Source organism: Procambarus clarkii, chromosome 19 (genome assembly GCF_040958095.1).
Source record: "Procambarus clarkii isolate CNS0578487 chromosome 19, FALCON_Pclarkii_2.0, whole genome shotgun sequence".
In the NCBI taxonomy this organism is placed as follows: Eukaryota; Metazoa; Arthropoda; class Malacostraca; order Decapoda; family Cambaridae; genus Procambarus; species Procambarus clarkii.
In genome coordinates this window covers 17,473,972-17,546,060 of record NC_091168.1, presented here as the reverse complement: position 1 = coordinate 17,546,060, position 72,089 = coordinate 17,473,972, and the positions used below count along the sequence as shown (strand labels likewise).

Sequence of the window (72,089 nt, the reverse complement as noted above, 5' to 3'; positions counted from 1 at the left end):
GTGATTCGTGGAACAGTGATGTGGAACGGGTATCACAACAACATATAAGTTGGAAGTGAAGGAAAATCGTGCATAGAATATTATAAATATAGAATACTAGAAATATAGAATAGTGGCAAGAGGCGACATCAGTGGTTATAAATCGGGTAACTGGAAACTGGTGACATCAACCTGGGACAACAAGAGGTCACCTGTACTGACCGGGGGACCAGCTTCGCTACCCTACGCTAAGTACCTGCCATAAAGTTTGAACAAAATAACATACATAATATTTCAAATATACGGTATACATATAATATTATAAATATTAAACATATAAATATATATACATATAATTTTATAAAGAGTTAAAAGGGCTGACATCAACAAGTGATCCATACAGTGAATCTCAAATACAACACAATACATCAGACAATGGAGAGGTGTGGCGAGTGTTGGGGAGTACTGGGAAGACGTAATGCAGGCGTAACGTGCTGCATCTGTAACATAAGATTTCACCTGGGCTGTACAGAATTAGCTCCAGGATGCACAAAAAGGCAAGGAATTTACTGGGTTTGCAAAGATGACAGATTAATGTTAGAGAACATAACTAAACTGATGAAAAACATTCCCGAGTCACAGAGATTATCATTCACAGACAGGCTACCAGTGATATATGCGGACTGGGAAAAGTCAACATTGGACAACGACCAAAACTCAGGAACAGATAGTTTAGAGAACCGCAGCAGTAGTGTGGAGGAGGAGACTATTGTGGTACAAAATAACAGCAATATTACAGAGCCAGATAATATAAACGATGAGAGCAACAGTGAAACAGAGTGCATAGATGAAGGAATTGGGACGAAAAACGGAGATGGCTCCAATAAAGAGGTAGACAAGACAGTCACAGATATAAATATATTGAAAAACGCGAAACCGGAACACATTTGCAAATTCTACGCTAAAGGAATATGCAAATATGGAAAATTAGGAACAAAATGCCATTTTCTTCATCCTCGAAAATGCAGGAACATGTTGGAGAGGGGTACATGCCGTTTTGGAACAGGGTGTAGATACTTTTCCACCCTAAATTATGTCAATTTTCAATTAGGGACAAAAAATGCTACAATCTTCAGTGTCCGGAATTCCATGTGAGAGGTACAGAGCGTTATAGACGGGAAGATCAATATGACACTACTGGAAATTTTTTAGAGGAAGGCAGGAACAGAGTAGTAAATATAAGAGAGAGGAACAGTCAGATGGAACCACTACAGGATTACAGAGGGGAACGGAGATACCCACAAGACTGGAATTCAAATTACCAACAAGCACACAGGTACTACACCAGACAACACCCGTCCTAGTACCAAAACTGGACGAATCACTTCCAAAACGACACACACTGGACGCAAACACGGTGGCCTCCTTACCAGAGCCTCAGATATTAACACCAAGTATGGCTTCCAGCACTTCCACTAACACGATAACATCATTTATATTTGCCAACATCCAGGGTATAAAAACACGCAAAAGCAACAAAGTTCAATTTATAGATGGTCTTCTTCATGAGGCAAATGCAGTGTTTGCAGCCCTAACAGAAACCCACACAAAGGACTACCATGATGGTGAAATATGGATCTCAGAGTACAATCTTTTCAGATGTGATAGAAAACACCGGCTTCAGGGTGGGGTCAGCCTCTACATCAAAGACACACTCATCTGTACTGAGCTGCTAAACACCTCAAATGATATGGTGGAAGTGCTGATAATCAAAAGAGAGATTTTAAATGTAGTTATTGTCCTTGTATATAAGTCACCGGAGGCAAACCCTCAGCAGTTTAAAGACCAACTAATGAAAATAGAACACTGCTTGGAAAACCTCACAAATCCAGCTCCGAACATCATCCTGCTTGGGATTTCAACCTACGGCACCTGAAATGGAAGCACCTGGCTAATACAGTAATATCAGAAAGAATACCAGGAAGTAGCCTAAATGAACAGGCACATGCAAATGACCTGCTACGGATGTGCGACAGGTTTGCCTTAAACCAGCAAATAGTAGAACCAACTAGGAAGGAGAACACGCTGGACCTCATTTTCACTAATAATGATGAATTGATCAGGAACATAATGATTACAAATACCTGTTACTCAGATCACAACTTAATTGAAGTTATGACAACCATGGGGGAGTAGACCTTCAAAACCAGTCCAGATTCCCGGTGGAGGAGATTTCAGCAAATTCAACTTCAATAATAAACAGATAAACTGGGAGCAAATAAACCAGGACTTCACAGAAATAAACTGGGAAGAACAGCTAGAAAATGCAAACCTGAACCAGTGCCTGGAAAAAATAAGCTCAGTAGCACTAGAAATATGTTCAAACCGCATACCTCTAAGAAAAAAGAGGAAGAGATGCAGATTGGAACGGGAACGTCGTTCCCTATATAGGCGAAGAAAACGAATCGCGGAACAACTTGAGAGTCGCACCTTATCTCAAGGACGGCGAAGAAGGTTAGGTAGAGAAATAGAAACAATTGAACGGAAGCTACAAGAATCATACAAAACCCAGGAGAGGCAAAGAGAGCAAAAGGCCATCAGTGAAATAGAAAGAAATCCGAAATATTTTTTCTCCTATGCAAAATCAAGAACAAAAACCACATCTAGTATCGGGCCCCTGCGAAAGGGAGATGGAACTTTCACAGATGACAACAAAGAAATGAGCGAGCTACTGAGGACGCAGTACGACTCTGTTTTCAGCGAGCCATTAAACACACTAAAGATTGATAACCCAAATGAATTTTTCATGGATACGATACCAACATCAAATCATATATCAGACGTCACCCTATCCCCACTGGATTTTGAAGAAGCCATAAACAGTATGCCTATGCACTCTGCACCAGGCCCGGATTCTTGGAACTCCATATTCATAAAGAACTGTAAAAAACCACTATCGCAGGCCCTCCACATTCTGTGGAGACAAAGCTTAGATACTGGCGTTATTCCTGATATACTAAAAACAGCAGACATAGCACCACTTCATAAAGGAGGAAATAAGGCAGAGGCAAAAAATTACAGACCGATAGCGCTAACATCGCACATCATAAAAAATTTTGAGAGAGTGCTAAGAAGTAAAATCACAAAATACATGGAATCACAGCAACTCCATAACCCTGGACAACATGGTTTCAGAACAGCTAGGGCGCTCTTGCCTGTCGCAGTTGCTGGACCACTATGATATGGCATTAGATGCTATGGAAGACAGACATAACGCGGATGTAATTTACACAGATTTCGCAAAAGCTTTTGATAAATGTGACCATGGTGTTATTGCACATAAAATGCGTTCAAAAGGAATTACCGGAAAAATAGGCAGATGGATCTACAATTTCCTGACCAACAGAACCCAATGTGTAATAGTCAACAAAATAAAATCCAGCCCATCAACCGTGAAGAGCTCAGTTCCCCAGGGTACTGTGCTTGCTCCAGTACTTTTTCTCATCCTCATTTCGGACATAGACAAGAACACAACCTATAGCACTGTATCATCCTTTGCAGATGACACTAGGATCTTCATGAGAGTAGGCAACATAGAGGACACGGCGAACCTCCAGTCAGATGTAGATCAGGTCTTTCTATGGGCTACACAAAATAATATGGTGTTTAACGAAGATAAATTCCAGCTCATGCGCTATGGAAAAAATGAAAATATAAAAACGGAAACCACGTACAAAACTCAGGCAAATCATAACATAGAACGAAAAGGCAATGTAAAGGATCTGGGTGTACTCATGTCGGAAGACCTTACCTTTAAAGAATACAATAAAGTAGCCGTCACAACTGCAAGAAAAATGACAGGTTGGATAACAAGAACTTTTCACACTAGAGATGCTATACCGATGATGATACTTTTCAAAACGCTTGTGCTCTCTAGAGTGGAGTACTGCTGCACAATGACAGCACCTTTCAAAGCTGGAGAAATTACTGACCTGGAGAGCGTGCAGAGATCCTTTACTGCTAAAATTCACTCAGTAAAACATCTAAACTATTGGGACCGACTAAAGAGCCTAAAACTGTACTCCCTTGAGCGCAGGCGGGAGAGGTACATAATAATTTACACGTGGAAAATATTAGAGGGGCTGGTCCCAAACCTGCACACAGAAATAACATCACATGAGACCAGAAGACATGGCAGGATGTGCAGAATACCCCCGTTGAAAAACAGAGGTGCAACTGGTACTCTGAGAGAGAACTCTATCAACATCAGAGGTCCGAGACTGTTCAACACGCTTCCACTACACATAAGGGGCATAACTGGCCGACCCCTCACAGTGTTCAAGAGAGAACTGGATAAGCACCTCCAAAGGATACCTGATCAACCAGGCTGTGACTCGTACGTCAGGCTGCGAGCAGCCGCGTCCAACAGCCTGGTTGATCAGTCCGGCAACCAGGAGGCCTGGCCGACGACCGGGCCGCGGGGACGCTAAGCCCCGGAAGCACCTCAAGGTAAGGTAAGGTATGTGGTTTATCATTTACGGCCTAAATGTTTACATTTACCCTATCACAGTTTAATTCAATTGATGCCCTCCCAACACCAGCTGCAGGTTTTACTTCCCGGTGGAATTTTATGCTTGTTCGCTCGACTTTGTTTAAGTTGTTAGGTAAGGCCAGTTAGGCTGAGTGAGTGGCTACTCGCCGTCTCAGTTATCTCTACCTTAAGCTTTGACGCCCTGGCGTCGTGCGGTAAGGCGTTTTGGTGATTTATAATTTATATTATTTGTGAACAATTTTAAAATATATCTTATGATTGCTAGACTTTCAGTTATGAGTTGTATTACTTCCGCAATTTATAGCATTGCTTTCGCCATATGCCTAAAAATTTGTTATTGTTGGACTCGCAATTATGATTCGTATTTAACACGGCAAAATTTTCCCGCAATTTACACTTTGCTTAAGTTTCACGTTCAATTTGTTATATTAAGGGACTTTCAATTAGGATTTGTATTAATCTATTGTTTTGCCTCTGCGCCATTAAGTTAATTTCAGCTAGGGTACGCTAGTTGCAGTGAATTCGGGTTGGGTCCCCCCCCCCCCCCATTTTTTCCTCTGGCTATTTCGTCCTATTACACTCGTTTCCCTCACTATATAAAAAATAAAAAAATAAAATAAAATAAAATGTTTATTTAGGTAAGGTACATACATACAATAAATTTTTACAAAGATTGGTTGACTTATAGGTAGAGCTAGTACATACAATGCCTAAAGCCACTATTACGCAAAGCGTTTCGGGCATGATAAACTTTAATGACAAGCTTAATACTAATTGAGCATAATGAGTAGAATGAAAACAAGAAATGAAAACAGATGAAAAAGCAGAACAAATACAATTAAGTCGACAAACAGCGCTCTTTAAAAAAAAAACAGACATTGGTTGACAATAGAAGGGTAAGCTAGGTAGGTTACAGGGAATTTATTAGGTATAGCTTCGTTTTTAACTTAAACTGGTTGAGAGAGGTACAGTCTTTAACATGGTTGGGAAGGTCATTCCACATTCTGGGCCCCTTGATTTGTAGAGCATTTCTAGTTTGATTAAGTCGTACTCTAGGAATATCAAAACTGTATTTATTTCTGGTGTGGTGCTCATGGGTTCTGTTACAACCTTCTATGAAGCTTTTGAGATCAGTATTGGCATTATAGTTTAGCGTTTTATATATGTATAATACACATGAGAGAATGTGCAGTGACTTAATGTCTAACATATTCAGAGATTTGAGTAGGGGTACCGAGTGATGTCTGGGGCCAGAGTTGGATATTGTCCTAATAGCAGCTTTGTGTTGAGTAATTAGAGGACGTAAGTGATTTTGGGTAGTAGAGCCCCAAGCACAAATACCATAGTTGAGATATGGATAGATAAGGGAGTAATAGAGAGTCACCAGGGCAGGGCGTGGTACATAATATCTGATCTTAGAAAGAATGCCCACAGTTTTTTAAACTTTTTTTGATATATTTAGAATGTGTTCCTGGAAATTCAGCTTGTGGTCAATGAGAATGCCAAGGAATTTGCCATCTAATTTGTTACAAATTTGGGTATTGTTTATTTTGAGATTTATTTGATTAGAGGATTTATTGCCAAACAGAATATAGAAAGTTGTGTCAATGTTAAGGGTGAGTTTGTTGGCAGTTAGCCAAAGATGGACTTTATTTAGCTCAGTATTTACTGTGGCATTTAGAGCAAGGGGGTCAGGACTGGAGTAAATGAAGGTTGTGTCGTCAGCAAATAGAATTGGTTTGAGGTGTTGGGAGGCATTTGGAAGGTCATTAATGTAGATGAGAAAGAGGAGAGGGCCAAGTATGCTGCCCTGAGGAACACCAATGTTGATCGGTAGGGTGGGAGAAATTGTATTATTCACAGAAACATATTGGAGCCTGTCAGTAAGGTAGGATTTGAGGTATTGTAGGGAGTGTCCTCTGACTCCATAATGATGTAATTTAAGAAGAAGGTTTTGGTGGTTGACAGTATCAAAAGCTTTACGCAGGTCCACAAATAACCCAACAGGGAACTCATTTTTATCAAGAGCTGTATGAATCGAGTTAAGCATACTAATAAGTGCATCGTTAGTGCTTTTTTGGGGTCTGAAGCCATATTGGCAAGGGCTAAGTATATTGAGTTTGGCTAGATATGAGTAAAGCTGCTTATAGATTAGTTTTTCAAAAATTTTTGACAAGTTTGGCAGGATTGATATAGGTCTGTAGTTGTTAACATCTGTGAGATCACCACATTTGTGGACAGGCGTTACTGTCGCTTTTTTTAGAATATCTGGAAAGGTTTGGAGTTCAAGTGACTTGTTGAAGAGCAAAGCAATAGCAGGGGCTAAAGATCTGGAGGCTTTTTTGTATATTAAAGTTGGTATCTCCTCAAGGGCACCAGACTTGGTTTTAAGGGAAAGGATTATCTCATTGACGTCAGTGGAATTAATAGGCTTTAGGTACAGAGACTGTGGATAGTTACCTGTAAGATAGTCCTTAATGTCAGTACTGGAAGATAGAATATCATTTGCAAGGGATGAACCAATGGAAGAGAAGAACCTATTGAACTCAATAGCAGAATCAGAGGCTGAAAGCTGACCATCGTTATTAGACAGGAGAGTCGGTTTGTTATTTAAAGACTTCTTTCATCCCAATATTTGTGAAATTGTGCTCCAAGTTTTTTTAATGTTGCTCTTTATTTGCTTAAATTTATCTTCGTAGTATTTAGTTTTGGCTCGTCTAATTATCTTAGATAGCAATAATGAGTAATTCTTTGAGAATTCTTTGGAGACAATTCCTAACCTATACTTTTTCTCAAGGTCATGTTTTTTATTAATAGATTTATGTATTCCCTTTGTAAGCCAGGGATTGTTAAGCCTTTTGGTTGTGACTTGTTTTGTAAGCATAGGACAGTGGGTATTATAAAGGCTAAGAGTTTTTTGAAGAAAAGATTGCACTGCTAGGTTGATGTCCTCTATGTTACCTAACTCGGACTCCCAGTTGACATTATCAGCAGCAGTTATAAAATTGTCTATAGCAGTTTCATTGTGCAGTCTAAAACGTATCTCTCTTGACTCAAGAGGTGGTTTGCTAATGTTAGTTAAGAGAAATGTGGGGTAATGGTCTGTAGTGCTATCAGTGATTATACCTGAAGTAAGCGGAGAGGTTATATGTTTGTCCAGATGTGATCTAGAGTCTTGGCAGTGCTATCAGTGATTCTAGTAGGTCTAGTGATTAAGGGTATGAGGAAGCAGGAATTCATACAGTTGAGGAAGCTAACAGCAGTAGGGTGTTCTGGCTCGCAGAGGTCAATATTAAAGTCCCCTGCGATAATTAGGTGGTTTTTGTTCAGTCTGTTATCAAGTATTAGATTTCTAAGGTTTGAGTTGAATTCGGACACATCAGTGTTAGGAATTCTATAAACTGCACCCACAGACAGGACAGACTCGGCACCCTTGAATCTGAAGCTGGCGAAGATATACTCCCCATAGCAGTCTCTAGTTCCAATTTCTTTTAAGCATGTTAGTTCTTGGTGGTAGTAAAGAGCAGTGCCTCCACCTCTCTGAAGTTGACGACAGTTGTGAATTGCTGAGTAGTTAGGCATGTTAAAGAGTTAAGTAGTATCCTCTTTCAACCATGTTTCAGTAAGTATAATAAAAGAGAATTTGTTGTCAATAGTTTCAATCAAGGCACTAACATCATCGAAGTGTTTACCTAGGGATCTAACGTTCAAATTGATTACAGAGATATTGTGATTATGAGTTAATACATTGTTTACATCATGTGCTGCAAAATATCTGCAATTTAGATCATTAAAGTGATTATTGTCATAGATAGTGGATAAGAGGTTAAGTTCTGGGTCTATACCTGTCTGCATAAAAAAAGCTGATTTCAGGAAAAACAAGGAAAGAAAGGCAAATTACAAGGTAGAAATAAGTTATAAAATAGGGAAAAATATGTACACAATACTGTACAAAAAAAAAAAAAAAAAAAAAAAAAAAAAAGTAGCTTACAAGGGTACAATGGAGTAAGGGAGTATGGCTAGGCTAGGCAACCTAGGTAATAAATGAGATTAAAGAAAAAACATATAAACATGGACTATACAAAACAAAAGATATAGAAATACAAAACAAAAGTATAAACAAGACTAAGCAATACAAAAACAAATTGAGCAAAAAATGAAAAATGAGGTAGGTTTCTAACAAGTACTCTCAGGTACACTGTAAGTAACAATTTGCAATTTGAGATGCAGGCAAAGCCAGGGGTACAATGGAGTAAGGGAGCATGGCGAGGCTAGGCAACCTAGGTAATAAATGAAATCAAAGAAAAGTTGAATAATAAACATAGGCAAATTTAAGCTAATGATTATTAACTATAAATAGTTCAGTTATGACTGTATAATTAATAAGACCTGAAGAACTATTAATGCACTCAATTAAATAATTTCAGTAAATGACTAGTTAAGAGTAAGTTAAAAATTAAGTCAGAAAATGAAACAAGGAGACTTAGGATACCTAGCCCCACTAGTTGACAGGGGGTTAATTAAGTTAATTCACTGGGAGTAATAATAAGGTGAGACAAACCACATTGGGAGAGGAAAGTGTTGAGGTTCTCTTCATTAGTAATTGTAAACATTTTGCCCTCTGCGGTTTTTCTCACCTTTATCAGTCCATCTCTAACGAAGCACTGATGAATCGCATCTGGGTTTTGTTGACGGATTTGACGCAGGCGGTAGAGGAGTTGCTGTCTGTTCCTAGTCTAGCACTCGTTGATGTATAATCCCTTCCGTTGGGATGCAGCTGTCCAGACTAGATGGGATTTCGTGAACTGGGAAGTCAGCTTCAGGCGAATTTTCCGCTGGTTTTGACCTGATAGATTCTTTTTGCCTACTCTGTAGGCAGCAATAACGTCAGTTTTGTTTAGAATGAGCTGCAATTTGTTTTTTAAGAGATCCTGAGCTATTTCGACTCAATTTTCACCTTCATGTTCCACAGGTATATCTTGGGACGACACGATAACAGAGTCTAGCAGCTTTTGCTGGTCTTGTTCATCCTGGGAGACGGAACGTTGGGCTGAAAATGTACTGATACATGCAGTCATTTTGCTGAGAGCTTCCTCCTGTTTTTTTATGGCTTCATCAGTTTTCAGAAGGTTGTTTTCCTCACGGAGATCATTCAAATCATGCTGTAGTTGGTCTTGGCTAGCCTTACAGTTTCTAATATCCTCGCGGAGGAGGGTTATTTCTTGTTGTTGTTGTTGGAGATTAGCGCGGTTCGCTAGATTCTCATTTAGAAGACTCAAGATGATAGTATTTTGAGACTCGAGGACTAGGCACAACTTTTTGAACCACTGATTCTCGGTCCAGTTAGTGAATTCCGGTGAGGGACCGGAAGCTCGCTTGAGTTGCTTAAACTGGGATGATAGCGTATTCATAGGAGAGGGTTGAGAGGACTCTGCTCCCTTGCTCAATGGGGTGGAGGGGAGGGCAGCACCGCCGCCCCGGACCCCAGAGCTTCCAGACGGAGAAACACGAATATTGTTAGAGTTGGCCGGGATGGATGCCTTGTTAAGGGGTTTGTTGTCCTTATTTCCCTGCACAGTCACATTTTTAGGAGACATGATTGGTTAGAATGGACTGGGGGTATATTTTGTGAAGAAACTTGCGTCAGGCAGCGCGGTGGCGGCAGCATGCACTGGTACTCACAGCCGTAGAGGATTGTTTTGAAACTTATTTGAGATGGAATGAGTTGATTTTGGTCGGTTACTTTGGTTTTGCTATAACATGCTTGGACTCCATGTACTTAGCTGCCTGTGGGTGGCGGTCTACATCATCTGGCGATAGTTTAAGGGCTGATATACAGCTTTTATATTATATATATTATTATATATTTTATACAATATATATATTCTAAATATTGTGCATTATATTTGACCACCTATTCTTCCTCGTTTCGGCAGTACATTAAGATACATTTGGAATGCTACAGAGAAGTTTAGCATGGCCTCGCGCACGGTGTCAAGCAAAAACTGGTCATTCGGCCTTCCATACGGCAAGCATAAGCCAGTCAGCATGATGTCAGCCAGCAGTCAGCCAGCATGTTGTTGGCCATACGGTCGCTAACGTTCTTTGGCCATCCGGCCTTCTGGGCTAATTTACTCTTCTTGTTCCTTCGCCATTGTTGTTTCTTACTACGTAATAGTATTCTATTTAATTTAACCTCATCTATCATTAGGTTAGGGGCCCTTACCTCCAACTGCTATTCCTTCCCCTGTGCTCTGCCCGCTTGGCGCACAACGTCGGCTTCTTATGTTCCCTTTTTCGCAGCCACGACAAGCCGGAACCCCCCCCCCCCCCCTCCCGACCCTCCTCACCCTACTGCGGCGAGGAAGAGAACGGGAGCCGGATATTCCTCTTATCATCGTTACAATGCACGCAGCGGCGCCGGGATGCAGCCGCCCAGGGCCTACGTTAATACTATTATCTTCCCTTATTTGCTGGGCTGTATGGTAGTATTAATATTAATATTATTCCGTATCGTTACTGTCATTCCAGTATTATTTTATTAAGAATATAAATTGTTATTATGGTTTGCGTTGCTTTCTTAATTTCTTCCATTCTGCGGCACTTGCCGTCATCGGTTATTTACGATATTACATTGTATTCTTACATTGTACGATTATTTACGACATTGTATTCTTAATATTATCCTTATTACAGTCACTGGATGCCAGTTCCCTGCCGTCGATTTCACTTTGCTCCTGTTCTAAAAGATGTAGCCGAAGTTCACGGCGTACTAGCTGCGGCTTGCAGACGCTCATTGACAACACAAGACTACACTCAGCGGCCACTTAAGGCAGACTCCTTGGATTCTATTCAGCTCTATCACCCGTCTGGAGGCAGAGATGGGATGGAGACCAAGGGTAATGTTCCCCGCTCACATTCTACATCCGCTTAAGACACAAGCATGGTATAGATTTGGCTTTAAGAATTGGTTCTTATTCCATTTTATTGTTTATGTATATATTGCTTTGTTGTATATACCCGTTCTTGGTATATGTATTGTTTATATTATCAAGATTTATAGTGTTTCGTATTATCCCTGTTTATATAGTTGCTTTGTGCTTCCTTGCTGTTCTCCTACTGGCTTTCTCCCACCTTTGCTCCTAGCAAAGGTACTTTCCCCTTCCGTTTGCTGGAAGATTCTTAGAATTGTTAGCCCCCTTCATTGTTACAGTATAGTTATTCGGAAAACTCTTATTCATCCAGGATTGTTAATTAAGGAATCTCTTAATTCCTGCTGCTGGGCCCCCTCCCCCCGTTTTTCGTCTCTGTATTGATTCAGCTAGGGTTTACCTCTCGTCTGTGCTCTTGCCTGTCATGATAACACTGCATGCCGCTTCTGCCCACCCTTACTGCCTTATATCTTTCAGCCCGGGGGAGGTGATCTACGCGACAAAAAATCGACGCACGCTCCGACTGGACCAGGTATCGCTTACATGGTCAGGAATCTTTATTTATTTATTTATGCATATACAAGAATGTACATAAGGAATGTGAGGATACAATTATGGTAATTACAGTCTTGTAAAGCCACTAGCACGCGCAGCGTTTCGGGGAGGTCCTTAATCTAAGAAAATTTTAAGGAGGTAAATACTTGCAAAATTTATAGACAAAAAAATGATAACAGATTACATGGAATGAAAAAAAAAAGATGAGAAAAAATTATAGGTACAGTATATTAAAGCACATAGGTAGCTATGATTGATTGCAATGACAGCTTAAAATGGTAGTTGACAACAAATTGGTAGGCACAATACAGCAGAAACAATATAAGATTGATTGCAATGACAGCTTGAATGGTAGTTGACAAAAATTGGTAGTCACAATACAGCATATGGCTAGCACATAAAAGAAGACAGCAATGAACACAATGATAAGGTTGTTTGATATTACATAAAAATTATGAGATTGGGTACCACTAGGTACAGAGCAAATTTAAAGCTCAGTGTAGGAAACTAAATAGATGAAGTTAGGTACTTTTTGGTTTTGCTTTTAAATAAGGCAAAAGTTTTACAGTTTTTCAATTCACTAGGGAGTGAGTTCCATAGACTAGGTCCCTTAATTTGCATAGAGTGTTTACACAGATTAAGTTTGACCCTGGGGATATCAAAGAGATATTTATTTCTGGTGTGGTGATAATGGGTCCTATTACATCTGTCCAGGGAGAGTTTCAGAGCATGGTTTGCATTTAAGAACAGGGTTTTGTAAATGTAGTTGACACAAGAGAATGTGTGGAGGGAGTTAATATTTAGCAAGTTTAGAGATTTAAACAAGGGAGCTGAGTGTTGTCTGAAAGCAGAGTTAGTTATTATTCTGATAGCAGATTTTTGCTGTGTGATGATGGGCTTAAGGTGGTTTGCAGTGGTAGACCCCCATGCACAGATACCATAATTAAGATAGGGGTAGATTAGTGCATAATATAGTGAGAGGAGAGCAGAGTTAGGAACATAATATCTGATTTTGGAGAGTATACCAACTGTCTTAGAGACTTTCTTAGTTATGTGTTGAATGTGGGTGCTGAAGTTGAGTCTCTTGTCTAGGAATAGGCCAAGAAACTTGCCATCATTTTTATTACTGATGTTAATGTTGTCTATCTGTAGCTGAATTGCATTTGATGATTTGCTTCCAAATAAGATGTAGTAAGTCTTTTCGATGTTTAATGTTAGTTTGTTCGTTGACATCCATAAGTGGGCTTTTTTTAATTCATTATTCACAACATTATTTAGTGTATGTGGGTTGAGGTTTGAGTAGATAAGGGTAGTATCGTCAGCAAACAATATAGGTTTGAGAATATTAGAGACATTAGGCAGATCGTTTATATATATAAGAAATAGAAGAGGTCCTAAGATGCTGCCCTGTGGCACTCCAACGGTAATTGGTAGAGTGGAAGAAGTTGTATCATTGATGGTTACATATTGGTGTCTGTCACTAAGATAGGATCGGATGTAGTCAAGGGCAAGGCCTCGGATTCCATAATGCTGAAGTTTAAGTAAGAGGTAGTTGTGATTAACAGTATCAAAGGCTTTTCTTAGGTCAATGAAGAGTCCAATCGGAAACTCATTTTTGTCAAGGGCTGAGTAGATAATGTCAAGGAGACTAATGATTGCATCATTGGTACTCTTTTGGGACCGGAAGCCAAACTGGCAGGGGCTGAGTATGTCGAATTTTACGAGGTAGGAATAGAGCTGTTTGTAAATAATTTTTTCAAATATTTTTGATAGAATGGGTAGATTTGATATTGGTCTATAATTGTTTATGTCCGCCGGATTGCCGCCTTTATGGACTGGCGTTACTCTTGCTTTTTTGAGGATATCAGGGAAGGTGTGACACTCTATAGATTTGTTGAACAGTAGTGCTATGGGTGGGGCAAGGGCATGGGAGGCTCTCTTGTACACAATGGACGGAATTTCACTGGTGTTCCCTGCCTTGGTTTTTAGAGAGTGTATGATGGACACAACATCTGCCGGGCTGATTGGTGAAAGGAGAAGAGAGTTTGGATAGCTGCCTGAGAGATATGTGTTAATATGTGTCTGAGTCTGTGGGATTTTACTGGCAAGATTAGCACCAACCGATGAAAAGAAACTATTAAATTCATTTGCCATTTCTAAATCAGTTGACGGTATATCCCCATCCTTGTAGAGTTTTATTTGGTTATGTGAGTGTTGTTTAGTTCCTAGGATACTAGAGATAGTTTTCCAAGTGTTTTTCATGTTGCCTTTTGCTTCATTGAATCTATTCACATAATATGCAAGTTTTGCCTTTCTTATGATACTGGTAAGCATTGATGAGTACCTTTTAGCTACTTCCTTTGAAACTAGGCCAATCCTAACTTTCTTTTCATATTCATGTTTCTTGTTGATTGAGTTGAGAATGCCACTTGTGAGCCATGGATTGTTTAATCTTTTGTCAGTTACTTGCTTTGTAAGAAGGGGACAATGAAGGTTGTAGAGGCTTAGAGTTTTGGAGAGGAAGAGGTTAGCTAATGAATTTATATCATGGGTATTATTGAATTCAGAATCCCAGTTAATATTGTGAAGTGCCTCTGTAAGATTGTCTAAAGCTGATTCACTGTGTAGCCTAAATGAAAGTTTCTTGCTTTTTGGTGGTGTTATGTCCATGTTCGCTATGAGAAAGGTAGGATAGTGGTCAGTCTTTCTGTCGTAGATTATACCAGATACAAGGGGAGCTGTTGTTTGTCCATATGTGGTCCAAGGTAGTGGCTGATGTTTGAGTGACTCGGGTAGGTTTGGTGATAGTGGGGATTAGCATACAGGAGTTCATGCTGTTAAGGAAATAGTCAACTTGAGAGCAGTTTTGTTGACCCAGGTCAATATTAAAGTCTCCTCCCAGAATGATGTGGTTTTTGTTGAGATTGTTGTTTATAATAAGATTCCTTAGGTTGTCTGAGAAAGAAGCTATGTTAGTATTAGGAAATCTATAGATGGCTCCAATAGTCAAAGAGGATTTAAGGGATTTAATTGTAAACTGAGCAAAAGTATATTCACAATAGTCATCTCTGTCACTAATAACACTGTTGCAGATAAATGTATCTCTGTAATATATAGCTGTGCCACCACCTTTTTTATTAGGCCTACAGTTATGAATGGCTTTATAACCAGCTAAGTTGTAGAGTTGGGTATAGTCTTTATTTAGCCAAGTTTCTGTTAAAATAATGAACGATAGGTTAGTACCTAGTGCTGTGAGTAGTGCATTTAAATCGTCAAAATGTTTACCAAGTGATCTAACATTTTGGTTGTAAACTGATAGACAGGTGCTATTTTGGAGTTTGTTTTTAGCCTGGTGTGCTGTGAAATACTTACAATAATGATGATCAATGTGCTGGTTGGTATAGATATGAGACAGAAGATTTTGATCAGGATCAATATCAGTGTGCATAGAGATGTAGAGGGATCACGATACAAGATACACGATAAAGCAAAACACAAGAATAAGAGCAGATACAATAAAATAGTAACAATTTAGAAGTAAAATAAAGATCCAATAGATAGCCAGGGAGGACACAGAAGTTACATAAAATAAAACACAAAAAATCAGTAGAGACTGACAATATAAATGTAAAATAAAAAATAATAAGAAAAATAATAATCATAAAAAAAAATGATCTTGAAGATAATTAGCTTAGTAATGGTTAATTAACAGGGTAATAAAAAGCCCTAGGTTTAGTGACAAGGGGATTAACTAAGAACAAATAATTAAGAGTATAAAACAGGCAAAGATGACAAACAAAAAATAAAGTAAAAATTAAAATAAAAATAAAAATAAACACCTTTGGAAAGGAAAGGCAGAGCTTAAGTACACTTTGGTTGTATGTGAGACTACAAATTATGTTCTGGTTATTCAGCTGATATCCCACAGTCATCCAGGAAAGAAGTGAGGTGTGCTTCAGTGGTTATGACATAAGTTTTTCCAGAGTCAGTCTTCCTAGCTATTATTTTACCATCGCGCACAAAACAATGTTTAATAGCAGTGGATCTATTGCGAATTCCACGTAGTTTAAATAAGAGATTTTGTCTGAATCTGGTAAGACATTCGTTCACATAAACCTTGGATTTCCTAGCGACTGCAGCAGTGATAAGGTCTGACTTGCGGGAGCAGCTATCTAACTTCACGCGTATCCTTCTGTTGTTTGCACCAGATGATTTGGTACCCACTCTATAACAAAGAATCAACACTCTTCGGATCCTACAAGCACAGCGCAGGACGCACGCATACCCTAGCCCAGCGAGCGCCCCCCGGCAAGTTCTACCCGGCCCGTGCCCCAGTGCAGAGATGATCGAGATGAAAATCATTGCTGTGGCAAGGGTGTTGGCAACGTTCCACGACAGGTGGCTGCGGTCCACAGCAAGCAGCAGCAGTGGAGGTCCAGTGAGAGTCCATGTTGTAGTCCATCGTGGCTGGGTATCGTCGAAACTCTCTGGGGTCACCAATGTAACGGTTCTATTGTTACGTAAAGTATGGTGACAATAAACACAGACACTAAGATACTATATAATATTTGGTCGAATATACAGAAGTACACAGGTGATACTTTGGTGTAAGTTGAGCGCACTGAGCGTCGGTACAGTATCTCGCAAGTGTCTGCTCTAGACCACACTTGAAAGTAGACTCTGGTTAATGTTTGCTATTCTGCTGCTTATATGCTCGGGCAACACCTCACCGTGTTGCCCGGGCAACGCCTCACCTCATTCATCTCCAAAGGTTGACAGGAATATTAACCATGCATTTGGAGCGAGTATATTATTGGGATAATCTACTCGCTACACCTCACTTCCACCCGACCGTCGCAGTACTCGAAACTCCCACCCGCCTCCCCTTCATGCAAGTGGCAGTTCCCAGTCATGCTTTGTTCCAGTGTCCCTGTCTTCCCCACCGCAAGTGGGGAGGGGGGTGCAGCGCCGGTCCCCAAGTGTCCCGCTGTCCGCAGCTAATCCTTTGCCCAGCCTAGGTGCTAGTAAGAGTCAGGGCGAAACACTTCTTATTCCTTGGCGGCCGGCCTCACGCCCTGGGAAAATCTTCTCCCATTTGTCATATCAGTTTTCCTCAGTCACTAGGTATTTTCTGCCCGCCTGTTAATTCTAGGATTTCCCATTATGTCTTGGTAGGGCTACGTTAAGTGTTGTGTCTATACACTTTATTTCCCCTTTGTGTCCTGACTGTTATACCTAGCTAGTTCTAATTATATTTCATCTGCCATTAGGTTTCTGCAGAACGTGTTTGCCATGTCTAGGCTATGCTTACTACTATGGGTATACATTTTAAGTTAATTAGTCCTCAGACATGGACATGTTACATTTGTTAATTCCTACTTATATTATTTACATGTTCTGCAGAATTTAATTTACTAATAAAAAATTTACGCCCATTCGGTCTGTGTCTTTTTCCCCCTGGTCAGAAATAACACTGTATGTACTAGCTCTACCTATAAGTCAACCAATCTTTGTAAAAAATTATTGTATGTATGTACCTTACCTAAATAAACATTTTATTTTTATTTTTTTTTAACAGTGCTTCACCAATCAATATTATATACCATAGTTTGCGCTTTAAAAATCTTTAAAGAATATTTTGAAGGAACACTAACAGAAAACGATGTTATGTTGGAATGTTTATGGGGTAAACTACTGCAAACTTGGAGATCACTTCCACCCACAGGAAGGGTATGGGGTCCAATACCATCCACTGGATGTGTATGGCGTCCACTACCACCGACAGGATGGGTATGGGGCTCACAACTACCCATAGGATGGGTATGGGGTCCAATACCACCCACAGGATGAGTATGGAGTCCACTATCACCCACAGGATGGGTATGGGGCTCCAACCAGCCACAGAATAAGTATGGGGTCCAATAACACCCACTGGATGTGTATGGCGTCCATTGCCGCCCACAGGATGCGTATAGGGTCCAGTATCGCCCACAGGAATAGTATATACAATACAATACAATTTTATTTAGGTAAGGTACATACATACAATAAATATTTACAAGGATTGTTTGACTTATAGGTATAGCTAGTACATACAATGCCTAAAGCCACTATTACGCAAAGCGTTTCGGGCATGATAAACTTAAATGACAAGCTTAATACTAATTGAGCATAATGAGTAGAATGAAAACAAGAAATGAAAACATAGATGAAAAAGCAGCACAAATACAATTATGTCGACAAACAGCGCTCTTTAAAGAAAAAAAAACAGACATTGGTTGACAATAGAAGGGTAAGGTAGGTTACAGGGAATTTATTAGGTATAGCTTCGCTTTTAACTTAAACTGGTTGAGAGAGGTACAGTCTTTAACTTGGTTGGGAAGGTCATTCCACATTCTGGGCCCCTTGATTTGTAGAGCATTTCTAGTTTGATTAAGTCGTACTCTAGGAATATCAAAACTGTATTTATTTCTGGTGTGATGCTCATGGGTTCTGATACAACCTTCTATGAAGCTTTTGAGATCAGGATTGGCATTATAGTTTAGCGTTTTATATATGTATAATACACATGAGAGAATTTATTTATTTTTTTATGCATATACAAGAATGTACATAAGGAATGTGGGGATACAATTATGGTAATTACAGTCTTGTAAAGCCACTAGCACGCGCAGCGTTTCGGGCAGGTCCTTAATCTAAGAAAATTTTAAGGAGGTAAATACTTGCAAAATTTATAGACAAAAAAATGATAACAGATTACATGGAATGAAAAAAAAAACGATGAGAGAAAATTATAGGTACAGTATAATATATTAAAGCACATAGGTAGCTATGATTGATTGCAATGACAGCTTAAAATGGTAGTTGACAACAAATTGGTAGGCACAATACAGCAGAAACAATATAAGATTGATTGCAATGACAGCTTGAATGGTAGTTGACAAAAATTGGTAGTCACAATACAGCATATGGCTAGCACATAAAAGAAGACAGCAATGAACACAAAGATAAGGTTGTTTGATATTACATACAAATTAGGAGATTGGGTACCAACTAGGTACAGAGCAAATTTAAAGCTCAGTGTAGGAAACTAAATAGATGAAGTTAGGTACTTTTTGGTTTTGCTTTTAAATAAGGCAAAAGTTTTACAGTTTTTCAATTCACTAGGGAGTGAGTTCCGTAGACTAGGTCCCTTAATTTGCATAGAGTGTTTACACAGATTAAGTTTGACCCTGGGGATATCAAAGAGATATTTATTTCTGGTGTGGTGATAATGGGTCCTATTACATCTGTCCAGGGAGAGTTTCAGAGCATGGTTTGCATTTAAGAACAGGGTTTTGTAAATGTAGTTGACACAAGAGAATGTGTGGAGGGAGTTAATATTTAGCAAGTTTAGAGATTTAAACAAGGGAGCTGAGTGTTGTCTGAAAGCAGAGTTAGTTATTATTCTGATAGCAGATTTTTGCTGTGTGATGATGGGCTTAAGGTGGTTTGCAGTGGTAGACCCCCATGCACAGATACCATAATTAAGATAGGGGTAGATTAGTGCATAATATAGTGAGAGGAGAGCAGAGTTAGGAACATAATATCTGATTTTGGAGAGTATACCAACTGTCTTAGAGACTTTCTTAGTTATGTGTTGAATGTGGGTGCTGAAGTTGAGTCTCTTGTCTAGGAATAGGCCAAGAAACTTGCCATCATTTTTATTACTGATGTTAATGTTGTCTATCTGTAGCTGAATTGCATTTGATGATTTGCTTCCAAATAAGATGTAGTAAGTCTTTTCGATGTTTAACGTTAGTTTGTTCGTTGACATCCATAAGTGGACTTTTTTTAATTCATTATTCACAACATTATTTAGTGTATGTGGGTTGAGGTTTGAGTAGATAAGGGTAGTATCGTCAGATGTTTATTCAGGTTTATTCAGGTAAGGTATATACATACAAGTGATGTTACATTAATGGATTGATATATAGATAGAGCTAGTACATACAATGCCTAAAGCCACTATTACGCAATGCGTTTCGGGCAAGAAAAACATTAATATCTAGAACTTAATACTAATTGAGCATAAAGAATAAAAGGTGTTGAGAACAAATACAAATAAAGATAAAAAAAAGGGGGAACATGACTGAAAAAGCAGCACAAATACAATAGGTTGACAAACAGTGTTGATTAAAAAAAAAAAAAAAAAAAAAAAAATAACAGACATGGGTTGACAATAGAGGAGTGAGGTAGATTACAGGGAATTTATTAGGTAGTGTTTAGTTTTTATCTTAAACTGGTTGAGAGAGGTACAGTCTTTAACATGGTTGGGAAGGTCATTCCACATTCTGGGCCCCTTGATTTGCAGAGCATTTCTAGTTTGATTAAGACGTACTCTAGGAATATCAAAACTGTATTTATTTCTGGTGTGGTGCTCATGGGTTCTGTTACAACCTTCTATGAAGCTTTTAAGATCAGGATTGGCATTATAGTTTAGCGTTTTATATATGTATAATACACATGAGAGAATGTGCAGTGACTTAATATCTAACATATTAAGAGATTTGAGTAGGGGTACCGAGTGATGTCTGGGGCCAGAGTTGGATATTGTTCTAATAGCGGCTTTGTGTTGGGTAATTAGAGGACGTAAGTGATTTTGGGTAGTAGAACCCCAAGCACAAATACCATAGTTGAGATAAGGATAGATAAGGGAGTAATAGAGAGTCACCAGGGCAGGGCGTGGTACATAATATCTGATCTTAGAAAGAATGCCCACAGTTTTTGAAACTTTTTTTGATATATTTAGAATGTGTCCCTGGAAATTCAGCTTGTGGTCAATGAGAATGCCAAGGAATTTGCCATCTAATTTGTTACAAATTTGGGTATTGTTTATTTTGAGATTTATAAGACTAGAGGATTTATTGCCAAACAGAATATAGAAGGTTTTGTCAATGTTAAGGGTGAGTTTGTTGGCAGTTAGCCAAAGATGGACTTTATTTAGCTCAGTATTTACTGTGGCATTTAGAGCAAGAGGGTCAGGACTGGAGTAAATGAAGGTTGTGTCGTCAGCAAATAGAATTGGTTTGAGGTGTTGGGAGGCATTTGGAAGGTCATTAATGTAGATGAGAAAGAGGAGAGGGCCAAGTATGCTGCCCTGAGGAACACCAATGTTGATGGGTAGGGTGGGAGAAATTGTATTATTCACAGAAACATATTGGAGCCTGTCAGTAAGGTAGGACTCGAGGTATTGTAGGGAGTGTCCTCTGACTCCATAATGATGTAATTTAAGAAGAAGGTTATGGTGGTTGACAGTATCAAAAGCTTTACGCAGGTCCACAAATAACCCAACAGGGAACTCCTTTTTATCAAGAGCTGTATGAATCGAGTTAAGCATACTAATAAGTGCATCGTTAGTGCTTTTTTTTGGGTCTGAAGCCATATTGGCAAGGGCTAAGTATATTGAGTTTGGCTAGATATGAGTAAAGCTGCTTGTATATAAGTTTTTCAAAAATTTTTGACAAGTTTGGCAGGATTGATATAGGTCTGTAGTTGTTAACATCTGTGGGGTCACCACATTTGTGGACAGGCGTTACTCTCGCTTTTTTTAGAATATCTGGAAAGGTTTGGAGTTCAAGTGACTTGTTGAAGAGCAAAGCAATAGCAGGGGCTAAAGATCTGGAGGCTTTTTTGTAAATTAAAGTTGGTATCTCCTCAAGGGCACCAGACTTGGTTTTAAGGGAAAGGATTATCTCATTGACGTCAGTGGAGTTAATAGGCTTTAGGTACAGAGACTGTGGATAGTTACCTGTAAGATAGTCCTTAATGTCAGTACTGGAAGATGGAATATCATTTGCAAGGGATGAACCAATGGAAGAGAAGAACCTATTGAACTCAATAGCAGAATCAGAGGCTGAAAGCTGACCATCGTTATTAGACAGGAGAGTCGGTTTGTTATTTAAAGATTTCTTTGATCCCAATATTTGTGAAATTGTGCTCCAAGTTTGTTTAATGTTGCTCTTTATTTGAGTAAATTTATCTTCGTAGTATTTAGTTTTGGCTCGTCTAATTATCTTAGATAGCAATAATGAGTAATTCTTTGAGAATTCTTTGGAGACAATTCCTAACCTATACTTCTTCTCAAGGTCGTGTTTTTTGTTAATGGATTTCAGTATTCCCTTTGTAAGCCAAGGATTGTTAAGCCTTTTGCTTGTGACTTGTTTTGTAAGCCTAGGACAGTGGGTGTTATAAAGGCTAAGAGTTGTTTGTAGAAAAGATTGCACTGCTAGGTTGATGTCCCCTATGTTACCTAACTCGGACTCCCAGTTGACATTATCAGCAGCAGTTATAAAATTGTTTATAGCAGTTTCATTGTGCAGCCTAAAGCTTAACTCCCTTGTTTCTAGAGGTGGTTTGCTAATGTTAGTTAAGAGAAATGTGGGGTAGTGGTCTGTAGTGCTATCGGTGATTATACCTGAAGTAAGCGGAGAGGTTATGTTGGTCCAGATGTGATCTAGAGTCGTGGCAGTGCTATCAGTGATTCTAGTAGGTCTAGTCAGCAAACAATATAGGTTTGAGAATATTAGAGACATTAGGCAGATCGTTTATATATATAAGAAATAGAAGAGGTCCTAAGATGCTGCCCTGTGGCACTCCAACGGTAATTGGTAGAGTGGAAGAAGTTGTATCATTGATGGTTACATATTGGTGTCTGTCACTAAGATAGGATCGGATGTAGTCAAGGGCAAGGCCTCGGATTCCATAATGCTGGAGTTTAAGTAAGAGGTAGTTGTGATTAACAGTATCAAAGGCTTTTCTTAGGTCAATGAAGAGTCCAATCGGAAACTCATTTTTGTCAAGGGCTGAGTAGATAATGTCAAGGAGACTAATGATTGCATCATTGGTACTCTTTTGGGACCGGAAGCCAAACTGGCAGGGGCTGAGTATGTCGAATTTTACGAGGTAGGAATAGAGCTGTTTGTAAATAATTTTTTCAAATATTTTTGATAGAATGGGTAGATTTGATATTGGTCTATAATTGTTTATGTCCGCCGGATTGCCTCCTTTATGGACTGGCGTTACTCTTGCTTTTTTGAGGATATCAGGGAAGGTGTGACACTCTATAGATTTGTTGAACAGTAGTGCTATGGGTGGGGCAAGGGCATGGGAGGCTCTCTTGTACACAATGGACGGAATTTCACTGGTGTTCCCTGCCTTGGTTTTTAGAGAGTGTATGATGGACACAACATCTGCCGGGCTGATTGGTGAAAGGAGAAGAGAGTTTGGATAGCTGCCTGAGAGATATGTGTTAATATGTGTCTGAGTCTGTGGGATTTTACTGGCAAGATTAGCACCAACCGATGAAAAGAAACTATTAAATTCATTTGCCATTTCTAAATCAGTTGACGGTATATCCCCATCCTTGTAGAGTTTTATTTGGTTATGTGAGTGTTGTTTAGTTCCTAGGATACTAGAGATAGTTTTCCAAGTGTTTTTCATGTTGCCTTTTGCTTCATTGAATCTATTCACATAATATGCAAGTTTTGCCTTTCTTATGATACTGGTAAGCATTGATGAGTACCTTTTAGCTACTTCCTTTGAAACTAGGCCAATCCTAACTTTCTTTTCATATTCATGTTTCTTGTTGATTGAGTTGAGAATGCCACTTGTGAGCCATGGATTGTTTAATCTTTTGTCAGTTACTTGCTTTGTAAGAAGGGGACAATGAAGGTTGTAGAGGCTTAGAGTTTTGGAGAGGAAGAGGTTAGCTAATGAATTTATATCATGGGTATTATTGAATTCAGAATCCCAGTTAATATTGTGAAGTGCCTCTGTAAGATTGTCTAAAGCTGATTCACTGTGTAGCCTAAATGAAAGTTTCTTGCTTTTTGGTGGTGTTATGTCCATGTTCGCTATGAGAAAGGTAGGATAGTGGTCAGTTGTTCTGTCGTAGATTATACCAGATACAAGGGGAGCTGTTGTTTGTCCATATGTGGTCCAAGGTAGTGGCTGATGTTTGAGTGACTCGGGTAGGTTTGGTGATAGTGGGGATTAGCATACAGGAGTTCATGCTGTTAAGGAAATAGTCAACTTGAGAGCAGTTTTGTTGACCCAGGTCAATATTAAAGTCTCCTCCCAGAATGATGTGGTTTTTGTTGAGATTGTTGTTTATAATAAGATTCCTTAGGTTGTCTGAGAAAGAAGCTATGTTAGTATTAGGAAATCTATAGATGGCTCCAATAGTCAAAGAGGATTTAAGGGATTTAATTGTAAACTGAGCAAAAGTATATTCACAGTAGTCATCTCTGTCACTAATAACACTGTTGCAGATAAATGTATCTCGGTAATATATAGCTGTGCCACCACCTTTTTTATTAGGCCTACAGTTATGAATGGCTTTATAACCAGCTAAGTTGTAGAGTTGGGTATAGTCTTTATTTAGCCAAGTTTCTGTTAAAATAATGAACGATAGGTTAGTACCTAGTGCTGTGAGTAGTGCATTTAAATCGTCAAAATGTTTACCAAGTGATCTAACATTTTGGTTATAAACTGATAGATAGGTGCTATTTTGGAGTTTGTTTTTAGCCTGGTGTGCTGTGAAATACTTACAATAATGATGATCAATGTGCTGGTTGGTATAGATATGAGACAGAAGATTTTGATCAGGATCAATATCAGTGTGCATAGAGATGCAGAGGGATCACGATACAAGATACACGATAAAGCAAAACACAAGAATAAGAGCAGATACAATAAAATAGTAACAATTTAGAAGTAAAATAAAGATCCAATAGATAGCCAGGGAGGACACAGAAGTTACATAAAATAAAACACAAAAAATCAGTAGAGACTGACAATATAAATGTAAAATAAAAAATAATAAGAAAAATAATAATAAAAAAAAAATGATCTTGAAGATAATTAGCTTAGTAATGGTTAATTAACAGGGTAATAAAAAGCCCTAGGTTTAGTGACAAGGGGATTAACTAAGAACAAATAATTAAGAGTATAAAACAGGCAAAGATGACAAACAAAAAATAAAGTAAAAATTAAAATAAAAATAAAAATAAACACCTTTGGAAAGGAAAGGCAGAGCTTAAGTACACTTTGGTTGTATGTGAGACTACAAATTATGTTCTGGTTATTCAGCTGATATCCCACAGTCATCCAGGAAAGAAGTGAGGTGTGCTTCAGTGGTTATGACATAAGTTTTTCCAGAGTCAGTCTTCCTAGCTATTATTTTACCATCGCGCACAAAACAATGTTTAATAGCAGTGGATCTATTGCGAATTCCACGTAGTTTAAATAAGAGATTTTGTCTGAATCTGGTAAGACATTCGTTCACATAAACCTTGGATTTCCTAGCGACTGCAGCAGTGATAAGGTCTGACTTGCGGGAGCAGCTATCTAACTTCACGCGTATCCTTCTGTGCATATCCAGAATGTGCAGTGACTTAATGTCTAACATATTCAGAGATTTAAGTAGGGGTACCGAGTGATGTCTGGGGCCAGAATTGGATATTGTCCTAATAGCAGCTTTGTGTTGAGTAATTAGAGGACGTAAGTGATTTTGGGTAGTAGAGCCCCAAGCACAAATACCATAGTTGAGATATGGATAGATAAGGGAGTAATAGAGAGTCACCAGGGCAGGGCGTGGTACATAATATCTGATCTTAGAAAGAATGCCCACAGTTTTTGAAACTTTTTTTGATATGTTTAGAATGTGTCCCTGGAAATTAAGCTTGTGGTCAATGAGAATGCCAAGGAATTTGCCATCTAATTTGTTACAAATTTAGGTATTGTTTATTTTGAGATTTATTTGATTAGAGGATTTATTGCCAAACAGAATATAAAAGGTTTTGTCAATGTTAAGGGTGAGTTTGTTGGCAGTTAGCCACAGATGGACTTTATTTAGCTCAGTATTTACTGTGGCATTTAGAGCAAGGGGATCAGGACTGGAGTAAATGAAGGTTGTGTCGTCAGCAAATAGAATTGGTTTGAGGTGTTGGGAGGCATTTGGAAGGCCATTAATGTAGATGAGAAAGAGGAGAGGGCCAAGTATGCTGCCCCACTAGGGGCAGTATATAGGTATCCACTGTATCCACTAAGTATATAGGGTCCACTGCCGCCCACAGGGTCGGTAAAGGGTCCACTACCGCCCACAGGGTTGGTAGGGGGTCAACTGCCGCCCACAGGGTCGGTAGGGGGTTCACTACCGCCCACAGGGTCGGTATGGGGTCCACTGCCACCCACAAGGTCGGTATTCGGTGAATTGAAAAACTGTAAAACTTTTGCCTTATTTAAAAGCAAAACCAAAAAGTACCTAATTTCATCTTCTTAGTTTTCTACTGAGCTTTAAATTTGCTCTGTACCTAGTGTTACCCAATCTCCTAATTTTTATGTAGTATCAAACAACCTTATCATTGTGTTCATTGCTGTCTTCTTTTATGTGCTAGCCATATGCTGTATTGTGACTACCAATTTTTGTCAACTACCATTCAAGCTGTCACTGCAATCAATCTTATATTGTTTCTGCTGTATTGTGCCTACCAATTTTTGTCAACTACCATTCAAGCTGTCATTGCAATCAATCTTAGCTACCTATGTGCTTTAATTTACTGTACCTACAATTTTCTCTCATCTTTTTTTCATTCCATGTAACTGTTATCATTTTTTTGTCTATAAATTTTGCAAGTATTTACCTCCTTAAAATTTTCTTAGATTAAGGACCTGCCCGAAACGCTGCGCGTACTAGTGGCTTTACAAGACTGTAATTACCATATTATGTATCCTCACATTCCCAATGTACATTCTTGTATATGCATAAATAAATAAATAAAGTATGGAGTCCACTGCCACCCACAGGGTCGGTATGGGGTCCACTATCACCCACAGGGTCGGTAGGGCGTCCACAGGGTCGGTAGGGGTCCACTACCGCCCACAGGGTTGGTAGGGGGTCCACTACCGCCCACAGGGTCAGTATGAAGTCAACTACCGCCCATAGTGTTTATATAGTGTCTACTACCGCCCATAGTGTTATTATGGGGTCCACTACCGCTCAAAGTGTCGGTATGGGGGTCCATTACTACCCACAGGGTGTGTCTGGGGTCTATTTTTTTTGTATAGCAGAGGTGGCAATACTGCTTTTCCAATCTCATTTGTTGTTCAATGTAAATATTTGTTGCTCGACTTGCAACAATTTACATATATATATATATATATATATATATATATATATATATATATATATATATATATATATATATATATATATATATATATATATATATATATATATATATATATATATATATATATATATATATATATATATATATATATATATATATATGTCCGGTCGTGATGGTCAAGTGGATTAAGGCGTCTTGTACATACCAGTTGCGTGGCTCCTGGGAGTATGGGTTCGAGTCACTTCTGGGGTGTGAGTTTTCAGTTGCATATTGTCCTGGGGACCATTCAGGCTTGTTCGCATTTGTGTTCCTCACGTGTGCCCCAAAGAATGAGGTGATTTGGTAAAATGCTATGCCCAAGATTACTATCCGAGTGCCGGCGGTGGGGTGGTTCAAATAGCCTCGGCTATCACCTCATTATGTCCGGTCGTGATGGTCAAGTGGATTAAGGCGTCTTGTACATACCAGTTGCGTGGCTCCTGGGAGTATGGGTTCGAGTCACTTCTGGGGTGTGAGTTTTCAGTTGCATATTGTCCTGGGGACCATTCAGGCTTGTTCGCATTTGTGTTCCTCACGTGTGCCCCAAAGAATGAGGTGATTTGGTAAAATGCTATGCCCAAGATTACTATCCGAGTGCCGGCGGTGGGGTGGTTCAAATAGCCTCGGCTATCACCTCATTATGTCCGGTCGTGATGGTCAAGTGGATTAAGGCGTCTTGTACATACCAGTTGCGTGGCTCCTGGGAGAATGGGTTCGAGTCACTTCTGGGGTGTGAGTTTTCAGTTGCATATTGTCCTGGGGACCATTCAGGCTTGTTCGCATTTGTGTTCCTCACGTGTGCCCCAAAGAATGAGGTGATTTGGTAAAATGCTATGCCCAAGATTACTATCCGAGTGCCGGCGGTGGGGTGGTTCAAATAGCCTCGGCTATCACCTCATTATGTCCGGTCGTGATGGTCAAGTGGATTAAGGCGTCTTGTACATACCAGTTGCGTGGCTCCTGGGAGTATGGGTTCGAGTCACTTCTGGGGTGTGAGTTTTCAGTTGCATATTGTCCTGGGGACCATTCAGGCTTGTTCGCATTTGTGTTCCTCACGTGTGCCCCAAAGAATGAGGTGATTTGGTAAAATGCTATGCCCAAGATTACTATCCGAGTGCCGGCGGTGGGGTGGTTCAAATAGCCTCGGCTATCATATATATATATATATATATATATATATATATATATATATATATATATATATATATATATATATATATATATATATATATATATTTTTTTAAATAAATATAGGGGTACCACCTCTGGTGCAAGTGTAGGGACCCATAGCCTCGGAGAAGAAAATAAAGAGTACTCAGAGAAGACCTTGTGGATCCTCACTGAACACTTTGATATTTTCTTCTCCTACCACCCCTATTCTTTTGGTAAGTGTGTATATTTATCTAACTTTATTTGAAAATGTCATTACACAAAAAAGTTACAATATTGATTACATGCAGGGTATAAGGCTGCTTGTCACAAGTTGAACAGCTCCTCCAGGAACCGTGGATGCAGTGAGCATTTCCTCTCTGGATTGCCACACTAAGGCGCTGAAAAAGAAAACTGGCAGCTCTAGGGTCTCTATTTGTTTCGATTAGCTTAGACCCCCAACTCCTTCAAAAAGCTAGCAGCACTTTTACCCCAGGCACCAAGTGTCTCTGAGGCAATGGGGACAAAATTGTAGTGGTGCTCAAGGTCTCTGTATTTACGTGACTTGGCCGCTTCCCGGTGATTGGCAGCTCCTCCTGCTTGTGTAGCACTGAAGTCAACATAGGTATTGGCTAAAGTTGAAATGCAAGTGTAGTCCCACACCAACTGTCTACCATTCTTCCAGGGGTTCACCGTAATTCCGTCTGGGCAACCGACAGGCTCATCAGAGTTGCGAGACATTAGGTAACGGGGCTCTCTCTCTGCTGGACAACCGGCTGTGGTAAGGCTTCTCTTAATAATGTCATTAACCTCGCCGTGTCTTGCATGCCATCCTCCCGTCCTTTGGCAAAGAAGGCCATGCCGTCCATATCTGTCGGCCTCTGCCTCGCCTCTGCCTCGCCTCGGCAGTCTCCGTGGTGTAGTGGTAAGACACTCGCCTGGCGTTCCGCGAGCGCTATGTCATGGGTTCGTATCCTGGCCGGGGAGGATTTACTGGGCGCAATTCCTTAACTGTAGCCTCTGTTTAACGCAACAGTAAAATGTGTACTTGGATGAAAAAACGATTCTTCGCGGCAGGGGATCGTATTCCAGGGACCATAGGATTAAGGACTTGCCCGAAACGCTACGCGTACTAGTGGCTGTACAAGAATGTAACAACTCTTGTATATATCTAAAAAAAAAAAAAAAAAAAAAAAAAAAAAAAAAAAATACACCTGTATTCGGTGTGGATTGGGGCAGCGAGGCGGAGAGCCAGATATATATATATATATATATATATATATATATATATATATATATATATATATATATATATATATATATATATATATATATATATATATATATATGTATGTATATAGTATAGTGCCTTTGCAATAATGTATTAATGTGTGTATTTGTTATCTTGTATTGTTGAAATACATTGTTAACATGAAATACATGTGAAATATTGTTGAAAACATCTTGATGACTTATTAAACCAAAATTATTTATTAGTCAGAAGAAAGACAAAAATGCGATCTATATGTTAAACCTCTACCAGACAAATATTTTAAGTAAAACCGAAGATATTTGTAGTTTTATAAAAGGGGCAGTTTTCATTGCTCGTCGAGCTCGAAAACCGCAGCATTCATCTCAGAGCCATGCCTATTTCACACAGATTCCTTAATAAACGTAAGAGTTTTATATGTCATAAGAAAGATATAAATATAAGCTTCATTCTAAATACCTTACCATGGGCATATTGAAATTTAAAGCGAAGATACGTGTACTTCTTTAATAACCGAGGTTTGACCACGGACAGATTGATCGACCGAGCAACTCTCTCTCAGAACAATGTTTATTTCACGTGAATTCGTTAATAAACATATATGTTTTATATGTCTCAAGAAAGGCAGACATATAATCTTCACTTTAAACACTTTACCATAGACATATTTAAAGTTCTAATGAAGATACATGTATTTTAAAAATTATGGAGCTCCCACCCCGTACAGACTGAACGACAGAGCAACTGTCTCTCAGGTCAATGTTTTCTGAGGTTGGAAGAAAACGTGCTCAGATTGGGGACTTGTTTATTTTATAATGGTAAATAATAAATTAATATATAATAAATTAATAAATAATAAATTAATAAATAATAAATTAATATATAATAAATTAATAAATAATAAATTAATAAATAATAAATTAATAAATAATAAATTAATAAATAATAAAATAATTATTATTATATAATAAATAATAATAATAAATAGTATAATGATAAGCCATTATTTTTAATGAATCAAATAGCTAATTAGGATGAATGATAAATAATTATTGACTAGTGCATAACAATAAAGTATTAAGGAATAATTATAATGAATAATCCTTAATGATAAAGTAGAAATCAATTACAATTAATAACTACTGTACATCCATAGGTAATAAATGAAAGTTGCATTAAATTAATTACACTAATTACAATTCATGGGAATATTTCTTAGCTATCTGCAGGCTTATCACTTTGGGGGTTCCGGCGGAGCACCCCCAATCCCGCGAGGGCCAGCGGCGCGGAACCCCCAACCCCGGAGGGCAAACGCGGCGGCTGGCCGCTGTAACTAGGAATGTGTGTTGACCTCATGGGTGCAGTAGTCTGCCCTCGGGCTCCATCCCTTTTCCTTGTTCATCAATGGTGTACCTTGTGCACCTTCCGTAGTCGGTTCTGGAAGTATTAAGGCAGTAAGGGTGGGCAGAAACGGGCATGCAGTATGAACGTGACGGGCAAGGAACCTACCCCTTAAGGGTACTGCTGGAATTAGTTCTAAGAGGAGGGGGACATTTCCGGAAGCGAACTGGGCAAGTGTCATTAATGGATAAAGCCAGGGTTATACGCTGCAGAAACTCTGAAAAGGAACACTGGCACAGGGAATAGGAGTGACTAGAGGGGAAAAGAAGAGAAAAAAGATCTTCCAGGAAACTAGTCTGTAGAGAAGTGAGGTAACTATTAAACCGAGCAGAACTTTAGCGGGAAAAAACCCAGACAAGTAAAAAAAGGTTGGGGAAACCAGTTACCGTATCTGGGTCAAGGGCAGAAGTTAATCCAGGGGGAGGGATCTAGTAATAATTCATTTCAAAATAATCCAATAGAATAATATAAAACAATAGAACAGCCCAACATAATCAATATTTATATGACCACTATGTATACAATATCAAATCAATATATAAATAAAACCATAAATCAAATATAAGAAACAGGTCTTAAGGCGTAACTGCAACATGCTTGCGTCCAGAGTGACACGAATTATAAGGATGGTAACCGAGTCCGTTACAGTGATCTCCATTGTATGTTGGCCTCCAAAAAGCATGTTAAGAGCTGAATAGTTAGCCTAAGAAACTGCCTTGAGGCATAAATGAGTTTAGTCTGAGTGTCAATGAGCATTCTGCGAGCAGCAGTACCCCAAGAACTTCAAGATCTGGGGATCTGAGACAAAGAGAAATGGACACCAGGAAGGCTAGGGGTCCGTAAATGTAAAATAATTAATGTAATTAATATAGTAAAATAACAGAAATAAGGACGAAAATAGTAAACCAACTCCCAGACTCATAATAAATTACTACGGACGAGATGGAAATAAAAATTGAATGACAGTACTATAAATTAGTATAGCAACTAATGAATATATACATACACATACATATATATATATATATATATATATACATATATACACATACATATATACACATACATATATACACATACATATACATATGCACACACACACACATACATTCACAAGAAATAAATAGTGCCTTACAAATATAACGAAGTTTTCACTAAGAAAATGTAAAAGAGACATAAGCACTAGAAGGATAGGGAAAAGCACAAAATACTCCTTCCAAAGTATGAGGTTGCAGGACCATTAGCCGGCTAACAGGGCGGGCCCGCCCAGCTAAGGGCTCCACAGGGGACCCGGCTAAGGGCGTAATGGCTGGCCCAGCTAATGGGCTTAGTACGGGCCGACCGAGGGCATGGCGAAAAATGCCAGAGAAAACGATAACAAGTAAAGCAGAGGGAGGGTAGAAGTAAGGCAACTAAAAACCCGGACCTAATAATAAAGAATTTAAATAAGTAGTAGTATGATACAGTATAGGAACTGTATAAATAGATAAATAAGTAAATGTCCCACACTGGGGAGGAGGAAGTAAGCAGGGAAACCCTAACCCTAACAAACCAACAATTACGTAGCATGCACAACACAAACACTAGTGGTCAACAAGGGCAAAATAAGGGCTTAGACACTAGGGCTTAAACAACAGTTGCCAAATGTAAACTGTAAAATCCTGCCTCTGAACATCAGCAGCTGGAACACCTGCAGCTGGACATTGGCAACTGGTGCATCGACATCTGCCAAAGATAAATAAATAGTGGCAACTGGCCACCAGGGAAAACTTCGGTTATAAGTAGAAATCCAACTGCAAGACAATTAGGAACCATATAGAACCTGGGAGCCAACAAGGGAATGATGAGCATCTTCGGCCGCTGCCGAAGATACAAAATTAGCGGCAACGGGCCAAGGGGGAAACTGCAGCAGTAAGGGAAGTGCGACTGCAAAACAGATCATGCTCAAATAATGCTGGAATATAACTCTTTAGAGAAAACGGGATTAATGCATGAAGCTGAAATAAATTACAATCAAATACAATAAACTGAAAGGAGTGCTAATAGGCACAACGTCGGCTGGAACGCTTCTGCTGGAACTTCGGGGGCTGGCGCGTCGGCAGCTGGACCCTTGGGAGCTGGAACGCAGTAGGATGGGCATTATCAGTTGGGACCGCTTCAACTGGAACATCAGGAACAACTTCAGCCGTAGCATGGGAGCTGGTCCAACAACCGCTGGAACGCCAGCAGCTGGACCATGTTCCACCTGAACAGCAGCAAGCTGGGACAGCAACAGCTGTACCCACAGCAGCTAGAACACCGACTGCCGGGAATGTCAGCAGCCGGAACATCAACAGCTGCAGCAGCTGGACACCAAAATTGCGCAACAACGTAGTAAGAGAGTGGCGGCTCAGACACTAGGGCAGACGGCTGGACCAGCTGCAACAGACCCAACTGAGCATCGGCCGCTAGAACATAGTGACACGTCGCAGGAAGAACGTCGGCTGGACATCAACCCCTACACGAAGGCAGCAAAGACGTCGGTGGCTGTGAAAACCTTCCGGGCTACACCGGGCAGACAAAACGTCTGGATAAACCAGCGGCCTGGGGGCCACTGTGACTTCCGGGCTACACCGGACAGACAACACGTCTGGATAAACCAGCGGCCTGGAAGGCCGCATATTTATATGACCAATATAAATAACCAGCGGCGAATAAACCAGCGGCCTGGGAAGCAGCAGTATCTTCCGGGCTACACTGAGCAGACAATACGTCTGATAACCAGCGGCCTGGGAGGCCACACATGTCTGGATAAGCCAGCAGCCGGGAGGCTGCAGATTCTTTCGGGCTACACCGGGCAGACAAAACGACTGGAAACGTTTACTGGTACTGGTAAACAAAACTGGTACCGTCTAGCTGTCAGTACTTAATAACTTAATAAGAAGTTAATAACTCATAAGAAAAGCAAAACTTTCATATTATGAGACTAGATTCAAAGAAGCAAAAGGCAACATGAAAAGCACATGGAATACCATCTCTAACATCCTGGGAACTAAACAACACTCCCACAACCAGATAACACTCTCTAAGGATGGCCTTACACTGTCATCTGACTTAGAAATGGCGAATGAATTTAATAGCTTCTTTTCATCGATTGGTGCTAACCTTGCAAGTAAAATCCCACAGACTCAGACACATATCAACACATATCTCTCAGGCAGCTATCCAAACTCTCTTCTCCTCTCACCAGTCAGCCCGTCAGATGTTGTGTCCATCATACACTCACTAAAAACCAAAGCTGGGAACATCAGTGAAATTACATCCATTGTATACAAGAGTGCCTCCCATGCCCTTGCACCACCTATAGCTCTGCTGTTCAACAAATCCCTTGAGTGTCATACCTTCCCTGATATCCTTAAAAACGCAAGAGTAACGCCAGTTCATAAAGGAGGTAATCCGTCAGACATAAACAACTACAGACCAATATCGAACCTACCCATACTATCAAGAATATTTGAAAAAATTATCTACAAACAGCTCTACTCCTATCTCGTAAAATTCGACATTCTTAGCCCCTGTCAGTTTGGCTTCCGCTCTCAAAAGAGTACCAACGATGCAATTATTAGTCTCCTTGATATAATTTACTCTGCCCTTGACAAAAATGAGTTTCCAATTGGACTCTTCATTGACCCGAGAAAGGCCTTTGATACTGTTAATCACGATTACCTCTTATGTAAACTCCATCATTATGGAATCCGAGGCCATGCACTGGACTATATCCAATCCTATCTTAGTGATAGACACCAATGTGTAGCCATCAATAAAACAATCTCTCCCATTCTACCAATAACCGTTGGAGTGCCTCAGGGCAGCATCTTGGGACCCCTACTATTTCTTATATACATTAATGATCTGCCTAATGTCTCTAACATTCTGAAACCTATTTTGTTTGCTGATGATACTACCCTCATTTACTCCAACCCCAACCCACATACACTAAATGATGTTGTTAATAATGAACTAAAAAAAGTCCACCTATGGATGTCAACCAACAAACTAACACTTAACATAGAAAAGACCTACTACATCCTATTTGGAAGCAAATCTACAAATGCAATTCAGCTTCAGATTGACAATGTAAACATTAGCAATAAAAATGATGGAAAGTTTCTTGGCATATTCCTAGACAAGAGACTCAACTTCAGTACCCACATACAACACATAACTAAGAAAGTCTCTAAAACAGTTGGTATACTCTCCAAAATCAGATATTATGTTCCTAACTCTGCTCTCATCTCTCTATATTATGCACTAATCTATCCCTATCTCAACTATGGTATCTGTGCATGGGGTTCAACCACTGCAAACCACCTCAAGTCCATCATCACCCAGCAAAAATCTGCTATCAGAATAATATCAAATTCTGCTTTCAGACAACACACAGCCCCCTTGTTTAACTCCCTAAACATGCTAAACATAATCTCACTCCACAAATTCTCTTTTGTCAACTACATTTACAAAACCCTGTTCTTAAATGCAAATCCTTGTCTGAAACTCTTCCTGGACAGATGTAATAGGACCCATTATCACCACACCAGAAATAAATATCTCTTCGATATCACCAGAGTTAAACTTAATTTGTGTAAACACTCTATGCAAATAAAGGGACCCAGTTTATGGAACTCACTCCCTACTGAATTGAAAAGCTGTCCAACTTTTACATCATTCAAAATCAATACTAAAAAGTACCTAATTTCATCTTCATAGTTTTTCTCTTTTTGCCTTAAAATTGCACTGTATCTATTGCTACCCAATCTCCCAACCTTTTTGTTCCCAATTTGAACATCTTTACCATTGAGATCATTGCTGTTTTCTTATATGTGCTGCCATTCTATTGTATGGTGTTTATAAATCTTGTTCATCTGTATCTTTTGCTACCCAGTCTCCCAATCTTTATGTACCCATTCTGAACATCTTTACCATTGTGATCATTGCTGTCTTATATGTGCTGTCAATCTGCTGTATGGTGTCTATTAATCTTATTTAAATTACTAATCAAGCTGTCAATGTAATCAATCAGAGCTTTAATATAACAATGTGCTTTAATATACTTACTTATCTCTCTCATCTCATTTTTCTCTTGTAATGTATCTTTCATTTATCAATTCTGATTGAAATTACCTACTTAAAATTATCTGCTAGATTAAGGACCTGCCCGAAACGCTGCTCGTACTAGTGGCTTTACAAGAATGTAATTACTGTACTATCCAATGTATTCTCACAAACCCAATGTACCTTCTTGTATATATATAAATAAAATAAAATAAAATAAAAATAATGACAAAGTCAAGAAAACAAGTATAAAGGTAAAACGGTAAGTAAAATGACATGCACTTAGGCAATGCATAACTAGCAATAAATTGCTGATGGAACTAATCATAATACGAGTCCAAGATAACTTAAAGGGAGAGGCATGAGGCCCGAAGACAGCGTCTAGGACATCCTAGCTGACTTTACTTAACTTAAAGGTGAAGCATAAGTTAAATAAACAATTGTAAACCAGTAAAGTAAAAACATGCAGCAAGAGCAATGTAAAATGCGGGAAATTTGCTGGGGAAACTTAACGTAAATGCAGGGCCAGAATAAACTTAAAGCAAGAGGCAAGGGCCCGATCCCTGCAACTATCACATCCTAGCTGACTTTACATAATAACTTAAAGGCAAAGCAGAGGTTAAACAAACATAAATGTAAAACCAGCAAAGAAACACGTAGCTTGACACTGCATAAAATTCATTAATAATTAAGGAAACTTATGGAAAAACAAGTCCATGAAAACAAAGCTAGGGGCCAGAGGCCTGTGACACAGCAGCTAGCCTAACCTAGCTGACTTTACCTAATAACTTATAGGCAATAAGCAAAAGTTAAAACAAACCTAAATGTAAAACCTGCAAAAGAAAACATGAAGCTTGACACTGCATTAAATTCATTAATAAATTAAGGAAACTTATGGAAAAAAAACAAGTCCATGAAAACTTAAAGCTAGGGGCCGGAGGCCTGTGACACAGCAGCTAGCTTAACCTAGCTGACTTTACCTAATAACTTAAAAGCAATAAGCAAAATGATAAACAAACATAATTGTAAACCAGTAATAAATAAATACACATGCAGCGAGACGCTGCATAATTTGCGGGAATAGTTAGCTGATGAAACTAAACGTAAATGCAGGGCCAGTAATCTTAAGCAAGAGGCAAAGGGGGGGGGGGGGGGGCCGTACTCCACTACTTAAGTTACTTGATAACTTAATGGCAAACAGTAGTTAAACAATCACAATTGCAAAACCAGTAAGAGTAAATAACATGCAGCTTGACCCGCATAAATTGCAGTAATAAATTGCGGTAAATTAATGATACGCAATACCAAGATAATCTTAAAGTCAAAGGCATGAGGCTTGTAACTCAGGAACTAGCACAACCTAGGTTACTTTACTTAATAAATAACTCGATACAAGAAGCCAGAGTTTTAATAAGTTAATAAAACATGCACGGGCAATGCATAAATTGTAATAATAAATTGCAGAGAGAAACAAATCGTAGTTGCAAGCCCAAGGAAGGTAACAGCAAGAGGCTTGGACCCGCATCCCGGGTCCAAGATAAATAAACTGCGGATAAATAAATTGTGAGGCATAACACATTGTAACTGAAAGACAATAATATAATATTTTATATAGCCAACGTTTAGAGTAGAGTAAACAACAGCACGAATAGGAGCTGGCTTGAGCATTAAATGTCCTGGAACAACAATAACAGCACTACCCAATATATAAACATAGGCATGGGGTGAAAGCAAAGGTAGAATTACAGTAAATATTGTAGCGTGAGGAAGCACGCCATGACTAACAGTCAGACTGTAAAGAAGCACTTATATAAAGAACGTAAATAATAAATAACGGCACAACAGAAGTCGCCCAAGCAGCATACCTCACGTCGACTGCGTGAGGGAGCTTAAGGTACAGGGCTGAGCAGTTGGGGGAGGTGGGGTGGTGGACAGGCCTCCCGAATGTGCTTCAAATAACAGCCACCTACTGGAGAAAAACCAGTGCCCCATAACACCGAGGGTCACCTCCCCCTCTAGGACCACTGCACTAGCATTTGGTCAACAAGGCTGAACCAACAGGCGTGCTTCAGGGCGCGCGCGCCAACACAGAGACAAACACTGGTCCGGCGCGCCAACAACACAAACACTGGTCTGGCGCGCCAACTACACAAACTACCTTAACCCTTACACTGCTCAGGGGTCCTTGGGACATTTACACCCCTGTGCGCAAGAAAAAAAAAAATTCAAACAAATTTTTTCGTCTTCTAAACATGTTAATTTGTGTCCCCTGAGCACGGAAATGGTCACTGCTTGATCGCAAGCGGGGATTTTTCTGGCGGGGGAGAAAGAAACAATTGCGCATCGCGTCCCGCGGCGTTGCGCGGGCAGTTTGGGGCCGTATAAATACGGGCGCACAATGGGGCTCTGCCTCACTCCGCCTGCCCTCGCCGCTGCCCTCGCAAAATGGGATGTAGAATGGGATGGAAGAATGCGGAAGTAAGCGGGCGAGACCGAGTAAACAGGGAACCAGGGGGGGGGGGGGGGCAACCGATAAGCCGCGGCTCGCGCACCGCTAGCCATACCTAAACATACCTAGACAGGAAGGGGAGAAGCATAAAGGTAACCCAGCAAAAGACTAGTAATTAGTAATTAGTAACTCTGCAAATAGCACATCCTGGCTGACTTTACTTAATAATTTACTTAGTAACTGCAAATAGCACATCCTGGCTGACTTTACTTAATAATTTACTTGGTAACTCTGCAAATAGCACATCCTGGCTGACTTTACTTAATAATTTACTTAGTAACTCTGCAAATAGCACATCCTGGCTGACTTTACTTAATAATTTACTTAGTAACTCTGCAAATAGCACATCCTGGCTGACTTTACTTAATAATTTACTTGGTAACTCTGCAAATAGCACATCCTGGCTGACTTTACTTAATAATTTACTTAGTAACTCTGCAAATAGTACATCCTGGCTGACTTTACTTAATAATTTACTTAGGAACTCTGCAAATAGCACATCCTGGCTGACTTTACTTAATAGTTTACTTAGGAACTCTGCAAACAGCACATCCTGGCTGACTCTACTTAATAATTACATAGTAACTCTGCAAATAGCACATCCTGGCTGACTTTACTTAATAATTTAATTAGTAACTCTGCAAATAGCACATCCTGGCTGACTTTACTTAATGACGTAAGGCAAGGAAAAATGAACAAACATACTGAACACAGCAACGCAAAATTAAACATGCGACATGAGCAAAGCATCAACTGTCGGAGTAAATTAAGGTAGGCTGTTTGGGAAAAGGAATCCGTGGTAATCTGAAAGCAGGAGGCATGTTAGTGCTGAAATGTAGAACGTAATTAAGAGGAAGGGCAAGGCATGTCGCGAGATGTCTGCCAGTACAAAATAAGAAACCTTCCAATAAAGTGTGTAAAATCTTAATTTACATTGTCTTAGGAAGGCAAAGAACGGGATGTCATTAACTATACGACGTTCCCGACGACGCTTCGACGCCGCCATCTGCTGGAGTGTACCGTGCCCCAGGCAACGTGGGGGCCACCCCCCTGTCCAGGTCACCTGAATAGGGGTAAGTCATGGCACGTGATGTCTGCAGGTACAAAATAAGGGTATACAATCGGCGTGCATATATAACCATTTTTACATTAAGAGAACGGAGGTGAAGCATAACATAAATATAACCAAATAAGTAACTTGAATAAACTGCAAGAGCCAAGCGTAAATACTGTAACCACTGAGGAAACTAAACTGCAAAGCTAAGCATAAACTACTGTAACTACCGATGAATCTAGGCAAAAATGCAGGGCCAGGAGACGTGAAGCTAAAATAAGGGCCCGCGAATACTGCAAATAGCACATCCTGTCTGACTTTACTTAATAATTCTTAGGAACTCTGCAAATAGCACATCCTGGCTGACTTTACTTAATAATTTACTTAGTAACTGTGCAACTAGCACTGCCTGTCTGACTTTACTTAATAAATTACTTGGTAACTCTGCAAATAGCACATCCTGGCTGTCTTTACTTAATGACGTAAGGCAGGGTAAAAGTGGGCAAGCATACTGAACACAGCGACGCAAAATTAAACATGCGACATGAGCAACGCATCAACTGTCGGAGTAAATTAAGGAGGCTGATTGGGAAAGAGAGTCCGAGGTAACCTGAAACAGGAGGCATGTTAGTGCTGAGATGTAGAACATAATTATGAATAGGGCAAGGCATGGCACGTGGTATCTGCAAGTACAAAATAAGGGTATACAATCGGCGTGGATATATAGCCATTTTACATTAAGAGAACGGAGGAGATGCATAACATAAATATAACCAAATAAGCGACGTGAATAACTGCAAGAGCCAAACGAAAGACTGTAACTACTGAGGAAACTAGGCAAAATGCAGGGCCAGGGAACGTAAAGCAAATTAAGGGCCCGCAAATACTGCAAATAGCACCTCCTGGCTGACTATACTTAATAAATTACTTATAACTCTGCAAATAGGACATCCTGGCTGACTTTACTTAATGACGTAAGACAAGGAAAAGTGAACAAGCATACTGTAACACAGCGAACGCGAAGATTTGAACGTGCGACATGCACAAGGCTACGAATGCCTGAGTAAAAAGTTAGGCTGGTGGCAAAGTGAATCCGAGGTGATCTGGAAGCAGAGGCATGTCAGAGCTGAAATGTAGAACATAAATATGAATAAGGGCAAGGCATGTCGCAAGATGTCTGCTAGTACAAAATAATAAACCTTCCATATTTTCTCACACCAAGTGTGAGAAAGTCTTAATTTACAGTGTCTTAGGAAGGCAACGAATGAGAATCATTAAATATACGACGTTCCCGACGACGCTTCGACACCGCCATCTGCTGGAGGATACCGTGCCCCAGGCAACATGGGGGCTACCCCCCTGTCCGGGGCACGGCCCCTGGAACTGGACGCCGAGGACTTAACGGACATAACGAAGTCATCCTGGATTGCCGGCGGCAACGCCGAACCCAGGGCCTGTGGTGCGTACCGTTAGACGTAAACCTGCCGTCGTCGTCGAGCTGATCTCGGGTCCTTGCTCCAACGCCGGCGTCTCCCTCCGACGAAGAAGAACAACAGACGACACAGGCGGACGGGCAGGCGGACGAACGCTGAACTTACGACGTAGGAGGAATCCCTGCTACAACGACGTGCAGGGCGCTTAAGACAAACACACCAGGCTACGCTGGCCGGGCGGGAGCGCCTGGGAACCAACCTGCCGGCAACACCGGCCAGACGGAGGACATGGAGTAACGGTCCTGGCTACCCCCCAGGCAAGCAGGGCACGTGCCTGAGGGCCTGGACGGCGGAAAGCTTGAAATAACACACCGGGCAACACCGGCCAGACGTACGTCTGGGAACTACATGCCGGACTTACACCGGCCGACGGACGTCTGGGGACATCTTGATCGGCGCCACTCTGGGGAAGACGTACCTGGGGACTCCGGGACACCGAAGGGCCTGGGGCTAACACCCCGGGCAACACGGCCGGGCGAGACGCCCGAGGGCGACGTGCCTAGCAGAGAACACACCACACACGGCAAGGACCCCGTGGTCTACCAACCACGCGCTGCCACACGGCATGCTCAGGGCCTAGACGAAAAGGGGGAGGGGGGGGGCCGCACACAGGCGCGGCCGTACGGGCGCAAGGCGGCCCGAGCCCCGACGTGGGAAGCCGTGGCGCAAAGCCACGTGGATTAGCACCCAAAGGGAACAGGAAGGATGGGACACAGCCCAACCGAGCGCGCCACGGAACGCCGTGCCACGTGGCAGCACGACCAGGCGTGTGCCCCGTAGCAGGCCCGGGCGGAGGGCTGGACCTGGCCACGAGTCGTCGCCAGGGGCGACGCTTGTCCGCTCAGGGAGACCCGACCCCTGGGGACATCCCAGGGAAGCCGGCAGACCGGCAACAGGGAACACCCGAGGGAAAACAGGAAAGACGCAGAAGCACGCCCTGCCGGCCAGGCACGTGACGACCCGGCAAGGCATGCATGGGCCCCAAGGCGGGGCCCGCCATAGGGCCGCCCACGCCTGGCCACGTGTCGCCGCCGCCGAGAACATGCGCCCCGGGCGTAGGACCGAACCAGGCCACAATCCGTCGCCGACGGCAACACATGTCCTCGGACAAGGCGAAACCTGGCCCCCTGAGACACCCAGGGAAACCCGGCGGGCCGGCGACAGGGAGCCCCGAAGCACGCCCAGACGACCAGACACGTGGTCGTTGGCGGCGAGGGAAGGGCCCCAAGGCAGAGCACAAAGGGCGTAGGGCCCACCACGCCTGGCCACATGGCGACGCCGGCAAGGGCACGCCTGGCCGCCGACGGGGCCCCGGGCAGGGCGCGCGCCTGGGCACGCCGCGCTGCGGGGCCCCTTGGACACGGACGGGCACGGCTGGACGGGGCCCCACAAGAGAGGAGACCGAACGCAGGCCACTAGGAACGCGGCCCAGGGCACGCCGACCCTAAGCCAGCCACGCGACCAGCACGGCACGGGGGCGCCCGGCACAGGCCCAAGGAGGGCGCCCCAGCTCTCCGGGAACATACAGCAGAGAGCCCAAAGGACTAACTAAGGCGGCACACACGTACCGCGAGGGGATGGCGCATGGCACACGCCGCACTGGGGAGGACCTGACTAGAATTGAACAGAAAACCTCACCTTGGGTTTAAAAGTGTAGGGCAGGAGGGCCCTGCCGGAACAGTCTGGGGTGTCGAGGGCACCAGGATGTCCGTGAGAGAGAGGTCAGGTACCGAGGCAGCTGGCGTGTTGTCCATCTCGTGCGAAGTCGGGCGGCCGGGGAGTGGTTGCGAGGGCAGCGGCGAGGGCAGGCGGAGTGAGGTCAAAAGCATGACGCTTTTGTAAGTAAATTAGTAAATAAGTAAAGGTAAATAAGTAAATTATAAGTAAATTATTAAGTAAAGTCAGCCAGGATGTGCTATTTGCAGAGTTACTAATTACTAATTACTAGTCTTTTGCTGGGTTACCTTTATGCTTCTCCCCTTCCTGTCTAGGTATGTTTAGGTATGGCTAGCGGTGCGCGAGCCGCGGCTTATCGGTTGCCCCCCCCCCTGGTTCCCTGTTTACTCGGTCTCGCCCGCTTACTTCCGCATTCTTCCATCCCATTCTACGTTATCGCCTCTCGCTTTTGGGCCTATGTCCTTTCTCAGACCGGGTTGTGTGCCGTCCAGCGCGCCTCGGCGACGTTATCTTCTCTTCGGCCCTCTGTCATTTCCGCCCCCCCCCCCCAGCCGTGCGGGCTCGCCTGTGGGAAACGTCCCCTTGGTTCCTCCTACGTCTGCGTATCTGTTAAATTTGTTATTGTTGGACTCGCAATTTGATTTGTATTTATTACGGCAAATTTTTCTCCCGCAATTTACTCTTTGTTTAAGTTTCATGTTCAATTTGTTATTAAGGGACTATCAATTAGGATTTGTATTTATCTATTGCTTTGCCTCTGTGCCTTTAAGTTATTTTCAGCTAGGGTACGCTAGTTGCAGTGCATTCGGGTGGGGCCCCCCCCCCACAATTTTTTTTTTTCCTCCGGTTATTTCGTCCTATTACACTCGTTTCCCTCATTATATATTCTGAATATTGTGCATTATATTTGACCTCCCATTCTTCATCGTATCGACAGTACATTAAGTTACATTTGGACGCTACCGAGAAGTTTAGCATGGCCTCGTGCACGGTGTCATGCAAAAACTGGCCATTCGGCCTTCCTTTCGGCAAGCTCAAGCCAGTCGGTTAGCATGACGTCGGCCAGCTTGTTGTTGGCCAGCGCAGCCAGCATGCTGTTGGCCATACGGTCGCTAACGATCTTTGGCCATCCGGCCTTCTGGGCTATTTTACTCTTCTTGTTCCTTCGCCATTGTTGTTTCCTACTACGTAATAGTATTCTATTTAATTTTACCTCATCTATCATTAGGTTAGGGGCCCTTACATCCAACCGCTATTCCTTCCACTGCGCTCTGCCCGCTTGGCGCTCAACGCCGGCTTCTTCTGTTCCCTTTATTCGCAGCCACGACAAGCCGGAACCCCCCCCCCCCTCCACACCCTACTGCGGCGAGGAAGAGAACGCGAGCCGGATATTCCTCTGATCACCTTTACAACGCACGCAGCGGTGCCGGGATGCAGCCGCCCAGGGCCTACGTTAATACTATTATCTTCCCTTTATTTGCTGGGCTATATGGTAGTATTATTATTCCGTATCGTTACTGTCATTCCAGTATTATTTTATTAAAATATAAATTGTTATTATGGTTTGGCGTTGCTTTCTTAATTTCTTCCATTCTGCGGCACTTGCCGTCATCGGTTATTTACGATATTACATTGTATTCTTCATTGTACGATTATTTACGACATTGTATTCTTATTATTATCCTTATTACAGTTACTGAATGGCAGCTCCCTGCCGTCGATTTCACTTTGCTCCTGTTCCAAAGATGTTGACGAAGTTCACGGCGTACTAGCTGCGGCTCGCAGACGCTCATTGTCAACACAAGACTACACTCAGCGGCCACTTAAGGCAGACTCCTTGGCTTCTATCCAGCCCAATCACCCGTCTGGAGGCAGAGATGGGATAGAGACCAAGGGTAATGTTCCCCGCTCACATTCTACATCCGCTTAGGACACAAGCATGTTATAGATTTGGCTTTAAGAATTGGTTCTTATTCCATTTTATTGTTTATGTATACGTTGCTTAGTTGTTATACCCGTTCTTGGTATATGTATTGTTTATATTCAAGATTTATAGTGTTTCGTATTACCCTGTTATAGTTGCTTTGCGCTTCCTTGCTGTTCTCCTACTGGTTTTCTCCCACCTTTGCTCTTAGCAAAGGTACTTCCCCCTTCCGTTTGCTGGAAGATTCTTAGAATTGTTAGCCCCCTTCATTGCTACAGTATAATTATTCGGATGCTCTTTATTCATCCAGGATTGTTAATTAAGGTTTCTCTTAATTCCTGCTGCCGGGCTCCCTCCCCCGTTTTTCGTCTCCGTATTGATTCAGCTAGGGTTTCCCTCTCGTCTGTGCTCTTGCCTGTCACGATAACACTGCACGCCGCTTCTGCCCACCCTTACTGCCTTATATCTTTCAGCCCGGGGGAGGTGAGCTACGCGACAAAAAATCGACGCATGCTCCGACTGAACCAGGTATCGCTTACATGGTCAGGAATCAACACTCTTCGGATCCTACAAGCACAGATCCTACAAGCGCTCCTGTAACCAGCCGAGATTTCTCCAGGATCCTACGCGCTGCCCTCTCGGCGCTAGACGTGACTTCAGATGACTACGCTCCGCACCCAGCTGTCTCGGGACGGGCTCGCCACATCAGAAATAATGGCAGACGGCAGGCGGAAGAGTAGTGCTCACATCCTACGTCAGACGGGACGTTGTTGCTCTGCTACTTTGAGTGCCTCACGCGGCCAGCTGGCACTCGCCCTTCGGGGGGGGGGGGGGGGGTCCGGCCGCTGGCCTGTGGTGGGGGTGCAGCGCCGGTCCCCAAGTGTCCCGCTGTCCGCAGCTAATACTTTGCCCAGTCTAGGTGCTAGTAAGCCCTACTTGTAGTCACCCCCCTTCTCCTTATCCATTAGGTCTTTTACGGCCTCTTGGCCGGGTACATTACGTGTTATGTGGTCTCTCACTTATTAGTTATTCTTTGTGTCCTGCCTGTTATATCCTAGTGTTATATAATTACTACACATTTGCACTCGGCCTTAATTCTAGTACCAGTTAACCTTTAGGTTTCTGCAGAATTAGTTTCCATGTCACTATAGGCTAAGGTCTCATACTTACTACGGGTGTACCTTTAAGTTAAATCTAGTCCTCGGACTTGGAATTGTTACTGTTAATTCTTACTTTATATATTTACTTTATATATTTTAATATAAACGTTATATATTTACTTAATTTATATTTGGAAACTTTATATATTTACATGTTCAATATTAAGTTTAATATAATATCAACTTTGTTATAAGTCTATAATATAAACCGTGTTTAATATAAACTTTATATAATTACTTACTTATATATTTGAACTTTATATATTTACATGTTCTGCAGAATTTAATCTTCAATAAACTTTAACGCCCCATACTGCCAGTATCTTTCTCCCCCTGGTCAGAAAAAAATAAAAAAAAATCGTAGGTGACATATTTTGGGCGCAATTGACCGAGGAAGTCTGGCAAAAAGTGGGCGTCGACAGAGCGGTTGTCAGACCCGGTCAGCGTCACCCGCGTTGACAGATGGGAGTTGCCACAAAGATATTATTACCTAATTGTTTCAATGTCTCCGATTGATTTTTTCTTAGTTTTTTTGCAGTAATATTATTCAATAGTGTGTATTGTAATATATTTATATAATAAAAGTGGTTAATAATCGCTATACTCAAAAGTATGATGTGCATATTAGTGATTCAATTATTATGTTTATAAAACAATAAACAAATAGTTTTGCTGCTATTACACTCTATACACAGGTTATATATAAATATTGGCATGTTTTGGTCACCATAACGAACCACTAAGTTGGTATTGAGAGTCGAAAAGCAATGAGGAGTTATCGCCACACACCAGCCAGCCACTCGCTGCCACTCCCTCAACACACGCACTAAACTTTCTCCCCCAACAATACCAGTTGTGGTGTTATTACACTATATACAGACGTTATATATAAGTATGTGTATATTTTGTTCACCACAACTGTACAGCTAAGCTGATATAGTTAGTTCAGGCACTAAGAGTCGTCGCTATACACAGATGGCGGCTGGCGGCTCCCTCACTCATTCAAGGTCACACGCACTAAACTTTCTCCCCCAACAATACCAGTTGTGGTGTTATTACACTATATACAGACGTTATATATAAGCATGTGTATATTTTGTTCACCACAACTGTACAGCTAAGCTGATATAGTTAGTTCAGGCACTAAGAGTCGTCGCTATACACAGATGGCGGCTCCCTCACTCATTCAAGGTCACACACACTAAACTTTCTCCCCAACAATACCAGTTGTGGTGTTATTACACTATATACAGACGTTATATATAAGTATGTGTATATTTTGTTCACCACAACTGTACAGCTAAGCTGATATAGTTAGTTCAGGCACTAAGAGTCGTCGCTATACACAAATGGCGGCTCCCTCACTCTTTCAAGGCCACACGCACTAAACTTTCTCCCCCAACAATACCTTTTGCAGTGTTATTACCCTATATACACATATTATATATAAATATCTACATGTTTTATGCACCGTAACTGTACATCTAAGCTTGTAGTGCGCCCAAAGAGCATAGTGGCCAAACTCTAAACAGCTAGACAAATCGTGCAGACGACATCACCTCCGTCACCCATATGGCTCCTCCCAACATAATCCTTTTGCTGTTATTACACTAATACACACATTATATATAAGTATCTACATTTGTGTTCACCATAGAGAACCACTGACCTGGTATGGTGAATGCAAACAATAACAGGTGGCCACACAGTCAGTAAACGATGCTGTCTCCCTCCGTCTCTCAGCATCACTCCTCCCACAGCGCTAATTATTACAACAATCCTGCTATTATCACAACCCTGGTTATTTATATCACAGTCATTGGTCATCTGTAATATTGTCATCGCTAAATAATAACAATTATATATTTATTTTGACATTTTTTGGCGATGCTGTGGTCACAAGCTGAACATCAATGCTGTTCGCTCATGCTGCGTGCGCCGGCCTTGGTTGCTCCAACAGAACTGTGCCTCTCACACCTGAGAATATTGCCCACGATTTTTTTTTAAATGGCATCTGTTTACAAGAGCCCTGAGGAAGCTACTGTGAACCCCGTGTAGCCGCGGGCCATTTGAATCAGGCCTGGCACCCTATGGCGTATATATACGCCATGCGCACCATGGGACATGTTACTCAGGGCGTATATATACGCCATGCGCAGTTTAAGGGTTAAATGTTGAGAAGGGCAGGACGCCCCTGACGGGTCGCTCCGAGACGTTGTCGATAGGAACTGGTGTAGGGTCCATGCTGGGGGAACAGTTGAGCAGGCTAAACTTCTGTGTTTACGACTCGCTGAGCAGCAGTGAGCCGTTTTGTAAGAGAGCAGCTGCTGGCTTGTCGAGAAAAGGGCCCCGCAGTCTCCGTCCAGGTTTATATAACCTCGGCTTGTTGCGCGCGCAGCTTGGGGCGGTTAAAGTCAGCTTCCAGACATCCGTTTTCTCTTCCACTCAGAAAACCCACCGTTTTAGGAAAACAGTGTTCTTTTATTTCACGTAAATTCGTTAATAAACACAAATGTTTTATATGTCTTAAGCAAGATAGAAATAAGAGCTTCATTTTAAATACATTACAATATACATATTTATAGCTCAAGTGAAGATACATATGTTTTTATAGTAGCGCTCAGTAGCTTGTCGGGCATGGAGTGCAGACGCCTACGCACTTGCAAATATATTGTATAATTAACAAAGATAAGCTAATAAAGCCTAAAATCTTATATGCCTCCAGAAAGACCGAGATATGAACATTATTATGATTGCACCAAATGACATATATCATGTTTGAGAACAAAGATATATCAATTTTAAATTAAGTTTCGACTCTTGCTCGGGCGAGAGAGATGGGGGCGACTCTCGCCCCATCTATTGGAGATTCTGTCCACTAAAGACCCAAAGCAACTCAATGCTTTGCTTAATGCTACTCAAACCCTCCTAGCATTATTTAAGTAATGAAGTAATATGGTATATTTACTCACTATAATGTGGGTGCTGAATGCAGAACATGAGAAAACATATATTTACTCCAAACTAACATAATTTCATTATGAAATAAGTAAATAAGTAGCATCAAAGGAAGTCGACGGTCCAAGCGTCAATATTGTGGAGCGACTTATCCAAGATATATCGTTGTTTGGAAAGTGTTTGTTGGCATATCCAGTTGTCGCACTTCTCTGCACAAATTATCACAAATTTAAATTATAATGTTAACAAGTAGAATACGTATTTTTAATAAAATCAAACATAACTAGCCAAAAAACATTTAACATTTATTAAAAAATATATGTTTGGAAGTTAAATCGACTTCATAGGACAATAGCAAGTTATAATCTTGATAAGCTAGTTACAAAAGTCAATGCACATTGTCACATCAACAATGGGCTCGAGACCGACCACAAGTACAGTTTATAATTTAAGCAACTGACATATATGGAGGGCTAGTGTCACAATTGATATGTTTATCCTACACATAACCCCCTTTCCCCCATCCAATGGGCAGCGGTGGATAGGTTACAATCAAGTCGTTTTTTGCGTTTTATTCAGAGATTAGATCTTATTGGGTGAGGAAAGATATTCATATTTTAAAGAAGACTTCTTGGCTGATGCTCTCCATTGATGGAAAATATACAACCTTTTGAAAATCAATGTTAGTTTGATCTAGATATTGTAATTAACGAAAGTATTTATGTCATCAGAAAGGTAGAAATATAGGCTACATTTAAAATCCTTTGTCATAAATATAACTGAAGTGAAAACGAAGATATATGCGTTTTGATAGTTACTTGATGGCTAGCTCTGAGAGTGTGAAGCCCTGCACACTCCAATAAATTGTATAATTAGTTTCCATATATTTTAATTAATCTTAAAAATTTATATGTCAGAAGAAAGGAAGATGTAGACGTTAATGTGACAACATTTAAAAATATATATCTCTTAAGTTAAATAAATAACACCACCTTATCGCCGGTGTCCGGACACATGAAAACTACCTAGGTATCAGTATCCAGTCAGGCGGGGATCACAGGCTGCACAATACTGATAAGTTATGTAATGCACTACTTGTGATCCATCTCGAACCCATTTATGATGTGACGACTTATAGTGAATTTTGTAACTAGCTCATCAAGATTGTAACTTGCTTAGCTAAATGAATTGTGGGGTTTGGTCGATTCATTTTCTTTCTTTATTATGCACCCCATAATACCCATCCCGTGGGCGGTGGTGTAAAGGATTACAGAGGCACATAATCGGTTCAGGAACTGAACCCTCTAGTTCGTTTAGCTAAGCAAATAACAATCTTTTGACGCTAGTTACAAAATTATTAATGTACACATACTTATGCATACATGTACATATTCATACGTATACATATATACATACACATACATATTTAATCACCCACACAAATACACACATCAGTAATCTTTTGTGTCACAAGTAATTCAACAAGAGGCTCACAACAGTCACTATACAAGGCACTTTACATCTATGAGGAGTCGCACAGTTACTCGTCTTGCTCCACACCCACCCAACTGGGCGGCAGCTTTACAGTCATGTGCTCCACGCCCACCCGACCAGACACGTGGTCGATCCCGACAAGGCATGGGACCCAAGGGCAGGGCCTGCAGGGCATAGGGCCGCACACGCCTGGCCACGTGGCGATGCCGCCAAGGACGTGTGCCCCGGGCGTAGGACCGAACCTACCCACAAGGCGTCGCCGACAGCGACACATGGCCTCGCACAGGGAGAAACCTGGCCCCTCGGGACAACCCAGGGAACCCGGCGGGCCGGCAACAGGGAGCCTTGAGGGAAAGGCGGGAAGGACGCCGAAGCACGCCCAGACGACCAGACATGTGGTCGATGGCGGCAAGGCATGGGTCCCAAGGCAGAGCACGAAGGGCATAGGGCCCGCCACGCCTGGCCACGTGGCGACGCCGCCAAGGGCACGCCTGACCGCCGTCGGGGCCCCAGGCAGGGCGCACACCCGGGCACGCCACGCTGCGGGGCCCCCTGGGCACGTACAGGCACGGCTGGATGGAGCCCCCACCTGGGTGGAAACTGAACGCAGTCCACTAGGGACGCGGCCCAGCACACGCCGGCCCTAAGCCAGCCACACGACCAGCACGGCACGGGAGCGCCCGACACGGGCCCAAAAAGGCACCCCTGCACTCCCAGGAACTTAACAGCAAAAAGCCCAAAGAACTAGCTAAGGCGGCACACTCAGACCGCGAGGGGACGGCGCTTGGCACACGCCACACTGGGGAGGTCCTGACTAGAATTGAACAGAAAAACCTCACCTTGGGGTTAGAAGTGTAGGGCAGGAGGCCCCTGCCGGATCAGTCTGGGATGTCGAGGGCCCTATAATGTCCGTGAGAGAGAGCTCAGGTACCGAGGCAGCTGGCGTGATGTCCATCTCGTGCGAAGTCAGGCGGCCGGGGAGTTAGTGTGTGAGGGCAGCGGCGAGGGCAGGCGAAGTGAGGGCAGAGCCCCTCTTTACCCCAGTATTTATATGGCCCCAGACTGCCCGCGCAACGCCGCGGGACGTGCTGCGCAATTGTTTCTTTCTCCCCCATCAGAAACATCCCCGCTTGCGAAGCAGTGGCCATATATCTAGCATATTTAGAGATTTGAGTAAGGGTACCGAGTGATGTCTAGGGCCATAGTTAGATATTGTTCTAATAGCAGCTTTGTGTTGAGTAATTAGAGGATGTAAATGAATTTGGGTAGTAGAACCCCATGCACAAATACCATAATTGAGATAAGGACAGATGAGAGAGTAATAGAGCGTCACCAGGGCAGGGCGAGGTACAAAATATCTGATCTTAGAAAGAATGCCAACAGTTTTAGAAACGTTTTTTTGCTATATTTATAATGTGACCGTGGAAATTCAGCTTGTTATCGATGAGGACACCAAGGAATTTACCATCAACTTTTCTTACTAATTTGGATATTGTTAATTCTTGGATTAATTTAATTTGACAATTTATTACCAAACAAAATATAGAAAGTTTTGTCAATGTTAAGGGTGAGTTTGTTAGCAGTTAGCCAAAGATGGACTTTATTTAGTTCAGTATTCACTGTGACGTTTAGAGCAAGGGGGTCAGGACTGGAGAAAACAAAGGCTGTGTCATCAGTAAATAAAATCGGTTTGAGGTGTTGTGAGGCATTTGGAAGGTCATTAATGTATTTGAGAAAGAGGAGATGCCCAAGTATGCTGCCCTGTGGAACACCAATATTTATGGGTAGGGTAGGAGAAATGGAATTAATCATAGAAACATACTGGAGCCTGTTAGTAAGGTAAGATTGAACGTATTGAAGGGAGTGACCTCTGACTCCATAATGATGTAATTTAAGAAGAAGGTTATGGTGTTCACAGTGTCAAAAGCCTTTCTTAGGTCCACAAATAACCCAACAGGGAATTCATTTTTATCAAGAGCTACGCTATGTATCAAGTTAATCATACAAATCTGTGTATTGTTAGTGCTTCTATTGGGTCTGAAATTATATTGGCAAGAGCTAAGTATATTTTGCTTGGCTAGATAAGAGTAAAGCTGCATGTAGATTAGCTTTTCAGATATTTTTGACAAGGTTGGTAGAATTGAGAGACTCGAGGCAGAGCCAAACCAGCCTCGCCAAGGACCAAGCGGGCCAAGGAAGAGGCGGAGCCGCAGCAAAATCTCGGGTGCGACCACCAAGGAAGCAGAGCCGGAAACCCAAGCCAGCAAAGAAGGAAATGGAAATGGAACGTAGAAGGTAGGCAGCAAACGGGAACGAAAGGGACAGGACCAACATCCAAAGCCGCTGGACATGTCCCAACAAGTCACCGGGAGATAGAAGATCCGGAGGGGACATGACCACCACAAGCAAAACCCTCAGAGGAAATGACAGGGTAGATAAATACATACCAAGGAAAACACGGGCCACACATAACGGGGGAAGACAGGTTGAATGGAACCCCCAAATGAGCCGTAGAAAAGATAGAAGAAGCATACCAGTTTCAGAGTAGGAGACAATAGGAATGCACAAGGAAGGGATGTGGTGGAGGCCAACTCCATACCCAGTGTCAAGTGCAGATACGACAGAGCCCAGTAGGCTCAGAAACCTGTACAGAAGTCAAATGACAGGCGAGAGGCGGGACCAAAAACCCTGAGCTCAACCCCTGCAAACACCCCAAGGTAAGCGCAACTAGGTAAGTACAGAGGCTATGTAAAGGGCAGGGGAGGGACAGGTGAGAGGCAGGACGAAAAAGTCAAAACTCATCCCCAGCAAGCATAACTAGGTGAGGACAACTAGGGAAGTACAGAGAATCCAATGTAAATAGAAAGGCTAAGACAGGCTCATCAAGACCGGCAAGGAATGAGTGACCCAGAAAAAATTATGGGGAACAAAGAACCCAAATAAGGAAGGCCCCAGGAAGAAGCACGGAAGGGCCGAACAAAACGCCACAACCATACCCCAATACACAACCTCAGTTCTTTCTTGCAATGTATCTGTTATCATTTTATTAATTCCGCTAGAATTTACCTACTTAAAATTATCTGTTAGATTAAGGACCTGCCCGGAATGCTGCGCGTACTAGTGGCTTTACAAAATTGTAAATACCCTGCTATGTATTCTCACAAACCCAATGTACCTTCTTATATATAAATAAATAAATAAAAAAAATTAAATATCAAAACGTCACCACACAACACCCTCGAAACAGGAACATGTACCTCATAACAGGCACCTCCACCATTGTACCTTGTAACATGGTGGAGGTGGGGTCCCGGGACTCAAGCATGGGTGGACATTCATAGGAGAGGGACTGGATGGGTATAGTCAGGAGCTGCCTCTTATGGGCCAAGAGACCTCCTGCAGTCACCTATATTCTGACGTTTGAATCGGGTGGGTATAAACAAGAACTGCCTCGTATGGGCCAATAGGCCTTCTGCAGTCACCCCCTGTCTGTATGTTCTATGTTCTCATGTGCGTATGTACTCCCATTTGTATCTCCAAAATATGAAACGCCCGAAACGCTTTGCGTAATAGTGGCTTTAGGCATTGTATGTACTAGCTCTATCTATAAATCCATCAACTTTGTATCTTACCTTGTATGTATGTACCTTACCTGAATAAAAAAAAATTATTTATTATTTATTTATGAGCTAGCGCCTGGCCGCTAGCTCATATGTTGGAGACGAAGGAAACGCCAGACCACATAAACTCACCTGCAGAACATAGGCACGTGTCACGACACAAATTTATTAAATTGGTGCCTCCGGAGGGGCTACTGTATCGTGCACCCATAGCCGAGAATCCGGGAGCACCACCCGCGGAAGCAGGCCAGACCCGCCCATACAGGAGAAGAGGAGGGGAAAGGCGAATGAGGCGCCCCACATCCAAAACACAAGGAAAACCTGGCATCCTCCCCACTGGTAGACTCATACACCATGGCTGGAGAAACAGGCTCGAATGCCCCCGTCGCTACCCCGGAAGGGAAATTCCCCGAGACCAACCGAGTCTCAAGACCATCAAAGCCCCACCCCGACCCCGAACCCACAGACGGTAAGGACCCGGATGAAGGGAAAAAGGGGGGACCTGATTAGACAAACCAAAATGGAGCAGCCTCGAGGCTTCCAGGGAGCAAACAACCTAGCACGTTGCTATCACCGAAACTCAACGTGCAACACCCGTGCTGCCTGTAGCTGCATAGTCAGCATAAGACAGGGTAACCAAGTCACAAACAAGCAACAAAACTCTCAGGACTCCAGGCCAAAGGTGTCACCGACCCCACAGATAGCAGACGGAGGCAAAACAGTGAGAGTCACCCTGAGACAAGGGGGACAGAGTAACCTTCGTACTCGCACAAAGCGAGGGGGGGGTCCTCCAGGGCCACATCCATCGGTCCCACGCTCCCCCTAGGGGTTTCCAGGGTCCTGAGTATTTACTATAAAAGGACTCGTGCTCAGGTAATCCCAGGCAGGGTACTGCTAACCGGCGCTCAAGTCTACCAAACAACATTCTAAGAACTGAACCCCTGGGACGTGTACACTCACGGGGACCTAGCAGGGGGAACCACCGGAAGAAGGAAGAGTACTCAGTACAAAGAGGGCAAGAACCAAGGCAGACCCCACCCCACCAGGTAGACAAACAGAAAGAAAAAGAAAACCCCACAAGAGGACAGCGTACCGAGGCGGAACAGAGCCGACCGCCATGATTGGTGAAAACGCGCTGCGTAGTACCCTGCGCCCCTGCCAATGCAAACTGCCCCTTACCCTAAGGCGAACAAGGGAGACAGAGCACCCTAGCACACAAAGGGCGGCCAAAAACCAAGCAATAAATGGCCTAGCAGAAGTAGGACCCAAAGAACTTGTGGAAGGGAACCCCAAGCCCCGAGGGCAGTACTTACAGGGCACCTAGGGAAGGGAGCCCTAGGCGCATGCAGCACGAGTACAAGAGACTCACTCCCGGCTCACACACCACACACTAGGTACAGTGCTGAAACAACCACTGGAGCCAGAGCACGTGACCAGTGCAGTTAGCATCAGCCTTAGAACTGGGGTGTGGATCGCCAGTGTAGGGGTCTGTGGCTCCCCTTGCAACAACCTGCGCAGACAGTGGCGCGGTGACGTGTGACGTCATACTAGTTTGCTCGTTTCTGTTTGATGAGTTCTATCCCCTAGTTCGGCGTTTGGTAGCAATTTTCACCAGAATATGGGTTTGTTTTGGGACGCTTACCTTTCTGGGTGCCCGACCCAGTCGATGGCAGATATAGAATGCTTCCAACCACATGGGGGTTTCTATAGACCATTGCTCCCCTTGCCTCTCTGAGGGGGGCCAGGTTCTGGCTTGTGGTCCCCGGTAGGCCCTTTGAACTCCATACACATGACTCATGCCAAAAACTGACATTAGCATATCAGCCCATATAGCTCCGGGAAACCGAAGGGGGCTCCCACCAGAAAGTTATTATTATTTATTATCAATGTTATGTACTCTCTCAAACCCAATTATACCTTCTTCTATATATTAATAAATAATAAACAATAATAATATTTATTATTATTACAGTATTATTATTATTATTATTGGGTAGCTTTGGGTAATTCTACGGTCCGGATTAGAGTGTATGTTGCTGAGCCACTAACACAAATAGTATTTTGGGCAGGTCCAAAAGATAAATACAGTACAAAATTTTCAGAGAAAATAAAACCATTAAGGTTAAGGATCATAGTGGAAAAGGTTACAGTACAAGTACATAATGATGGCTGTTGCTCCCTACGTGTAATTGGAGTCACTGGACCGGTCTTCTTCTCCTACGCTATCGGCTGGAGATGGTGGCGCATCCCTGTAATCCGGCGACTCTGAGGCTTGGGCCAGTGGACGGCTTGCGGTGAGTACCACTGGTACGAGACTTCCCATGTTGAGTGGGCGTCTGCAATAAGCTCGGCATCAATATGGCCACCCTTGGGAAGTCAATGGTATCCAGGTTGTCTAAGGAGGTGTGAATCGAGCCAGTGGAATGTCCATGAACCGGGTGAGCCAGTTCGCCTTGAGACTCACTGTAAGGGCGAAGCATTGTACCCCCGGATGGAGCAGGGAGGACTTTACCCAATGGTGTCTGTATGGCTCTCAACCTGCCATTTAAAAGGTAATGTAAATATTCCAATTGAGGATATTTACGACAAGCACCCGTGTCGAGCAGTAGTGGGGTCGCACCCATGAGTGTGTTACCCGAAGCAGCCTTGCCAACATAGGCGGACCTGGTCCTTTTTCTTGTAATTAAGCTTTTTCGTCTAACATGCTATATTTTAATTACACTCGTGCACATCTCTCATAATTCCCTACTTTGCTTCATGATTATTACAACATACATCCTCTTAAGCTTCTTAAAAAATCACTTATAGAATAACTAAGTTAGTTCATGATGCAAATAAAGTAAAGTGTCTGCTCAAACTCTGGCATGCACACAAAATCATTAATTACATATTTCATATATTGTCTGAAAATTAAGCCAAATAATCAAATTTGTATTTTCTGGATGTTTTGAATATAACCCTTTGAATTTAAAATTCAAATAACCTTTTGAATTTTCAGGACGTTTTCATAGGCATTCGTATTCTCTATGTAGTTATTTTGTACTAAATTAAATCCATTCCTAAATAAAAAAACTATAATTCATAAATTGTCAATCTTCTCTCTGATAACTTTATAATATAACGGAATAATATTTTAATTATATCTCGTTTCTAGGCCATTGACTTTAGATTAGGGGTCCTGATGGCCGATTGGAGAGCACTCAGGGTTCATAGTCTTAAGGGTCTGGGTTCGATCCCCAGCAAAGGCAGAAACAAATGAGCCAAACACACAGAAATCACAATAGCGTGACATATCAAATGAACAAATCCACAAGGGCCGTGATGAGGGTTCAAACCTAAGCCCGGGATGATTCCAAACGCGCCTTAGTCAACTGTGCCACGACATGATTAAAAGAATTGCATCTTAAGAGTGCTACTGCCCTCACAAGGATCCCCCGCAGCTTCTCTGAAGCACAAACTGGGATTTCACACAATTCCCTCATGCACCTGGGCTCTGTTAACCAAATGTTCTACCTCTAAGGCCCTTATTTCAATACACATAGAACTGAAGATGATATATAACTTTATTGTGATTTCTGTGTATTGAAGTAAGGGCATAAGGTACCAAACTACTACTGAATACATTGGGACAAACAGGGAACCAAAAGTGCTTAGATTAAATATCTATTTTTTATTTATACATCTGCTGCAAAATAATGTAATCATACTATGTTTATACTGTACGATTATATGTCTCTTTATTTTTAATATGCTGGAAATATTGTCTTGCAAATAATCATTATTCACAGGTGTTTATAATACATGTTGTTTCAAGTAAACTTTACAATTATATTCTAATTACTGTACCATATGCATTATGAACTATTAAACTTTAATATACCAGATCACAGCATCTTGCAGTATTGCCATTTTTAAAGTGTCTATAGCAAATTTTTAACTCAAATCATATATCTGTCACTTATTGCAGTCCATTTAATTTTAGCTATTAAGTGATAAAATTATCTTCAGTTGCATTCCTTGGATTTAGTTTACTAATTTACCATTTCACAGATTACATTTCATGAATCCATTGCCTTGGTGAATGCAGTCAGTAAATTTATAAGGTAAAGCACAAAATTACAATCTTTGGGATTACTAAATAACTCTCATAAAATCAGTGTTGAATGTAATGAAACACTATTTTGTGGGAGAGCCCTGGAGACTCCCTGGAGCTATCAGACTGATATGCGATATATTAGTCAGGGGCATCAGTTAATTGGAAATCAGCTTACCAGGGACCACGAGCCAGAACCTGGCCCCTTCAGAGAGGCAAAGGGACCAATGGTCTATGGAAACCCCCATGTACTTGAGGGCATTCCATGTCTGCCATTGACCAGGGTTAGCACCCAGAAAGGTAGGCATAACAAAACAGACCCCACATGGTCAGAAAAATTGCAACCGGAGACCAAACAGAGAGGCAGAACTCCCCCCCCCCCAACCTAAAACAAGCAAACAAGCAAAAGTCACACTCTGCCGCCACGCCGTTAATCCGCACAGCCCTCCCCTCCCCAGGAGAGAGAGGGGGAATTCTCGGACCCCCCTCCCGTGCCACCTACTCAACAACTTCTGTTCGGAGACTGAGCATCAAAACAATGCAAAAACTGCCAACCTGAGGGAGAGAGGGTGCCAGAGAACCTCTGGGGCTCACCCAAAAATGGCGCTTCATTACATTCAACACTGGTTTTCTGTGGGGAGCCCCTCCAGCTCCTTGGAGCTACCTAACCAAAGACAAGGCAAAGATTGACTACCTGGGAGGCAGCTGCCACGTCGCCCTCCTCAACTCGAAGTCGAAACAACTGGATACAACCTGCGACCCAAAGCCTTAAATGAACGCCCAGGACCAGGAATATGTGCCAAAGAACAGATGGTCAGGAACCTGTTCGCTCACCAAAATCCCCACGCCCATCAGCCGAAGCCATGTTGCCAAAACCAGCATCCAAAGCAGCAAACTTACGAACATCATGGGCACGAGGATAGACCGCAGGCTGGCTAGACATAATAACCCTGCAGACGACCTGGGAGACCCGAGCCCTGGAACAGGGAACAAGGAAACCAAATCAACCTAAACAGCGTCCCCAGCCACAGAAGCCAAGGCGCACAAATCATGGCGAAGAACCGCAACCGGACACAACACACGATGCACCCCTGGCCTAACCAACCAAGCACGAATGACCCAAGGACCACTCCGGAAAGCGGCTGTCTTGTTCTTCATCAGAAAATAAGGAGACATCTGCAACCGAACAAGATGTCTCCACCCGCGCCTTAGGAGAGCAAGCTCACCAACTTGGTGGTGAGCTTGGCCTCACCCAGAGGCCAATGCCAACAGAATGCCATAGGCATTCTGTCCTGGTCCTGGGAAATGCCATTGGCCTCACCCAGAGGCCAATGCCAACAGAAAGAGGGCCTTGAAAAAACAATCTTGAACCGAAGGGGCCACCACAAACTGAGGAGATGAGAGAAAGGAGAGCACCCTGTCCAAGGAGTAGGATGGCTTAGGCGGCGCATGAGCAGGCCGGAGGTGAAATAAAGCATGAGAAAGCTTACAAAATGTGGCAGAAGGGACATCCACCTGGAACGCAGGCTGGAATGGCTACGCCAGTGCCACACTATACGAGGCAACAGGATTTAGCATCAAATGACGGTCCTAAAAAAAACAAGAAAGAAAGGACAAGACAACCCAACCAGAAAGAGAAGACAACCTACGAAGAGAGAGAAAATGATGAAAAGAATGCCAGGAAACTTCATATTGTTGCTGAAACAAAGCTCACAGGTGGGACACCATCAACGAAGCCACACGAGCACTAACAAGTGGTGATAACCCCGCATCAAAAGACCAGATGCGAAGAGAGGAGGAGTAGACCAAATCAGCCATGTACCGGACTGGTCCGATCTGCTGGAAAAGGCAGAGCCATGGAAAATGTCCTGGGTTTGGACACCGAGCAAGCAGCGCCTGAAACCAAGGCTGGGTCAGTCACCAAAGGGTCAGAAGGACAACTTTCCCACGGGAAGACTCCAAAGGTGCCAGAACCTGAAGCAATGCCAAAACCAGTGACCGGTCCTGCCAAAAAGCGTCCATCATGAAGTCTCCATAGTTGGGGAAGGGCGCCACATATATAACGAGACACCGAGACCATGCCGACGCGAAGAGGGTCATCTCCGGTAGTCCGTACGTCCGGTAAAGCCAACTGAAGGAGGCTGCGTCGACCGTCCAGTCCGTGGACTGAACTGGGACCGGCCGTCCGCCAGGACGTTGGACACTCCTGGATATGAATTGCACAGAGAGCCATACCCCGAAAAACCAGGAGACGAGTCACTCAAAGGGACCAGTCCCAAAATGGCAAGGACCGAAGAAAACACCTGCGGTTCGGGCAATGCACCACCAGAGAGCAGTCAGAATAGAGCCAGATTGTAGAGCCCCGAGCGACTTGAACCCTCTAAAGCGACAGCCAAACCACCGTGAACTCCTGCACCACACTGTGAGCCCGACGAAAGGATGGCCCCCACTGCTCCTGGCTAAGCCTGGTGAGAACTAGTCACAAAGTCCCAGCCAAGAGACGACGCATCCGTGAACACATCGAGTGAGGCTCGGGTAGGTGCCAAAACACTGAATCCCGAAAACCCGAAGAGGAAACCGGTGACACAGCAACCGACACAAGGCCCACGGAGAGGGACGACCCCAAAGGAACCAGAACAGATGCCGAAGCCAAACCCGATCCAGCAGGTAATAAACCAGTACGGTGAAGTTCTGACTCCCACGCAACTGCTCGAGTTGCCACCGAGCAACCCACAAACAGCTAAAGGCAGGACCACAGCTACAGCAATGCTTCAAGAAGGGGGAAGACAGGGAAGTGGTCCGAGAGCCCCACATGAGGCCCAGCATGGTCCGAACCTGGCACGGAACCAGATATGGGACTTCCTCCAGTTCACTAGGAACTTGAACCCAGTGAACCGGGAAAGAACCACCCCTCCAATGAGCAGACAAGCAGACAGGCTGGGAGCCCACCCCAACCAGCTGTCGAGGTGAGCCAACACCAGAATACCAAGCAGACATAGATAGGCCACCACGAAGAAAGAAACGTGAGGTGCCAAAAGCCGGCCAAAGGAAAGGCAATGAAGACGAGAAGCAAGCTGTCCCACCACAAAAATAAACCAGTCCCTGAACCCAGGAGGAAGCGAGACACGTCAACACACAACCTGAAAGGCCAGAGACACCACCCAACAACCCAGCCCCAAAAGAAGCCAGAACTGGGACAGGGTTCTGGTTCTGTCCTGGCTCTGTTCCTGCAACAGGACCCACATAGTCCCGTTGCGGGGCCACCACATTGATGATCCGACGGAGCAACCCGGCGGTAAGAAGCCCGCCCCGCCAGCTCTGAACCCCCCCAGAGGAGGAGGAGGAGTCGCCCAATGCCACCAAAGGCCGGAGAACACAACCCAAACTGACCACGAATCGTGGGACCAAGCATGGGCAAACAGAGCAAGCCTTTTCCCTATATTGCCCCGCCAACAGGGCGACCCACGATGGGACCGACACCCCCCCTCCAAGAGAGGAAAAAAGAAAAGAAAAGCAAGAAGCCGATTTGCGAGCACCCACCCCGACCAGACGAAGATGGCCCCAGAGGAGGCACCAGTAGAAAAGCTGCACCAAAGGACCGACCTCGACAAGCAGAAGCTAGAGCCCCAGCACGACCATTAAAAATACGTGCCAAGACCCAAGAAGTGTAGTCTGCAAGCCAGAAAGACCCTGGAACTCCTGAAGAGGCATATCCGAGGCGCACAGGCGGTAACCACAAAGGGCTACCCGAACCTCCAAAGGGGAGCTCTAAAGAAAGAAAATCCTTCGGAACGAAACCAAAGAGCCCAAAGGAACCTGGAAACGAACCCGGGAGGAGCCCAAACCACCACATTTGCCAGTGGAAATGCACCACAGAAGGAAAGGATAAACACTAGACCCAAAAATAAACCCTGGCCAAAACAGCCAGAAACGGACCAAAAACTGAGGGTTGAAAGCCATGGGAGCAAGCAGAGCAAACAAGCACGGACACTGGGCCCAAAAACCAAGACCCAGAATCCAAACACAGACAGAAAAACACAAAATCAGGTGAAAAAAGGTAAACAAACCGCAGCACAGCCAGGCAGAGAAGCATCTGCAGAAAATAAAATGGCCACCAGAACAAAAGGAGAAGTGGCCGACACAGGAGAGCCAAATTCACGTAAGCAAATGGGGGAAACAGCAGACGGGAGGAGGGGATGAAAAAAAAACCCACCCAGAAGAAACAAAGCCCAAACAGGGGCAAACAGCCCCAGAACTGCAAGCGGGCTCCCCCCACAGCCCCAGGAACCCTCAACAGAGGCCCCGGGGTACTGCTGTCCTCCAAGCCCTCCACCCCTGAAAAAAAGGCAGAATCCAGGGGAAAGGCAGCAAAGAAGGGGGTCTGCTGGTAAGACCCAGAAGCCTCGGCAGGAGGAGCAGGCTCAAATGCCTCTGTCCCCAACCTGAATGGGACAGCCCCCGAAGCTGCCAGAGTCTCAACACAAACTAAACCCCACCCGACCCTGAAACCTCCAGACATTTCGGAGCAGGGCGAACAATGCCTAACCAAAATGGGGCATCCTGGTGGGCAACCAACCTAGTGCATTGCAGCAACCTATATCTAGCATGCAACGCTGATGCCGCCTGTACCCGAACCTCAGTGTCAATAAAATGGGGAAAATGGAATACGAGCAGAGAACACAACTGGCAAAACTCTGGGTGAAATGTGTCGTTGAATCAACAGGCAGCATGACGGAGGCAAAACAGGTGACTGTCATCCTGAGACAAGGGCACAGAGCAACCTTCAAACTCGCACAAGGCAAGGTGGAACTCAGAAGATGCATCCATCGGTCCACTAAGCCTCTGTGGGGATTTCCAGGGTCCGCAGGCTGACTGATACGGGAAGCCCAGGCAAGGTACTGCAAAACCAGTTAATCCCCCAAAACTACCAAGGGCAAACTTCTAAAAACTGAACTCCTGCGATGTGTACAATCACAGGGGCCTAGAGGAGGGTCACCAAAATATTTAAAATGGACCAACAGACAAACATGGCAGACTCCCTCCAGGCAAGGAAAGCAAAAAAAAAAAAAAAGGAAAAACCCTGCAAAAGCACAATGTCACCCGAGGAACAGGAACCGGCCGACGCTTGGGTAGGCAAGCTACGCAGAACCTTGACTAGCAGTGTGGTGGTGGTGGGGTGTGGCATTTGCTTGTTTGCTTGTTTTAGGTTGGGGGAGTTCTGCCTCTCTGTTCAGTCTCCGGCTACAACTTTCCTTACCATGTGGGGTCTGTTTTGGTATGCCTACCTTTCTGGGTGCTAACCCCAGTTGATGGCAGACATGGAATGCCCCCCAAGAACAAGGAGGTTTCCATAGGCCATTGCTCCCATTGCCTCTCTGAGGTGGCCAGGTTCTGGCTCATGGTCCCCAATAGGCTGAACTCCAATTGACTGATGTCCCAGGCTAATATATCGCATATCCGTCCGATAGCTCCAGGGAGCCGGAAGGGTCTCCCCACAGAAAAACTGATATTTCATACTAGATTCCTAACTTTGCATGACCTGTAATCCATTACAATAGCAATACTATCTTGAAAGTCAGTGGGTGTGAGTGGGCGGATGTGGAAGGAAGTGGGTCTGTATGGATTGGTGTACGAATCATTAGGTGCTTGTGTGCAAATGATTGAGCCTTTTATTGTATGAATGCATGTGACTGTTGTAGCATCTGGGTCAGTATGAGGATTTATGGACAAGTGGGTGTGGGTGACTGCACTCGCGTCTGGGTGGGTATTAGAGTCTGCGGGTGTGTTGGTGTGGATGACTATGTTAGAATCCAAATGAGTTTGAGAGCCTGAGGATGAGTCTAGAATACACTGGCGGTTCCTGAAGAAGAGGTTGTGAAGGTTCCAGTCACCAAGCTCATTGTAAAGGTGCTTTAGTAGTGTGCTGTACCCATCCCCTGGAAAGAAAAGTAATAACATAATGCACATCTAACTCATTGTGTAATATTTTGTGTAAAACATGATAAACATAAACAAAATAATATATCTGTGCACTGCACATACACACAAACACGCACTCATGCACACAGAATTTACTCAGTTTCTATGATCGAGCCACAGAGATATTACAGGAAAGAGATGGTTGGGTTGACTGCATCTATAAAAAAGGCTTTTGACAGAGTTCCACATAAGAGGTTGTTCCGGAAACTGGAAAATATTGGAGGGGTGACAGGTAAGCTTCTATCATGGATGAAAAATTTTCTGACTGATAGAAAAATGAGGGCAGTAATCAGAGGCAATGTATCGGAATGGAGAAATGTCACAAGTGGAGTACCACAGGGTTCAGTTCTTGCACCAGTGATGTTTATTGTCTACATAAATGATCTACCAGTTGGTATACAGAATTATATGAACATGTTTGCTGATGATGCTAAGATAATAGGAAGGATAAGAAATTTAGATGATTGTCATGCCCTTCAAGAAGACCTGGACAAAATATGTATATGGAGCACCACTTGGCAAATGGAATTTAATGTTAATAAATGTCATGTTATGGAATGTGGAATAGGAAAACATAGACCCCACACAACCTATATATTATGTCAGAAATCTTTAAAGAATTCTGATAAAGAAAGAGATCTAGGGGTGGTTCTAGATAGAAAACTATCACCTGAGGACCACATAAAGAATATTGTGCAAGGAGCCTATGCTACGCTTTCTAACTTCAGAATTGCATTTAAATACATGGATGGCGATATACTAAAGAAATTGTTCATGACTTTTGTTAGGCCAAAGCTAGAATATGCAGCTGTTGTGTGGTGCCCATATCTTAAGAAGCACATCAACAAACTGGAAAAGGTGCAAAGACATGCTACTAAGTGGCTCCCAGAACTGAAGGGTAAGAGCTACGAGGAGAGGTTAGAAGCATTAAACATGCCAAAACTAGAAGACAGAAGAAAAAGAGGTGATATGATCACTACATACAAAATAGTAACAGGAATTGATAAAATCAACAGGGAAGATTTCCTGAGACCTGGCACTTCAAGAACAAGAGGTCATAGATTTAAACTAGCTAAACACAGATGCCGAAGAAATATAAGAAAATTCACCTTCGCAAATAGAGTGGTAGACGGTTGGAACAAGTTAAGTGAGGTGGTGGAGGCCAAGACCATCAGTAGTTTCAAAGCGTTATATGACAAAGAGTGCTGGGAAGACAGGACACCACGAGCGTAGCTCTCATCCTGTAACTACACTTAGGTAATTACACTTAGGTAATTACAGCATTTCACTTCACCTGATCTTTCAGGCATCCCTGTGTACAGGAATCGTAGCAGACGTGTGGAAACAGGCTAACATAGTTCCAATCTACAAAAGTGGCAGCAGGGAAGACCCCCTCAATTATAGACCTGTATCATTGACAAGAGTAATAGTGAAAGTATTGGAAAAACTAATCAAAACTAAATGGGTAGAACACCTGGAGAGAAATGATATAATATCAGACAGACAGTATGGTTTTCGATCTGGAAGATCCTGTGTATCGAATTTACTCAGTTTCTATGATCAAGCCACAGAGATATTACAGGAAAGAGATGGTTGGGTTGATTGCATCTATCTGGACCTTAAAAAAGGCTTTCGACAGAGTTCCACATAAGAGGTTGTTCTGGAAACTGGAAAATATAGGAGGGGTGACAGGTAAGCTTCTATCATGGATGAAAAATTTTCTGACTGATAGAAAAATGAGGGCAGTAATCAGAGGCAATGTATCTGAATGTAGAAATGTCACAAGTGGAGTACCACAGGGTTCAGATCTTTAGCCCCTGCTATTGCTTTGCTCTTCAACAAGTCACTTGAACTCCAAACCTTTCCAGATATTCTAAAAAAAGCGAGAGTAACGCCTGTCCACAAATGTGGTGATCTCACAGATGTTAACAACTACAGACCTATATCAATCCTGCCAAACTTGTCAATATTTTTTGAAAAACTAATCTATAAGCAGCTTTACTCATATCTAGCCAAACTCAATATACTTAGCCCTTGCCAATATGGCTTCAGACCCAAAAAAAGCACTAACGATGCACTTATTAGTATGCTTAACTCGATTCATACAGCTCTTGATAAAAAGGAGTTCCCTGTTGGGTTATTTGTGGACCTGCGTAAAGCTTTTGACACTGTCACCCACCAAAACCTTCTTCTTAAATTACATCATTATGGAGTCAGAGGACACTCCCTACAATACCTCAAATCCTACCTTACTGACAGGCTCCAATATGTTTCTGTGAATAATACAATTTCTCCCACCCAACCCATCAACATTGGTGTTCCTCAGGGCAGCATACTTGGCCCTCTCCTTTTTCTCATCTACATTAATGACCTTCCAAATGCCTCCCAACACCTCAAACCAATTCTATTTGCTGACGACACAACCTTCATTTACTCCAGTCCTGACCCTCTTGCTCTAAATGCCACAGTAAATACTGAGCTAAATAAAGTCCATCTTTGGCTAACTGCCAACAAACTCACCCTTAACATTGACAAAACTTTCTATATTCTGTTTGGCAATAAATCCTCTAGTCAAATAAATCTCAAAATAAACAATACCCAAATTTGTAACAAATTAGATGGCAAATTCCTTGGCATTCTCATTGACCACAAGCTGAATTTCCAGGGACACATTCTAAATATATCAAAAAAAGTTTCAAAAACTGTGGGCATTCTTTCTAAGATCAGATATTATGTACCACGCCCTGCCCTGGTGACTCTCCATTACTCCCTTATCTATCCATATCTCAACTATGGTATTTGTGCTTGGGGCTCTACTACCCAAAATCACTTACGTCCTCTAATTACTCAACACAAAGCTGCTATTAGGACAATATCCAACTCTGGCCCCAGACATCACTCGGTACCCCTACTCAAATCTCTGAATATGTTAGACATTAAGTCACTGCACATTCTCTCATGTGTATTATACATATATAAAACGCTAAACTATAATGCCAATCCTGATCTCAAAAGCTTCATAGAAGGCTGTAACAGAACCCATGAGCACCACACCAGAAATAAATACGGTTTTGATATTCCTAGAGTACGACTTAATCAAACTAGAAATGCTCTACAAATCAAGGGGCCCAGAATGTGGAATGACCTTCCCAACCATGTTAAAGACTGTACCTCTCTCAACCAGTTTAAGTTAAAAACGAAGCTATACCTAATAAATTCCCTGTAACCTACCTTACCCTTCTATTGTCAACCCATGTCTGTTATTTATTTTTTTTTTTTTTTTAATCAACACTGTTTGTCAACCTATTGTATTTGTGCTGCTTTTTCAGTCATGTTCCCCCTTTTTTTTATCTTTATTTGTATTTGTTCTCAACACTTTTTATTCTTTATGCTCAATTAGTATTAAGTTCTAGATATTAATGTTTTTCTTGCCCGAAACGCATTGCGTAATAGTGGCTTTAGGCATTGTATGTACTAGCTCTATCTATATATCAATCCATTAATGTAACATCACTTGTATGTATGTACCTTACCTGAATAAACATATTTATTTATATTTATTTATTTATTTATCTAAGCTCGTATGGTGAGTAAAGGCACAAAGACGTAGCTACTCACACAGTCAGCTGGCTGCCGCCCTCAAGGCCAGACGCACTAATATTTCTCCTCCAACAATACTGTTTGTGGTGTTATTACGCTATATACACACATTATATATAAATATCTACCTGTCTTATTCACCATACTTGTACAAGTAAACTGGTATGGTGCCCAAAGACCATCGTGGTCACCAGTAAACAACATGATAAGTCGTGCAGACGACGCCATCACCCTCACCAAAATGGCGGCTCCCAACCTACTCTTCTTGCTGTTTATACCCTCTATACACACGTTATATATAAGTATCTACATTTGTGTTCATCATAGCGAACCATCATAGGTATCATAGCGAACCATCATCATAGCATCATCATAGCGAACCATCATAGGTATGGTGAGTGCAGTCAATAAAAGGTGTTCACACACAAGTCAGAAGACAACACCACTACCCTCCCCTCCCACAGCATTACTCCTCCCTCCATGGAGCACAGCGCTAAGTATCACCACAATCCTGCTATTATCAGAACCCTGGTCAGTTGTGTCACAGTCAGGGGTCTTATGTAATAATATCATCGCTACATAATAGCATGAACAAGTATAATTTGGCATTTTTAGGGGATGCTGTGGTCACAAGCTGAACAGCAGTGCTGTGAGCTCATGCTGCGTGCATCAGGTTTGGTAGCTCACTCAATACTGAGGCCCCTAACACCCGGGAATTTGGCCCACGATTTTTTTTTTAAATGGCCTCTGTTTACAAGAGCCCTGATGAAGGTGTGGTGAACCCCGTGTATCCGCGGGCCGTTTAAATCTTGTGTAGTACTCCAAAGCATCATATGATGCGATGCGCAATTTATTGCAAGTCGGTCAAAGCATCATATGATGCGATGCGCAATTTAAGGGTTAAGGGGACAGGAGCTCAAAAATATTTGTCCAATTATGAAATATAGTGAAAACTGTTAACCCTTAACATGCTCGGGGTCTAATATCCTTCTATCCACACAGGCGCATGTCATTTTGAAAAAAAAAAAAATTTTTTTTTTTTGCTAATCTGTTAAGTTCTGTTCACTGATCACGGGAAAAATAAAAAAAAAATTCTATTGTACTTACTTTTGTTGCAATAGAGCCGAGAAGCTCGGTGATGACGTCACAATCTGCATGTTCGCTCATGCAGTACACGCCCGGGAGGTGTTGCGCGCGGTCCTCAAACAGCCAGAGTTGCCACAAATATATTTTCGCGCTATTTATTTACAATGTCTAAGCGCATTTTATCTAATTTTTTTTCACTAATTGTGTTTCAAATACTGTTTGAACATATTTTGTATCAATAATTGTTGCATATTTGAGTATACACAGGCGCACACAAATGTTTTCAATTACGGCAATATAATATGTCATTACAGTCTATTATATTGTATGTTCTGCTTATATTTGTATATATTTACACACACGCACACGCTATCTGCTTATATGTTTACATATTTACACACTCGCACACGCTATACACACTTTGAAGCACACTTAGAAGATTTCTAGACTGTGGTAGTCATTGAAGCAGTCGACAGCACATAATGGGATACCACACGTTTCACACCATGTTTGCACAAGCTTCCGTTTCTTGTCTCTACGTGTCATTGTTTTACACACCAAGCAATCACGTTGGGCTATTGCACGCTTCACACCAGGTGGCAAATACTTAAGTTTGTGTGCTAGGAAGCCTTCAGTGTGAGCGAGGCGTGGAGTACCAGCATGCTGCAACAGTGGGTTTATGATGGGCCGCTGAATACCTGGGACATCTTTTGCAAACTTTCCTAATAACTGTATTGCAGCATCAAATACAAAGTCACAGAAAGTGGGCTTACGTCCAGTTCTCACAAGGTACATGTTGAAACAGTTCAGCATGCTCATGTCCACAAGATGGAAGAACACTTTTTTCGTCCACCTACATGTCTTCCGCACACACTCTGCAGTGCCAATCATCATGTCTGATTTATCAATCAACCGCATGTTGATATTATAGTCTAAAACACAGTCTGGCTTATATAGTGGTGCGTTTGTTTTATGGCTCACTTTCCCACTGTTCACCATTGTTCCATCATGAATTGTTGTCAACAAGTTCACCTCTCTTTTGTCTTTCCACCGAACTGACAGAATGTTATCACTTTTCCTTCTCTGACACTCACCAACTGCAATGTCGTTGTCAAACACAGGCATTTCCCTTCGTTGTGGCTTTACTGTACCAACCAATCCGGTTCTATTTTCTAGCAAGAACCGAGCTAGCAAGGAACTTGTATAGTAATTATCTGTGTATAAAATGTGTCCCTTGTTCATCCACGGAGCCATGATGGTCTTCACTACACTCCCCGAGAATCCATGTTCGTCATTACCGGGAATGTCTACATCACTAGCCGAGTACAGAATCATGTGTAACACGTATCCTGTCTCACAATCACAAAGAACAAAAAATTTCAGGCCAAATCGGTTTCGTTTTGAGGGAATGTACTGTTTGAATGGAACACGTCCCTTGAAAAGTATGAGAGATTCATCAACCACCAGCTTCTGTGCTGGTACGTAAAAATCTCTGAATTTTCCAATAACATCGTTCATGTAGTGCCTCACTCGCCACAGTCTATCATCAGGTGTTCGGTCCTGAACACTTCCAAAATGTAGACACCTGAGGAGTATCTGAAACCTGTCTCGTGACATATATTTCCCGAATAAAGGTGTTGGTATTGTCTTGTCCTTGCTCCAATAGTCATTTATTGCATGTTTGTGACAGTGCTTCATCAACAAACAGAGTGCCAAAAACACATACATTTCCGCCACTGTGGTATTTTTCCAACGCTGCAGTCGTGAAAATTCTGTGATTTCCCTCTCAATCAGGTAAGCAGCATGCAGGTTCGTTTGGTGTACAATGTATTCCATGAGTGGTTCATCATAGAATGCTGTAAAATATTCCATCTCAGCCATGTCCTCACCTTGATTAGGGAAAAGGTTTGTAATCCCTACATCTTTATCGTCAAAGTGAGGAATATTAGGAATAAAATCGTCACCATCACTCCACTCAAGTACACCAGGCGTCCTGCGAGATGCAGAGGAAAGACGGCGAGGAAGCGATGCATACCGGCGACCAGGAGCTGAATACCGTCTGCGAGAAGCACGGCGGCTACGTGCACGTGAGGTGGGTGCACGTGAGGTGGGTGCACGTGAACACGAGGGTCTTGGTCCCTCATGTGGTGCCATGCGGTGGCGCTTGGCCGGGCGGATGCTGCTGACGCGACAATTTCTCGCCCAGTTACACCACTGGTACCAGCCACAAGCTCAATAAAACTTTGATCTGAGTCACTAAACCCAGAAAAGGAGTCACCTCCCTCTGACTCGTCACCCTCAAACAGAAAATATCCACAGGAACTGTGAGGTCGTGGTAGAATTGGGGTAGAAAATGGGCGAGGAGGCATGGGAGAGCGTATAGGTCTCGCCATGGCATGGCGGTCATTCTCACTTTCACTGCTGCTGCTACTATCACCCGACAACTGTGTATAATCCTCATCGTTGTCTGAATCGTCAAACACACTTTCTTCACCTTCAGAGAATAATTCGTGGGCTATTTGCTCTGGGGTGAGGGAATGAGTGGTGCGTGCCCGTGAGGCGTTTGACCGTGCGCTCGCCATGGTGACTCTTGCTAAACTGAGGCCTCCCATGCCATCGGATCGTGAGCTGGATTTTTTTTTAAAATGGCCGCTGTTTACTAGAGCCCCTGGGCAGCGTATGGGACTCCCAGCTACACCACGGGCCATTCAAATAGTGCGCGGTACCCATACACTTCATATGAAGTGAAGCGCAGTTGACTGGTAAAACGATTTACACTTCATATGAAGTGATGCGCACTTTAAGGGTTAAACAAATCTCACGTTATTTGGCACCAGCGTCGCAAAAAATTCATCCCAATGTGTTAAAAATGGTTTTTATATGAATTTAAAAAAAAAATGCACTACCAGTACCGAGGATAACAATAACACCTCTTAGTGGAACTCATGGATAATGCAGTGATAAAGAGATGCAAGAACCTGTGCAACGCACAAAGAAGAAGAGTAGTTTTAAAGAGAGTCCACAAAGTGGATTTGCAGCTGGTGCCTTTTAGGATTGCTGATTACCACCTGGAGGGCAAAATTTCACACAAATATTAATGAGTATGTTATGTTGCTGTATTTTTATTATATATCATATAAATACATTGCACAATGCCAATATTTCTTATGTCCACCAATTTTCTTTTAAGGAGAGATTTATTTATTTATTTATTTTTTCTCCTTTGTATATATATTGAGATAATATATGGCATGTATATGGAATGTAACACAATGGTGTATAACACCTTGTCATCTGATTT

The 72,089-nt window shown here is 42.5% G+C and overlaps 2 protein-coding genes across 3 annotated transcripts in view; both read right to left on the bottom strand.

Moving 5' to 3' along the window:
* Positions 1-33,586: 33,586 nt before the first annotated feature.
* Positions 33,587-47,706, bottom strand: LOC138366205 (uncharacterized). Its single transcript, XM_069326994.1, has 2 exons — positions 47,628-47,706; positions 33,587-43,030 (listed from the first exon to the last, which is right to left on the bottom strand). The coding sequence occupies exon 2, from the start codon at positions 42,719-42,721 to the stop codon at positions 41,774-41,776; it is 948 nt and encodes a 315-aa protein (XP_069183095.1). The 5' UTR covers positions 42,722-43,030; positions 47,628-47,706; the 3' UTR covers positions 33,587-41,773.
* Positions 47,707-57,685: 9,979 nt separating this feature from the next.
* LOC123757613 (uncharacterized) overlaps positions 57,686-72,089 on the bottom strand; it is a 159,940-nt gene continuing 145,536 nt past the window's right edge. For both annotated transcript variants that reach the window (XM_045741423.2, XM_045741422.2), the window contains one exon: positions 57,686-64,059. In XM_045741423.2, coding sequence (XP_045597379.1) covers positions 63,635-64,059 — 425 coding nt within the window. In that variant the 3' untranslated portion in view covers positions 57,686-63,634. The remainder of the gene's footprint in view (positions 64,060-72,089) is intronic.

Excerpts from the sequence above, each read along its gene's own strand:
- LOC138366205 (XM_069326994.1), bottom strand. The coding sequence starts at position 42,721 with ATGTTCCCGGAGAGCTGGGGCGCCCTCCTTGGGCCTGTGCCGGGCGCC.